The sequence below is a fragment of the Argiope bruennichi genome, chromosome 10 (genome assembly GCF_947563725.1).
Source record: "Argiope bruennichi chromosome 10, qqArgBrue1.1, whole genome shotgun sequence".
NCBI classification, from domain to species: Eukaryota; Metazoa; Arthropoda; class Arachnida; order Araneae; family Araneidae; genus Argiope; species Argiope bruennichi.
In genome coordinates this window covers 76,131,485-76,203,573 of record NC_079160.1, presented here as the reverse complement: position 1 = coordinate 76,203,573, position 72,089 = coordinate 76,131,485, and the positions used below count along the sequence as shown (strand labels likewise).

The 72,089-nt window shown below is 31.4% G+C and overlaps 1 protein-coding gene and 1 long non-coding RNA gene across 2 annotated transcripts; one reads left to right on the top strand and one right to left on the bottom strand.

The window, feature by feature from the left end:
• Positions 1-25,101: 25,101 nt before the first annotated feature.
• Positions 25,102-26,298, top strand: LOC129987604 (uncharacterized). Its single transcript, XM_056095564.1, has one exon. The coding sequence runs from the start codon at positions 25,102-25,104 to the stop codon at positions 26,296-26,298; it is 1,197 nt and encodes a 398-aa protein (XP_055951539.1).
• A 13,640-nt stretch (positions 26,299-39,938) lies between these two features.
• Positions 39,939-47,559, bottom strand: LOC129988683 (uncharacterized). Its single transcript, XR_008785668.1, has 3 exons — positions 47,414-47,559; positions 42,673-42,878; positions 39,939-40,183 (listed from the first exon to the last, which is right to left on the bottom strand). It is a non-coding gene; the product is annotated as an uncharacterized LOC129988683 (long non-coding RNA).
• Between the last annotated feature and the right edge of the window lie 24,530 nt (positions 47,560-72,089).

The following is a 72,089-nucleotide window of genomic DNA, read 5'->3' as shown; positions in this document are numbered from 1 at the left end:
CCTCAATAAATCCCTCACATCGATGCAATTCAGACTACTTTTATTATGTTTTAGGCATATTTTAGTTTTCACAAAACACTTCATAGCGAATTTTATGCCTATCTCACGAGGTTCATATGAAAGAATTTTCTAGAAATTGTAGAATAACAGCTCTGCAGATTCAGCGCACAAAAACTTGCAATTCTACACGACAAACACTAATTATCCTGTATGTACAACTTAGACCTTGGTTTACATATCTTATTCAAATTCTACTCCCCACGAAGTCACTTGCATTTATTTTAATATGGAAGTATGCGACGCCCATTTCTTGTCCAGGTTGAATCACACAAAAATGAATTCGTTCTTTGGTTGAGATAGATTGATGGCATATAATGGGCAGATACTGATTCAATGCAGTGAGGACAATCTTCCAATACAAGTTATGAATGCAATTTGATGAAAATCATCTATGTTAGGAAGTTCTTAATGCCAAACAGTTAACTTTTTAAACTTGCAGATCTGAAAATATATATGAAAATTTTTTTAATGCATTTGGAGATATTTTAAATATAAAATATTTTAAGAGAAAAATGCAAAAGAATAAACTTGTCATTTGCATCATGTATTTTATCGTACGATTGGACATTCGATTATTTGTGTATTTCCTTTCATCCCCAACCCATATTCAAGAAAGTGAACGTACTAGACATTGAAGAAGCCTAATGCTAAATACACAATAAATTTTTATAAACTTTCAGCTGCATAAATGTAATAAGAGTTATCCATTTATATATACCTATAATTAAATTTTTATATTTGAGATTAAGGAATTTAAGACTTTCATTTGTTCTCTATGCATTAGAATTTTGAAAATACTCACTTTTTCCGAGATAACACTTAAAATTTTTTTTAAACTCAATTCTCAGTTTCATTTATTAGTTATGTTTATTTCATATCAGCGGCAAAACCTGGGGGGAATTTCAGAAAGAATTTTTTACAAGTTTCCAAAAAAACTTGTTTCGAAATTTAAGATGTTTTAATATTATTTAAAATTTTTAATTTTTACTGCATTTATACCTAATAAATGGGCATTTAAAAACTTATTTAAAGGGGAAACCGTCCTTTAAATAACTTAATATTTTCGAAACATTAAAAAGTTTCTTAACTTTTAGAATTCAAAAAATTTTAACTATTGAATCGTTATTTACGCAAAGATAGACGAGAAATTCAAAAAATGTTTATCAATAGGTTATATTCACACTATTAACCATTTTAATACATTTTGGAAAATATTCTATTGTCCGAGTTTCCTGATACCTGCAAAACAGATGCACAAAATTATCGGAAAGTCTCACATATTCATGCAAATATATTTTCCATGGCTGAAAAAATAAGCATTAAAAAGTCTTTCGAGACACGAGAAACCAACAAAAATCAGTCTTCATTCCTGAGTTACAAATACAGAAAAGGCAACCAAAAATCAGTGCACATATTCCAGAGATGACAAAACATCCGAGTGAAATTAACCTTTCTCGCCGTCTAAAAAGGATAATGATACATCATTCTGGCCGCAAAATAATTTATTGCCGATTCAGTACTACTTACTCAATCTTTTTCTGGAATGGATTCGTTTTGATCTTATTAAATTTGACTAGAGAGAAGATTTTACTGTCATAAATCAAATGATTCAGGACCCTACATCGATCCTATAATGGGCCCATAAAAAATGGACTCATCTACGAGAATCTGATGCTCTGAGTTTAAATAAAAATATGGAATATTGCAGGACGCTGCAACCTATCGAAAAGCTTGATTAGAAATTTGGTAATTTCGTAAATATCTCAAAATCACCTACCTGTTTCATCTACCGGGAATAACTGGTTTTGGAATTAGTTCCTTAAATAATTAAATAATACTGCAATTTAATTAATAATTGATGGCAATCTAAAATTACAGTTCGAAGTTGATTTAAAGTTTACTTTATATCTTTTCTTTAGATTTGAAACTGCGACGTCTGCCTTGTTCATTATGTATATTAATTGTATTTGTAATATCTTTTTAAAATAATCTGATGAATTTTATCCTTACAACTAGATTATCCTTTTCATAGTCATTATTACCCCAAATCAAAACGCAAATATTTAGTAGCACTTAGTTTCTCGGCTTTTTATAGTTTTTGTTAACCATTTTCGTTTATGGTGTCACATATCGCATTCTATAGAATGATTTGTTTAACTCTGTTTCAGATATCCTTTAATCATTAAAAAAGAATATGTTTTAATGCAAATGAGAAACATGCTTAAAAAATAAACTCGAAACATCTGGAGGCTCAAATGATAAACTTCCGCTCGTTCAGGATAGAAAATTAAAAATGATTTGACAATTTATTGCCAGAGTGGAGGGGGAGTGGGGGGAATGTCTAAAAAATTAATTAGGGACGAACACAAGAAACGCCTGTGAAGTAATTCAACTATGAAATTGCTATTAAATAAAAAAATATCTTTACACAAAATAACCTAATCAGTTTAACTGTGAAACGCGTGAGAAATACTGAATTTTGTTTCAGCTGTAAAAGGAATCATTTCCTACACACGGGCATCCTTTCAGCTGATAAATTTGCGATTATTTTTCAGTCATTAAATAATTAACTGAGAAATTTTTAGAATACTCCAGATTCGTATGTTACAGTAGCCTGACTTTTTATTAATCTACTTAATTTTGAAATTGGATGTGTAGAGCAACTGGAATCATGTAGTCTTACTTTCACGTTGAAATGCGACTGGGAAGAAAGTTTTTGCACTATTCGAAGCAGCATTGCATCATGAGCGCATTGATGATTTCACAGGCCAGTTTCATGAATTCTAAGCCTCCTTGTAAAGTGTTCACCCTTAATCGGCAGATTTCATCAGTATGTCTTGAAATCACATTCATAATGGTTTGAATACCGGACAAGAAGTAGATAACCTGGACTCACTCGACGTTGAACAATTGTTTCTATAAGGCAGTTCAGCTGAAAAGCAAAGTTTATAAGTTAATCATTGCGAACGAAAAATATAGTTGCTTGTTCTATAAATTCAATCACTAACATTTAATATAAAATTCAACATATGCTAGGGAATATCAGTCTAGGGCAAAATGTAACTGTTCGGTATATTAAAATATTCAAACGGAAATATATCCCACGATATTTTAAATGAAGTTGATTCTAAATTTGTTTACATATACGCTTTCATTCGCATTAATGCATCAGGAACCTTCAGGTAGAGACTGAGTGGGTTCTTGAGTTCCGGAAACAGCGACAAACTCTGCATTTAGAGTCGTAGACGGTCTTCTTTGGAGATATGTATTTTTCCTGATTGCGATATCTATTCTCCGTATTAAAATTATAAAATATGAATTAATTTCTTCAAATAACTAATTTCGTTCAGAATAGTTAGAGTATAGAAGAATTCAAAATACAGAATTTACTTAGTCCAGAATATCACTGAAGTGGATCTAGAATCTAACTGATATACAAAAAAAGTTTAATGTCTTAAAACAATGAATATATTCTTCACCATGCTTTTACTATAATTAAAATTGTAGATGTACAATATTAAAATCACTTATTCGACAGCTATACAAAAATAAATTCTTTGACTTCATGAATTCCATTTCGTAAAAGTTTCAAAAATTAACGAGATTACATACAATTGCAAATTTTAGTCTTCATTTTATGACGAGTGCAATTCTTATTACATTTATGGGCATATCAATTTATATACAAAAAATTTCAAACAAAATGAAATTGAATAAATATATAATTTTTAAAAAAGCTTTATAAATATATCATGGGCAATAATTGATTTAAAAGAATTTAATATATTAAAATTATAAAATATTTAAAAGAATTTATATTTACATGTATAAGAATATAACAGCAGTAATATTCTAAACATTTTATCAATTCAGGTCCAAATATTTTGTTAAAATCTTATTCCAGTAAATATACACAGCAATAAAAGACGAAAAGCCCAATAGAAACAAGAAAACTGACACATTGACTGCTGCTCTGAATTTCTTACAATTATTTTATATGGGTCCGATTGTTACTGGTGATCTCCATGGCAGTGAAGGTGTTCGGGGGGGGGATCCGATTTAGCAAGTAAAGTCATTCGTTGTTCAAAGCTTAAATACTGTTTATCATTACTATATGTTCGTGATCGTAAATGCAGTTCTTAATACCAATGTTACTTAAGAAAATTCTTATACAGTGGGTACATCTGGTTAAAAGCAAATCAGCTAGGCCATTGTTATAGATTTTGTAAATACAATAAGTTATTTTCTCAACTACTTATGGCTGAAATATTTCTGAAACTTCGTTGTTTATGAGGAGAAAAATAGCATAAGCGAAAATTCGACCCGATGAATGTTAAAATGGTAGGATTCTGAAAGAATTGTTACATTACTGATTAAGGTTATTTTTCCAAAGTCAAAATTGCATCTTCAGCCTCCTCCAGAAGTTTGAAATGATTGATTGCTTCATTACTATTCGAGTTTATTTTGCAATACCAAAATTACATATTTAGGTTTCTCCTATCCTTTCAGAATTTTAACGAAATAATATCGCTATTTTAAGCCTACATTTTCAAGCAATAAATGTTAGATGGAAATATTTGAATATCATTTTAGATAATCAAAATATACTTTGTTTCTCAATTTTAGATAATCAAAACGCACTGGTGTACGGAAAATGATTAAGTATTTTTATAACAATGTATCAATCTTCCATCAAGGTTTTGCAATGCACTTGAAACTCTTTGATAAAGAATTTTGCAAGAATCCGAGGAAACAAACGATTAGGTTTCAATATCGCAGAAGGTGACAAAAGACGTTTTTGGAACATTTGACGTCTAATAGTATTTCAAATTAATACATCAAACTGTTCGCCACTTTAAAATCTGCAATCAAATGGACTATCTATATGGAATATCATATTTTTACACTCAACGAGTAAGTTTGTTTTCAGCTAAAAGTGGTGTTGGATATTCTCTTACATTTTTGCAAGGGCTTGGGATTCCAAGAAGAGCTTGGAATCAGTTTAAAATCCTTTTGACTATATTCACAGCAAAACATGATGCCACCTAGTTAGATCTGAAAAAGAAAGATTTAGAGAGACTAAATATGAATTCATACATTTAATATTATGAAAAAGCACTTTTGGCGACATGATTCTCCGGACACATTGTTCAGATTTAATTTCTGTTAAACATTTAGATACAACTTCATGTCCATGATTTCTCCAAATTTATCGACTTTAAATTGTGATTTTTAACTATCTTAAGTTCTGTTTATTGTGAATGAATCTTTATAATGAAAACTAGTTTCATAATAACATGCACTGTTAAAACGAAAGTGCAGATCAATTTTTGAAATTCGTGGTACTGTTACTTCAGTTATTCCTCTTGTAAGAAACACGATATTAAACAAAATGTCTTTTGTCTTCAATAATGGAAGAAACTCAAGCGGTTAAATATTTGATAAGATAAAGAAAATGATGTGAATTTCAGGGTAATAATCAACTGCTTGAAATTGGGCAAAAAGTATTTTAAAATTTGCCAGAATTCAGGAAAATTATTTTTGTGCAATAATATTATGTAGTTGGATGCCGAAATTCTTAATTTGTAATTAAATATTTTTAAAAAAATCGCTTCGAGGTACCTAATTTTATTTTCCGAAGTACAGATGTAAAATATTCCTTGCTGTAGGTCTAACCGCCTGCCATTTAGAGCATTCTCTTCATCTCTCGGTCCCTTTCCTTCACTCTCGTAGATTGAGATGTAACAAATGCCCAGAAATATTTCAGTAACTTACCGATTTATCTGGAAAAATAGAATGCTTGTAATTTATCATAAATGAATAGAACAATTATAAGAAACTTCCTGTTAATTTGTTCTCCTTGCATAATTCGACTTCTGTAGCTGAAATTATTTTCAGAAAAATTTTAAAATGCAGCGCAAAATAATATCTTTAATCGTATAGCTTCTCCAGGTAATTCTTAAGTTCCTTAGCAATGTTACTCTAGAAAGCCTTCCCATGTTCAAAATCAAATTATTTTTAATTTAACCTCGATATAAATTTCAATTTTAGAATATACTTGTTACAGTCCTAATTATCATTTGGATTTTTTTCTAAGCAAAGTTTTGACAAAATAAAGTAGAAAAAGAAGTTCAATTTCATATCACTTCCGAAAACGTTGATTTAAAAAAATATAGCTTCTGAAAAAAAATAGCACAAATAAAATTTAAGATTTTAAACAAAAATTAGAAAAATTGCATCATTTACCGTAATCAAAACAACTGATTATAAAATCAGATTTTTTTTTCTGTTATAAAGCACTATATATTTTAGAATTATAAAAAAAGAATGACAAGTACTAATTTGGAATCTTAAAATAACGTCCCAAAATTAATTTAAACAGTAGTAGATTTTAATTTGAATAAGTTTGGTTGCATAACCTTTATAATAAAATAGCGGTATAAAATTAAACTTACAAAATATCGCAAATCTGTAGAGCTAGAGATTCCAAAGTTGTGGAGCCTCTGGGTTGCTCCTTTTGCCTTTGTTATAATACGGCCATGAACTTCCCTCTGAAGATTGCTGTGAGTGGAGCGAATATTCCATATAATATTATATAAGAAATCAATTTAAATTCTGAAGAATCAGATTAAAAAAATAGTGCAATAAAAAATTACAAGTTTACTTTCATAATTAAAAAAATAGGTAGAATTATCAAATGTTCCAAGTCAAATGATTATCATTTTAAAATTTAACTGCTTTTTCCTAAATATTTTCAAAATTCAGCTGCTTACCTAGTTCTTCGCATAAAAATCCTTGTTGTTCAATCGTAACATCTTTCTCTTCACCTTGAATAGCTGATTGTATTCGATATTGGATAAGGAACTAGGAAGATAAGAGTTTAAAAAATGTCATGTTAATTAAGTTCACTAGAAAAATGAGCAAATGTGGGAACCATTATTCTGCTCCTGCAGATTTCAGTAATTCCTAGTGAATCCTTGACAAATGACGATTTCTTTCAATGAGATAAAATTAAGGAAGAAAGTATACTTGGTTCAAATATTTTCTTTCAAGGTTTAAATCATTCAGGAATTCTTGTTCGAAACCACAGTTCTTTAGGAATCGATTCTAGATTTCTTGAGTGAAGTTTTATAAAATTCTAGAGTGCTGTGAACTATTTAGAATCGAACACGAGTTAAAACGAAGTCATTCGCTAAAATGATAGGAAAAAAACCCTATACATTCCGATTCATCTAACAGTTGAAGTAATAAAGTGCCATTTTAAATGTTTTTAAAAGTCAAGTATCGAAATGAATTCCGCTTTTAAGTGACTGTTACGACTTAGACTTTTTACAAAAATTCTGTGCAGATCCGAGTTCGATGTTAAAATGTTTCGAAATTTGTTCTAGCTCGTGTTTTTGCTCAGAGTTCTTTAATCAAATTTTGGATCTTCATGATTTTTTTTTTATTACCAAACAATTTTTTCTGGTTTCATTATTTCTATGAGAACCATTTCCACATATTTTATTTCAGGTATAATCTCTAAGTAACTGAGAACCTGATGAAATATTTGAAAGCCATAAATGTCACAAATAATTAATGGAATTCTATTCAGTTCGAAACAGACTTCTAATATTGTCATTTCGCTAAATTTCTTTGGTTCAGCTTGTCTTCCGAGTATGGAGTTTATGGTACAAAAGACATTTCATCATTTTCGCCAAACTGATACTGAATAATGAAACTACTTATTTAAAGATGATGTACTTACAGCTCACTTTGAGAAAACTTATTAATGCATATCTAACATGGTATATGATTACGTGCCATAAGTTTATATTAAAGATATTTACTTAGTTTTGGTAACAAATTTGTCAGTTAAATCTCTCATTGATTCTTTTTTTTCTACAAGCAATGGATCAGAAATATTATTTAGTTCCTCTTGAGTCATGGTGAACTACATTAAGTAAGACCACATGATTTTGGGGAATTCAGTGATATGATACTATTTAAATGGTATTTCAGGAAATTACTAATACGAGGATTTAAATTGTTTAAATAAATTTTCAGTCTTTTTAATTAACTATTTTAAAGACTCGCCAATTCACCAGTTGAATAGGTGTCCTAATATTGGAAATGATTACTTTTCAGTCGAAATAGAATTCAGTATTTCTCAAGCTGTCTGCTAAATCATTTGACAGATTAAAAAGATTATCAAGTTATTTAGAAAATACTAAGATGTTATGGTTAGTTCTTCCAATTTTGAGACTTTGATACTAATAATGAATTTATATTTTCCATATAATAAATGCAATCTGCTTTTAGAAAGTCGTTCAATTAAAATCAAAATAATTTTATTATTTCAAAAGATTTCTAAAGCATTTATTCGATATTAGTATTGTCCAAGAAAATTCAGTTTGGCTTACTTTCTGTGTTATTCAAATTAGATGGAGTTACAAATTTAAGGAATTATTGTATACTTGTAGCCATTTCAATTTCGATGCACAATTGAGAAGATGCAGGACAGATCTTTCCAAATTAGAGCGGAAACATTTTTTTATTTTACTTTCTTGTATAATCTAGAGAAAGTATATTAATCGTCAAAAAATTCGAACTCGACATTTAGAGGACTCTCCTCATTTCAGACCTCCACTCATTCGAAAACTCCATTTTTGGAAAACATAAAAATGTCCGTCTGTCTGTGACAATGATTACTAAAAAAATTTGAACTAGACGGTTGAAATTTGGTAGAAGATCTTAATACCAGATTTCTATCAAATTTTGAACAAAATCTGTTCAGAGTAAGTCCAGCTTTTTGAATATAATTTAACACGCTAACTGCAAAAGGAAGAGAGCCAGATTGATGAAATTCAGTAAGTAGGTTTAACACTATAGTGTAGACACCTGTCAAATTTTGAGACAAATCTAACTATGGGTTGACTGTCTGCCGGTCTGCATTTTAAGTAGCATGTAAACACATTCATTCAAAAAAAAGCAATAAATTAAATATGTCAAATTAGTTATGGGATTTTGTAATTATAATTGCAGTTTTACGTCAAATTCTTGTTTGATTTTGTCAAATTTGAATTTAGCTCAAACATTATAACTTGAGATAAAAGCTCACACACGACAGCCTATTTCACATGTTTATCAAATAAATTGAAATTTAGATTTAAATTGCTTATCCGAGGACTTGTCTTATTTCATGCTAATTTAAAATCAAACGTTAAATTTTTGACCATCTAAAATCGGGCTTTGGATGTGTATGGTATCCGGTACAGTTCAAAACCAGCAGATTCAGAAAATAAATATTTCCAACCATAACACCGTGCAATATCCACAAATTCTGCACCATCAGCTCGAGCCAGTGTTGGAAACTGTCACAGCTGGAACAAATCCCGAGAAATTCTCGAATTTAGATTTTTGGAGTTACGCGAACTCGCAAAATCCCGAAACAAAGGCTTTCCGTTAAATTTAAAAGTCATGCGCTCTTCCATATTTTAAAATTTGAACTCAAAATATCAGAACCAATTTTTCTTAATCGAGATATATAACTAAATGAATCCAACTTTATGGTAGTTAAATTTTTTCTCTAATCAAGTTTAATAAAATCAGAGCATATCGATTCCAGAAGAAAATTTGGCAAGAGATGCAGGATTTAATAATGCAATACTAAATAGGTAATAAATTCGTTTTATGGCCAGAAAGACATTGATTATCCCTTTAAGTTGATTTCATTCTGGTGCTTTATCTCTGGAATGTTTCCACCAATTTTTGGTCTTCTTTTCTGAAATTGTAACCTGGCAACTCATGAAAGAAGAATGATTTTTTTTGTATAGTGCCTTAAAGACTTTTTAAATGCAGCTATGGAAAATATTTGCATGAATATGCGAGAAATATTGATGTTTTGCGTATCGATTTCACAGGTATCAGGAAAGACTGACGAAAAAATATTTTCCAGAATATATTAAAATTCTTAACAGTATGGATATAACCCTTTTATGAATATTCATTGAATAATTTGTCGTTCATCTTTGCATTAATAACAATTTAAAAGTCAAACTTTCTTAATCCAAAGCTAATCGAATCTAGAATAAATTTTGGAAAGTGATACAGGATTTAAGCATCAGTTTAGCGCTGGTTTTGTAATTAATTTATTTCATGGACAGAAAGACTATCTTTATCCTTTTAATAGGGGAAGAGTAATTTCTTTCGCATTTGACTTTTCTGAAGCGTTTCCGATGATTTTTGGTCCTCATATTTATGAATGCAACTTGGATGTGAAGGCTACAGTTAGTTCGATCTAGTTGTCTCCCTTGTCTTTTTAATGCATATTTTTCAGTCTGTATGAAATTTATCAACCTTCCAACGTATTTATTCATCGAGAAGTCAAAACACTGATAGCAAATTATATTCCAGTATCAACGCAGTCAACAGCAGAGGCAATCCTTTTCCAAATGATTTTTAAACTTTGAATACATCGAAAAATTTAATATTCATTATAGTATTATAAACGGCATCGACATACAAAATAAAAGATACAACATTCTAAATAGAATAGGCAATTCAAAAAACGAGAACTCGTTAAATTCTTTTATGCGAAATTTTCTAAATAAAAAGTCCGAAATGATAGAAGTTGCTTCTACTTGCATATAATGAACACACTGCACTAAACTACCAGAATTACAAACACGCTAAAAGTGAAAAATTCTATCAATAAAGTAAAATGCAGCAGCGTGAATAAGTTTGCTTCGTAAAAATAAGAAAACGTTTAATATAAAAGAAAAACAAACATGCTTTTTCTAACAAATCCTTCATATTTCAAAACAATCAAAATAACATTCATTACAATATGCCAGTATATGCGCATAAAAGTTCATTTCATATGCTACCTATATAAATTACCCCAACCCAATTGCCTTATGTTCATATACACCATTCTCACTGACAATCTCATGACACATATCAAACAACCGAAAGAATATTTTCCTTGATTTCAGTTACAATGTGCCAACAGGCCCATGCAAATTTCTTACAAGTCTGGTTTTAATCACAGCTTTGATAATTCGATGTTCACAAAATTCTCCCTTCACAAATTACCAACTGATAGCAAGTGAATATTATACAGCGTGGGACAGACTATCAGACCTTCCCTCCAAATATCACACACACACACGACCTTCCCTCCAAATATCACACACACACACACACACGACCTTCCCTCCAAATATCACACACACACGCACGACCTTCCCTCCAAATATCACACACACACGCACGACCTTCCCTCCAAATATCACACACACACGCACGACCTTCCCTCCAAATATCACACACACACGCACGACCTTCCCTCCAAATATCACACACACACGCACGACCTTCCCTCCAAATATCACACACACACACACACACACAAAAGTCCTCCCGTCCATACATTTTCCGCTCCAGACAAAAAATCCAGCCTTCACACCACTCATTTCCCGCTCCTGATAAAAAAAAAGAAATCTAGCCTTCACACCACTCATTTCCCGCTCCTGAAAAAAAAAAATCCAGCCTTCACACCACTCATTTCCCGCTCCTGAAAAAAAAAAAAAAATCCAGCCTTCACACCACTCATTTCCCGCTCCTGAAAAAAAAAATCCAGCCTTCACACCACTCATTTCCCGCTCCTTAAAAAAAATCCAGCCTTCACACCACTCATTTCCCGCTCCTGAAAAAAAATATCCAGCCTTCACACCACTCATTTCCCGCTCCTGAAAAAAAAAAAAATCCAGCCTTCACACCACTCATTTCCCGCTCCTGAAAAAAAAAAAATCCAGCCTTCACGCCACTCATTTCCCACACCGATAAAGCGAAGTTTCAAGCATTTAGAACAATGAAACATTTTTCATTGAATGCGTAACGCCAGATATCAAATTTCTAATCACATATCTGACACGGCCATCGTCCTCAACATTCACAGTACACTCATAATGCAATGCCATGACATGCAGTCCACATATTACCCACAGCCTCTATCCCATTTCACACACTTGCACCCGTTATCACTGCCACGAACCTGCTATCAGCAAGTGTCCACACAATCGCCATTACATCGACTTACTGTCTACAAACTTCTACATACGACCCACTGCTACGACAAAACTCCACATAATTCTCAATCTTGAACTTCTCCACTCGATGGTCGCAGCCAAAATAAATGTTTCATACATTGCAATTTCAATTTTCGGTTCTTATATTACGTGCCATGACTATGGTTTTGTTGGATATTATTGTATTACTATGAGCTATCCCACACTTCAACTAGCAGAGTTAATAGCTTCCATAGGATTATTAACTATATATTTTATGTTAAAATATACATGTTATATCCTTCGTGTTATTAACCCTCAATAAATCCCTCTCATCGATGCAATTCAGACTACTTTTATTATATTTTAATCATATTTTAGTTTTCACAAAACACTTCATAGCGAATTCTATGGGTATCTCACGAGGTTCATATGAAAGAATTTTCTAGAAATTGTAGAATAACAGCTCTGCAGATTCAGCGCACAAAAACTTGCAATTCTACACGGCAAATACTAATTATCCTATATGTACAACTCGATCCTTGGTTTACATATCCCATTAAAATTCTACTCCCCACGAAGTCACTTGCATTTATTTTAATATGGAAGTATGCGACGCCCATTTCTTGTCCATGTTGAATCACACAAAAATGAATTCGTTCTTTGGTTGAGATAGATTGATGGCATATAATGGGCAGATACTGATTCAATGCAGTGAGGACAATCTTCCAATACAAATTATGAATGTAATTTGATGAAAATCATGTATGTTAGGGAGTTCTTAATGCCAAACTTTTTAAAATTGCAGTTCTGACGATATACGAAAAAAATTACGTTTGGAGATATTTACGATAAAATATTTCAAGAGAAAATGCAAAAAGAATAAACTTGTCATTTGCATCATGTATTTTATCGTACGATTGGACATTCGATTATTTGTGTATTTCCTTTCATCCCCAACCCATATTCAAGAAAGTGAACGTACTAGACATTGAAGAAGTCTAATGCTAAATACACAATAAATTTTTATAAACTTTCAGCTGCATAAATGTAATAAGAGTTATCCATTTATATATATCTATAATTAAATTTTTATATTTGAGATTAACGAATTTAAGACTTTCATTTGCATTCTATGTATTAGAATTTTGAAAATACCCACTTTTTCCGAGATAACACTTAAAATTTTTTTAAAACTCAATTCTCAGTTTCATTTATTAGTTATGTTTATTTCATATCAGCGGCAAAACCTGGTGGGGAATTTCAGAAAGAATTTTTTACAAGTTTCCAAAAAATTTACAAATTAGAAGTTTAAGAAAATGTTTTAATATTATTTAAAATTTTTAATTTTTACTGCATTTATACCTAATAAATGGGCATTTAAAAACTTATTTAAAGGGGAAACCGTCCTTTAAATAACTTAATATTTTCGAAACATTAAAAAGTTTCTTAACTTTTAGAATTCAAAAAATTTTAACTATTGAATCGTTATTTACGCAAAGATAGACGAGAAATTCAAAAAATGTTTATCAATAGGTTATATTCACACTACTAACCATTTTAATACATTTTGGAAAATATTCTATCGTCCGAGTTTCCTGATACTTGTAAAACAGATGCACAAAAATATCGGAAAGTCACACATATTCATGCAAATATATTTTCCATGGCTGAAAAAATAAGCATTAAAAAGTCCTTCGAGACACGAGAAACCAACAAAAATCAGTCTTCATTCCTGAGTTACAAATACAGAAAAGGCGTTCAAAAATCAGTGCACATATTCCAGAGATGACAAAACATCCGAGTGAAATTAACCTTTCTCGCCGTCTAAAAAGGATAATGATATATCATTCTGGTCATAAAATAATTTATTGCCGATTCAGTTCTACTTACTAAATTTTTTTCTGAAATGGATTCGTGTTTATCTCATTAAATTTGACTAGAGACAAGCTTTAACTACCATAAATCAAACGATTCAGGACCCTACATCGATCCTATAATGGGCCCATAAAAAATGGACTCATCTACGAGAATCTGATGCTCTGAGTTTAAATAAAAATATGGAATATTGCAGGACGCTGCAACCTATCGAAAAGCTTGATTAGAAATTTGGTAATTTCGTAAATATCTCAAAATCACCTACCTGTTTCATGTACCGGGAATAACTGGTTTTGGAATTAGTACCTTAAATAACCTAAATAATACTGCAATTTAATTAATAACTGATGGCAATCTAAAATTACAGTTCGAAGTTGATTTAAAGTTTACTTTATATCTTTTCTTTAGATTTGAAACTGCGACATCTGCCTTGTTCATTAAGTATATTAATTGTGTTTGAAATATCTTTTTAAAATAATCTGATGAATTTTATCCTTACAACTAGATCATTATCCTTTTCATAGTCATTATTACCCCAAATCAAAACGCAAATATTTAGTAGCACTTAGTTTCCTCGGCTTTTTATAGTTTTTGTTAACCATTTTCGTTTATGGTGTCACATATCGCATTCTATAGAATTATTTGTTTAACTCTATTTCAGATATCCTTTAATCATTAAAAAAGAATATGTTTTAATGCAAATGAGAAACATGCTTAAAAAATAAACTCGAAACATCTGGAGGCTCAAATGATAAACTTCCGCTCGTTCAGGATAGAAAATTAAAAATGATTTGACAATTTATTGCCAGAGTGGAGGGGGAGTGGGGGGGGGAATGTCAACAAGAAACGCCTGTGAAGTAATTCAACTATGAAATTGCTATTAAATAAAGAAAAATATCTTTATGCAAAATAATCGAATCAGTTTAACTGAGAAACGCGTGAGAAATACTGAATTTTGTTTCAGCTGTAAAAGGAATCATTTCCTACACACGGGCATCCTTTCAGCTGATAAATTTGAGATTATTTTTCAGTCATTAAATAATTAACTGAGAAATTTTTAGAATACTCCAGATTCGTATGTTACAGTAGCCTGACTTTTTATTAATCTACTTAATTTTGAAATTGGATGTGTAGAACAACTGGAATCATGTAGTCTTACTTGTACATTGAAATGCGATTGGGAAGAAAGTTTCTGCACTGTTCGAAGCAGCATTGCATCATGAGAGCATTGATGATTTCACAGGCCAGTTGCAAGAATTCTGAGCCTTCCTCTTGTAAAGTGTTCACCTTTATGCGGCAGATTTCATCAGTATGTCTTGAAATCACATTCATAATGGTTTGAATACCGGACAAGATAATCTGGACTCGCTCGACATTGAACAATTGTTTCTATAAGGCAGTGCAGCTGAAAAGCAAAGTTTATAAGTTAATCATTGCGAACGAAAAATGGAGTTGCTTGTTCTATAAATTCAATCACTAACGTTTAATATAAAATTCAACAAATGCCAGAGAATATCAGTCTAGGGCAAAATATAACTGTTCGGTATATTAAAATATTCAAACGGAAATATCTCCCACAATATTTTAAACGAAGTTGAGTCGAATTTTTTTTTACATAAATACTTGAATTCACCCATCAGTAACCTTTGGGTAGAGACTGAGTGGGTTCTTGAGATACGGAAATACCGACAAACTCGGCATTTAGAGTCGAAGACGGGCTTCTTTAGAGGCCTGTATTACTCCAGATTGCGATATCTATTCTCCTTATTAAAATTATAAAATATTTAAAAGAATTTATATTTACATATATAAGAATATAACAGCATTAATATTCTAAACATTTTATCAATTCAGGTTAAAATATTTTATTAAAATCTTATTCCAGTCACCAGATACAGCAATAAAAGACAGAGAACGTAATATAAACAAGAAAATTAACACATTGCAAGAAATTCAGAGCAGCAATCAATGTAATTTATATGGGCCCGATTGTTACCGGTGATCTCCATGGCAGTGAAGGTGTTCGGGGAGGGGGGATAAAATTCAGGGAGGAAAGACATTCGTTGTTCAAAGCTTAAATACTGTTTATCATTACTGTATCTTCGTAGTCGTAAATGCAGTTCTTAATGAAAATGTTATTTCATCAATAAAATTCATATACAATGGGTACATCTGATTAAAAGCAAATCAGTTAGGCATAGGTAATAGATTTTGTAAATACAATAAGTTATTTTTTGAACCTCTAATGACTGAAATATTTCTGAAACTTCGTTGTTTATGAGGAACAAAATAGCATAAGCAAGAATTAGACTCGATGAATGTTAAAATGGTAGGATTCTGAAACGATTGTTACATTACTGATTAAGGTTATTTTTCCAAAGTCAAAATTGCATTTTCAGACTTCTCCAGAAGTTTGAAATGATCGATTGCTTCATTACTATTCGAGTTTATTTTGCAATACCAAAATCACATATTTAGGTTTCTCCTATCCTTTCAGTATTTCAACGAAATAATATCGCTATTTTAAGCCGACATTTTCAAGCAATAAATGTTAGATGGAAATATTTGAATATCATTTTAGATAATCAAAATATACTTTGTTTCTCAATTTTAGATAATCAAAACGCACTGGTGTACGGAAAATGATTAAGTATTTTTATAACAATGTATCAATCTTCCATCAAGGTTTTGCAATGCACTTGAAACTCTTTGATAAAGAATTTTGCAAGAATCCGAGGAAACAAACGATTAAGTTTCAATATCGCAGAAGGTGACAAAGGAAGTTTGAAACATTTGACGTCTAATAGTATTTCAAATTAATACATCAAATTGTTCGCGACCTTAAAATCTGCAATCAAATGGACTTATCTATAAGGAATATCGCATTTTTACACTCAAGAAGTAAGTTTGTTTTCAGCTAAAAGTGGTGTTGGATATTCTCTTACATTCTTGCAAAGGCTTGGGATTCCAAGAAGAGCTTAGAATCAGTTTAAAATCCTTTTGACTATATTCACAGCAAAACATGATACCACCTAGTTAGATCTGAAAAAGAAAAAGATTTAGAGAGACTAAATATGAATTCATACATTTAATATTATGAAACAGCACTTTTGACGACATGATTCTCCGGACACATAGTTCAGATTTAATTTCTGTTAAACATTTAGATACAACTTCATGTCCACGATTCCTCCAAATTGATCCACTTTAAATTGTGATTTTTAACTATCTTAAGTTCTGTTTATTGTGAATGAATCTTTATAATGAAAACTATTTTCATAATAACATGCACTGTTAAAACGAAAGTCCAGATCAATTTTTGAAATTCGTGGTACGGTTACTTCAGTTATTCCTCTTGTAAGAAACACGATATTAAACAAAATGTCTTGTCTTCAATAATGGAAGAAACTCAAGCGGTTAAATATTTGATAAGATAAAGAAAATGGTGTGAATTTCAGGGTAATAATCAACTGCTTGAAATTGGGCAAAAAGTATTTTAAAATTTGCCAGAATTCAGGAAAATTATTTTTGTGCAATATTCTGTAGTTGGATGCAGAAATTCTTAATTTGTACTAAATATTTTTTTAAAAATCGCTTCGAGGTACCTAATTTTATTTTCCGAAGTACAGATGTAAAATATTCCTTGCTGTAGGTCTAACCGCCTGCCATTTAGAGCATTCTCTTCATCTCTCGGTCCCTTTCCTTCACTCTCGTAGATTGAGATGTAACAAATGCCCAGAAATATTTCAGTAACTTACCGATTTATCTGGAAAAATAGAATGCTTGTAATTTATCATAAATGAAATGAACAATTATAAGAAACTTCCTGTTAATTTGTTCTCCTTGCATAATTCGACTTCTGTAGCTGAAATTATTTTCAGAAAGATTTTAAAAAGCAGCGCAAAATAATATCTTTAATCGTATAGCTTCTCCAAGTTATTCTTAAGTTCCTTAGCAATGTTACTCTAGAAAGCCTTCCCATGTTCAAAATCAAATTTTTAATTTAACCTTGATATAAATTTCAATTTTAGAATATACTTGTTACAGTCCTAATTATCATTTGAAATTTTTTCTGAGCAAAGTTTTGACAAAATAAAGTAGAAAAAAAGTTTAATTTCATATCACTTCCGAAAACGTTGATTTAAAAAAAAAATATAGCTTCTGAAAAAAAAATAGCACAAATAAAATTTAAGATTTTAAACAAAAATTATAAAAATTGCATCACTTACCGTAATCAAAATAACTGATAATAAAATCAGATTTTTTCTGTTATAAAGCACTATACATTTTAGAATTATAAAAGAATTACAAGTGCTAATTTGGAACCTTAAAATAATGTCCCAAAATTAATTTAAACATTAGTAGATTTCAATTTGAATAAGTTTGGTTGCATAACCTTTATAATAAAATGACGGTATAAAATTAAACTTACGAAATATCGCAAATCTGTAGAGCTAGAGATTCCAAAGTTGTGAAGCCAATACGTTGTTCCTTTTGCCTTTGATATAATACGGCCATGAGCTTCCCTCTGAAGATTGCTGTGAGTGGAACGAATATTCCATATATATAGAAATCGATTTAAAATATGAAGAATCAGATTAAATTGAATGAATATATATGAATCAAAGAAAAAAATAGTGCAATAAAAAATTACAAGTTTACTTTCATAATTAAAAAAATAATTAGAATTATCAAATGTTCCAAGTCAAATGATTATCATTTTAAAATTGAACTGCTCTTTCCTAAATATTTTCAAAATACAGCAGCTTACCTAGTTCTTCGCATAAAAATCATTGTTGTTCAATCGTAACATTTTTCTCTTCACCTTGAATAGCTGATTGTATTCGATATTGGATAAGGAACTAGGAAGATAAGAGTTTAAAAAATGTCTTGTTAATTAAGTTCACTAGAAAATTGAACAATTGTGGGAGCCATCATTCTGCTCTTGCAGATTTCAGCAATTCCTAGTGAATCCTTGACAAATGACGATTTCTGTCTTTCAACGAGATAAAACTAAGGAAGAAAGTATAACTTGGTTCAAATATTTTCTTTCAAGGTTTAAATCATTCCGGAATTCTTGTTTGAAACCACAGTTCTTTAGGAATCGATTCTAGATTTCTTGAGTGAAGTTTTATAAAATTCTAGAGTGCTGTGAACTATTTAGAATCGAACACGAGTTAAAACGAAGTCATTCGCTAAAATGATAGGAAAAAAACCCTATACATTCCGATTCATCTAACAGTTGAAGTAATAAAGTACCATTTTAAATGTTTTTAAAAGTCAAGTATCGAAATGAATTCCGCTTTTAAGTGAGTGCTACGACTAGGATTCTTTACAAAAATCCAGTGCAGATCCGAGTTCGATGTCCCAATGTTTCGAAATTTGTTCTAGCTCGTATTTTCGCCCAGAATTCTTTAATTAAATTTGGTGCCTTCTTGTATTTTTTATTACCAAAAATTATTTCTGGTTTCACTATTATATGAGAACCATTTCCACATATATTATTTCAGGTATAATCTCCAAGAAACTGAGAACCTGATGAAATATTAGAATGCCATAAATGTCACAAATGATTTATGGAATTCTATTCAGTTCGAAACAGACTTCTAAGATTGTCATTTCGATAAATTTCTTTGGTTCAGCTTGTCTTCCGAGTTTGGAGTTTGTGAGACAAAAAACATTTCATCATGCCTCGCCAAACTGATATTGAATAATGAAACTACTTATTTAAAGATGATGTACTTACAGCTCACTTTGAGAAAACTTATTAATGCATATCTAACATGGTATATGATTACGTGCCATAAGTTTATATTAAAGATATTTACTTAGTTTTGGCAACAAATTTGTCAGATAAATCTCTCATTGATTCTGTTTTTTCTACAAGCAATGGATCAGAAATGTTATTTAGTTCCTCTTGAGTCATGTTGAACTACATTAAGACCACATGATTTTGGGGAATTCAGTGATATGATACTATTTAAATGGTATTTCAGGAAATTACTAATACGAGGATTTAATTTGTTTAAATAAATTTTCAGTCTTTTTAATTAACTTTTTTAAAGACTCGCCAATTCACCAGTTGAATGGGTGTCCTAATATTGGAAATGATTACTTTTCAGTCGAAATAGAATTCAGTATTTCTCAAGCTGTCTGCTAAATTATTTGACGGATTAAAAAGATTATCAAGTTATTTAGAAAATACTAAGATTTTATGGTTAGTTCTTCCACTTTTGAGACTTTTTGATACTAATAATGAATTTATATTTTTCATATAATAAATGCAATCTGCTTTTAGAAAATCGTTCAATTAAAATCAAAATGATTTTATTTCAAAAGATTTCTAAATCATTTATTCGATATGAATATTGTCCAAGAAAATTTAGTTTGGCTTACTTTCTGTGTTATTTAAATTAGATGGAGTTACAAATTTAAAGAATTATTGTATACTTGTAGCCATTTCTATTCCGATGCACAATTGAGAAGATGCAGGACAGAACTTTTCGAATTACAGCGGAAACTTTTTTTTTTATTTTACTTTCTTGTATAGACTAGAGCAAGTATATTAATAGTCAAAAAATTCGAACTCGACATTTAGAGGACTCCTCGTTTCAGACCTCCACTCCTTCGAAAAATCCATTTTTGGAAAACATAAAAATGTCTGTCTGTCTGTGACAATGATGACTAAAAAAATTTGATCTAGACGGTTGAAATTTGGTAGAAGATCTTAGTACCAGATTTCTATCAAATTTTGAACGAAATCTGTTCAGAGTAAGTCCAGCTTTTTGAATATAAGTTAACACCCTAACTGCAAAAGGAAGAGCTAGATAGATGAAATTCAATAAATAGGTTTAACACTATAGTGTAGACACCTGTCAAATTTTGAGACAAATCTAACTATGGGTTGACTGTCTGCCGGTCTGCATTTTAAGTAGCATGTAAACCCATTCATTCAAAAAAAGCAATAAATTAAATGTCAAATTAGTTATGGGATTTTGTGATTATAATTGCAGTTTTACACAAATTCTTGTTTCAATCGACTGAGAAAAACGTGCCTAAAGCACAAATTCGATTTTATGGATGTTATTAACGCATGCTACTAATTAATCGCCATATAACTCGCCAAGATTAACATGATAGATTCAGTAAAAGTGCTAAATACGTGCCAAAAGTTAATATTTCGTACCTATTGTACGCCAATAAGGCATTCTCTGGCATGACAAATTTATTAGAGAGTATGCGAGCAAGTTCTGGAAAGACCAATTCCACAGTGTTTTCAGAATACGAACATAGAAATTTGAGTTTAGCTCAAATATTATAACTTGAGATAAAAGCGCAAACAAGACAGCCTCTTTCACATGTTTATCACATAAATTGAAATTCTAACTACTTATCCGAGGACTTGTCTTATTTCATGCTAATTTAAAATCTACTGTTAAATTTAAATCTTTGACCATGTAAAATCCATATTGGGCTTTACATTTGTACGGCATCCGATACAGTTCAAAACCAGCAGATTCAGGTAATAAATATTTCCAATCCTAACACCCTGCATTATCCACAAATTCTGTACCAGTGTTGGAAATCGTCAATTTTTAGTCACAGTTAGAACAAATTCCGAGAAATTCTCGAATTTAGATTTTTGGAGATTGACGAACTCGCAAAATCCCGAACCAAAGACTTTCCTTTAAATTTAAAAGTCATGCGCTCTTCCATATTTTACAATTCGAACTCAAAATATCAGAACCAATTTTTCTTAATCAAGATATGTAACTCAATTAATCCAACTTTATGGTAGTTAAATTTTTTTCTCTAATCACGTTTAATACGATCAGAGCATATCGATTCCAGAAGAAAATTTGGCAAGAGATGCAGGATTTCATAATGCAATACTAAATAGACAATAAATTCATTTTTATGGCCAGAAAGACTGATTATCCTTTTAAGACGGCGTGAAAAGTTGATTTCCTCCTGATATTTTATCTCGGAAATGTTTCCGATTTTTGGTCTCCGTTTCTGTAATTGTAACTTCGCAACTCGGGAATGAAGACTGATTTTTTTTTGTTTCTGGTGTCTTAAAGGCCTTTTAATGTTTTTTCAGCTATGAAAAATATTTTCATGAATATGCGAGAAGTCTTGATGTTTTGGTATATCTATTGTGAAGATATCAGAAAAGACTGACGATAAAATATATTCCAGAATGTATTAAAATGGTTAACAGTATGGATACAACCCATTTATAAATACTACACTTTGAATACTTGTCATTCATCTCAGCATTAATAACAATTTAAAAGTCAAACTTTCTTAATCCAAAGCGAATCGAATCTAGAATAAATTTTGGTAAATGATACAAGATTTTAGCATCAGTGTAGCGCTGGTTTTGTAATAAATTTATTTTATGGACAGAAAGACTATCTTTATCTTTTTAATAAGGGAAGAGTAATTTCTTTTGCATTTCACTTTTCTAAAGCGTTTCCATTGATTTTTGGTCCCCATATTTATGAATGCAATTTAGATGTGATGGCTACAATTAGTTCGATCTAGGTGTCTCCCATGTCTTTTTAATGCATATTTTTCAGTCTGCATGATATTCCTTAACCTTCCAACATATTTGTTTATCGACAAGTCATAAAAAAACCGATAGCAAATTATATTTCGGTATCAACGCAATCAACAGTAGATGCAATCCTTTTCCAAACGATTTTTAAATTTTAAATATACTGAAAAATTTAATATGCATCATAGTATTACAAACGTTCTCAACATACAAAATAAAATATACAACATTCTAGATAGTCAATGCGAGAAAGAGAACTCTTTAAATTGTAACATGCTAAATTTTCTAAATAAAAAGTCCGAAATGATCGAAGTTGCTTCTTGCATATAATGAACACACTGCACTAAACTACAATTACAAACAAACACACTAAAAGTGAAAAATTCTATCAATAAAGTAAAATACAGCAGCGTGAATAAGTTTGCTTCGTAAAAATAAGAAAACGTTTAATATAAAAGAAAACAAACATGCTTTCTCTAACAAATTCTTCATATTTTAAAACATTAAAAAAAAAGTCACCACAGTATGCCAGTATATGCGCATGAAAATTCCTTTCATATGCTACCTATATAAATTCCCCTGCCCCAATTGCATATACATCATTCTCATTGACACGATTTCATTACACATATCAAACAACCGAAAGAATGTTTTTTTTTATTTCAGTTACAATATGCCAACAAGGACATGCAAATTTCTTACAAGTCTGATTTCGATGACAGCTTTGACACTTCAAGGTTCATTGTTTTCTCTCGACAAATTACCAACTGCCACTATTTGAAAATTACACAAACACGCACACACACACACACCAAAGACCTTTCCTCCAAACATTACACATTACACACACACACACCAAAGACCTTTCCTCCAAACATTACACATTACACACACACACCAAAGACCTTTCCTCCAAACATTACACATTACACACACACACACCAAAGACCTTTCCTCCAAACATTACACATTACACACACACACACCAAAGACCTTTCCTCCAAACATTACACATTACACACACACACACCAAAGACCTTTCCTCCAAACATTACACATTACACACACACACACCAAAGACCTTTCCTCCAAACATTACACATTACACACACACACACACACACACACACACACACCAAAGACCTTTCCTCCAAACATTACACATTACACACACACACCAAAGACCTTTCCTCCAAACATTACACATTACAAACACACACCAAAGACCTTTCCTCCAAACATTACACATTACACACACACACCAAAGACCTTTCCTCCAAACATTACACATTACACACACACACCAAAGACCTTTCCTCCAAACATTACACATTACACACACACACCAAAGACCTTTCCTCCAAACATTACACATTACACACACACACCAAAGACCTTTCCTCCAAACATTACACATTACACACACACACCAAAGACCTTTCCTCCAAACATTACACATTACACACACACACCAAAGACCTTTCCTCCAAACATTACACATTACACACACACACCAAAGACCTTTCCTCCAAACATTACACACACACACACACACACCAAAGACCTTTCCTCCAAACATTACACACACACACACACCAAAGACCTTCCCTCCAAACATTACACACACATACACACACCAAAGACCTTCCCTCCAAACATTACACACACATACAAGATCTCTTTATACATTTCCCGCTCCGAACAAATTCCAACCTTCACTCCACACACTTTCCGCTCCGAACAAATTCCAACCTTCACTCCACACACTTTCCGCTCCGAACAAATTCCAACCTTCACTCCACACACTTTCCGCACCGAACAAATTCCAACCTTCACTCCACACACTTTTCGCTCCGAACAAATTCCAACCTTCACACCACTCATTTCCCACACCGAATAAAAAGCCCGCTTTCACACCACTCATTTCCCACACCGAATAAAAAGCCCGCTTTCACACCACTCATTTCCCACACCGAATAAAAAGCCCGCTTTCACACCACTCATTTCCCACACCGAATAAAAAGCCCGCTTTCACACCACTCATTTCCCACACCGAATAAAAAGCCCGCTTTCACACCACTCATTTCCCACACCGAATAAAAAGCCCGCTTTCACACCACTCATTTCCCACACCGAATAAAAAGCCCGCTTTCACACCACTCATTTCCCACACCGAATAAAAAGCCCGCTTTCACACCACTCATTTCCCACACCGAATAAAAAGCCAGCTTTCACAGCACTCATTTCCCACACCGAATAAAAAGCCAGCTTTCACACCACTCATTTCCCACACCGAATAAAAAGCCAGCTTTCACAGCACTCATTTCCCACACCGAATAAAAAGCCAGCTTTCGCAGCACTCATTTCCCACACCGAATAAAAAGCCAGCTTTCGCAGCATTCATTTCCCACAAAGATTAAGCAAACTTTCAAACATTTATATAAAGAAAAAACATTTTTCTTTGAATGCGGAACGCCAAATATCAAATTTCTATCCGCGTATCTGACACAGTCATCATCCGCAACATTCACAGTACTCTCATAATCCAATGCCATGACATGCAGTCCTCGCACTTGCACCCGTTACCCACTATCCCAGCCCTCGCACTTGCACCCGTTACCCCACTATCCCAGCCCTCGCACTTGCACCCGTTACCCCACTATCCCAGCCCTCGCACTTGCACCCGTTACCCCACTATCCCAGCCCTCGCACCCGTTACCCCACTATCCCAGCCCTCGCACTTGCACCCGTTACCCCACTATCCCAGCCCTCGCACTTGCACCCGTTACCCCACTATCCCAGCCCTCGCACTTGCACCCGTTACCCCACTATCCCAGCCCTCGCACCCGTTACCCACTATCCCAGCCCTCGCACTTGCACCCGTTACCCCACTATCCCAGCCCTCGCACTTGCACCCGTTACCCCACTATCCCAGCCCTCGCACTTGCACCCGTTACCCCACTATCCCAGCCCTCGCACTTGCACCCGTTACCCCACTATCCCAGCCCTCGCACTTGCACCCGTTACCCCACTATCCCAGCCCTCGCACTTGCACCCGTTACCCCACTATCCCAGCCCTCGCACTTGCACCCGTTACCCCACTATCCCAGCCCTCGCACTTGCACCCGTTACCCCACTATCCCAGCCCTCGCACTTGCACCCGTTACCCCACTATCCCAGCCCTCGCACTTGCACCCGTTACCCCACTATCCCAGCCCTCGCACTTGCACCCGTTACCCCACTATCCCAGCCCTCGCACTTGCACCCGTTACCCCACTATCCCAGCCCTCGCACTTGCACCCGTTACCCCACTATCCCAGCCCTCGCACTTGCACCCGTTACCCCACTATCCCAGCCCTCGCACTTGCACCCGTTACCCCACTATCCCAGCCCTCGCACTTGCACCCGTTACCCCACTATCCCAGCCCTCGCACTTGCACCCGTTACCCCACTATCCCAGCCCTCGCACTTGCACCCGTTACCCACTATCCCAGCCCTCGCACTTGCACCCGTTACCCACGGCCACTATCCCAGCCCTCGCACTTGCACCCGTTACCCACGGCCACTATCCCAGCCCTCGCACTTGCACCCGTTACCCACGGCCACTATCCCAGCCCTCGCACTTGCACCCGTTACCCACAAACACAGCCTGCAATCCACAAGCTTCCACACAATCCCATTACCTCGACTTACTATCTTCAAACTTCTACATATTACCCACTGCTACGACAAAATTCTAACTCCACATAATTCTCAGTTTTGACAGTCCTCCACTCGATGGTCGAAGTCAAAATAAATGTTTTATACATTGCAATCTAAATTTTCCTTTCTCATATTACGTGCCAAGACTATGGTTTTGTTGGATATGCTATTGTATTATTACTATGAGCTATCCCACACTTCAACTAGCAGAGTTAATAGCTCCCATAGGGTTATTAACTAGACATTTCATGTTAAAATATACATATGTAACATCCTTAGTGCTATTAACCTCTATAAATCCCTCGCATCGATGCAAATTCTGACTACTTTTATTATGTTTTAGGCATATTTATTACATATACATTATTATGTTTAAGCACAAATCACCACTTCATGCCGAATTCTACGGTATCTAATGTGTAGGATGAAATAATATATGAATAATATGACAGGATTTTCTAGAATTTGTCGAATTACTGTCGCGCAGATTCAGCGCACAAAAATTTACAACTCTACGTGACAAATATTAATTGTCCTATATTACATACCTTGGTTTACATATTCCATACAAATTCCACATCCCACGAAGTCACTTGCATTTATTTTAATATGGAAGTATGCGATGCCCATTACTTGCCCATGATGAATCAATCACTCAAAAATGAATTCATTCTTTGGTTGGGATAGATTGATAGCACGTAATGGACAGATGCTGATTCAATGCAATAATGACAATCTTCTAATACAAGTTATGGATGTCATTTGATGAAAATCATGTATGTTAGGGAGTTCTTAATGCCAAACTTTTTAAAATTGCAGTTCTGACGATATACGAAAAAAATTACGTTTGGAGATATTTACGATAAAATATTTCAAGAGAAAATGCAAAAAGAATAAACTTGTCATTTGCGCCATGTATTTTATCGTGCGATTGGGCATTTGATTATTTGTATTTCCTTACACCCCAAACCCAATGTATTCCAGAAAGTGAACGTACTAGACATTCAAGTAGTCTAGTGGTAAATGCACAATAATAAATACTCTTTCAGCTGCCTAAATGTAATAAGAGTTATCCATTTATATGTACCTGCAATTAAAGTTTTGTATTTGAAATTAAGGAATAGCTTTTTCATTTCCATTCTATGTGTTAGAATTCTAAAAATATATATGTTTTCCCGCGACAACACTTAAAATTTTTTAACTACATTCTCAGTTTAATTGATTATGTTTTTATTCCATATCAGTGGCAAAAACTGGTAGGGAATTTCAGAAAGGATTTGTCGCAAGATTCCATAAAATTTACAAATTCGAAATTTTTAAAAAATACATTAATATTTGTTTAAAATTTTTAATTTTTACTGCATTTATAACTAATAAATGGACACTTAAAAACTTATTTAAAGGAAAGTTTTTCCTTCTTTAAATAAGTTTTAAGAAACTATGAAACTTTCTTGAATCTTTCGAAAATATTAACTTTTAGAATTCAAGAAATTTTAACTGTTGGATCGTTATTAACGCAAATATGGACGAGAAATTATTCAATAAATGTTTGTAAATAGGCTATATTCACACTATTAACCATTTTAATAAATTCTGGAAAATATTTTATTGTCAGTATTTCTTGATGCCTGCAAGACAGATACACCAAAATATCAGAAATTCGCATATATTCATGCAAATATATTTTCCATGGCTGAGAAAATAAGCATTAAAAAGTCTTTCGAGACACGAGAAACCAACAAAAATCAGTCTTCATTCCTGAGTTACAAATACAGAAAAGGCAACCAAAAATCAGTGCACATATTCCAGAGATGACAAAACATCCGAGTGAAATTAACCTTTCTCGCCGTCTAAAAAGGATAATGATGCATCATTCTGGCCGCAAAATTATTTATTGCCGATTCAGTACTACTTACTCAATCTTTTTCTGGAATGGATTCGGTTTGATCTTATTAAACTTGACTAGAGAGAAGCTTTAACTGCCATAAATCTCGGATGATTTAGGACTTCGGTCCTAAAACGGACTTGAAACGGAAAATTGACTAATCAACGAGGTTCTGAAGCTTTGAGTTTAAATTTAAGTATGGAACATCGCAGGACGCTGCAATCTATCAAAAACCTTTTGATTACAAGTTTCGTGACTTCGTAAATATCCCAAAATCATCTACCTTTCTTTCATCTACCGGGATCATCTTTGGAATTAGTACCTTACATAACCTAAATACTACAATTTAATATCAAATCTAACTATTTAATTGATGGCAATCTAAAATTATATTCGAAGTTAATTTAAAGTTTACTTTATATCTTTTCTTAAGATTTGAAACTGTGGCAACTGCCTTGTTCATTAAGTATATTAATCGTGTTTGAATTATCTTTTTAAAATAGTTGATGAATTTTATCCTTTCACCTAGCTCATTATCGTTTTCATAGCCTTAATTACCCAAATCAAAACGCAAATATTTAGTAGCACTTAATTTTCTCGGTTTTTTATGGTTTTTGTTAACCATTTTCGTTTACGGTGCCGCATATACAGAAATTTGGTTTACTATTCCAAATATTCTTTAATCATAAAAAGGAATATGTATTTACTGCGAATGCAAATGTGAAACAAATGCTTGAAAAATAAACTCGAAACAGCTGAAGACTCAAATAATAAACTTCCACTCATTCAGTTCAGAAAGTTAAAAATGGTTTGGCAATTTACTGCCAGGATGGAAGGGGTGATGTCAATTTGGACAGGCTCAAGAAACAACCATAAAGTAATTCAATTCTAAAACTGCTATTAAATAAAGAAACTCTTAAAAAATAATCGAATCTAATTGTAAATCAATAATCGAATCTAATTGTAAATCAATAATCGAATCTAATTGTAAATCAATAATCGAATCTAATTGTAAATCAATAATCGAATCTAATTGTAAATCAATAATCGAATCTAATTGTAAATCAATAATCGAATCTAATTGTAAATCAATAATCGAATCTAATTGTAAATCAATAATCGAATCTAATTGTAAATCAATAATCGAATCTAATTGTAAATCAATAATCGAATCTAATTGTAAATCAATAATCGAATCTAATTGTAAATCAATAATCGAATCTAATTGTAAATCAATAATCGAATCTAATTGTAAATCAATAATCGAATCTAATTGTAAATCAATAATCGAATCTAATTGTAAATCAATAATCGAATCTAATTGTAAATCAATAATCGAATCTAATTGTAAATCAATAATCGAATCTAATTGTAAATCAATAATCGAATCTAATTGTAAATCGCTTGAGAAATATCAAATTGTTTCAACTGCAAAAGGAATCATTTCCTACACACGGGCATCCTTTCAGTTGATAAATTGGCGATTTTTCGGTCATTTAACAATTACCTGAAATTTTTAGAATGCTCTAGATTTGTATGCTACAGTAGCCTGACTTTTAATTTACTTAATCTTGAAACTGGATGTGTCCAGCAACTAAGAAACTAGAATCATGTGGTCTTACTTGCACTTTCAAATGCGATTTGGAAGAAAATTTCTGCACTACTCGAAGCATCATTGCGTCAGGAGCGCATTGATCATTTCACAGGCCAGTTTCATGAATTCTAAGCCTCCTTGTAAAGTGTTCACCCTTAATCGGCAGATTTCATCAGATATTATGACGACTTGATTGCTCGACAGGAAGTAGATAACCATTCGACATTGAACAATTTCTTCTGCAAGGCAGTAGAGCTGAAAAGGAAAGTTTAGTTAGTTTTGCGAACGAAAAATGTAGTTGCTTGCTCTATAAATTCAATCATTAACAACCTTTAATATAAAATTCAACAAATGCCAGAAAATCAGTCTAGAACAAAATATGACTGTTCGGAATATTAAAATATTTATCAAACGGAAATATATCCTCCCATATTTTAAACGTCGTTGAGTCGAAATTTCCTTTACATAAATGCTTTAATTCGCAAATTAGTAACCTTTGGGTACAGAGAGTTGGTTCTTGAGAACTGCGAATACCAACAAACTCTGCATTTTGAGTCGAAGTCGGGCTTATTTGAAGACCTGTATTGGTCCAGATTGCGGTAACTATTTTCCATGTATTGCGTCTTTAGGTCGGACAGGTAAAGGAGTGCAGATTGCAATTGAAGAGGGAGATAGAGAATTAGATGTTGAAAGAAAACGCTACGACTTCTATTTTTTAGTAACCAGAATTGAAAATAGCATTTACATTAAATCAGTACCACTATTTCGGGAAGATCAAGTATGCGCAGAAAAATAGAATGATAGTATGTAGAAAATGGTTTGCTAGTCCCCCCCCCAGAAGCAGTTGTAATTATTATACATTTGCAAAAAATTTGTTTTATTGAATTTTTAAATATTTTAATTCATAATTAAAATATTTATTTATTAAAATGTAAGCATTTTAAATCAATACCTTTATTATTTTTATTTTAAAATAACAATTTTGATTTACTGTAGTTATATTTTTACGTTTTCATACACCAGACTCATGAAAATTTGGTATCTGGCTTTTACATAAATTTTGTAGATTTTTATAAAATATTGGAGGAAATTATTAACAAGAATCGTCTTTACAGGTGCCCGAACACAAAAGAGCAAACATGGCGGATAGAATTTGATACACAGGTTTGGTATCTAAAATATAGATTCGTATCAGATTTTGAACGAAATCTTCCAAAGTATTGAACGTCTGTTGATTTGTACTTTCGCAAGCAAGCAGGTAAAATAACCAAATTTTTAAACGCGATAGCACAAAAATGCAATAATTTAAATGGATAGAATTTGGTATGTTATCTTGTTATTCAAATAGTTCTGCATCAGATTTTCCTTTCAGTTAATACAAAATACCCAAATGCAGATTCACCTTTTTTTCTTTGCACGAGACGTCCATGTACGGGACTCTGTAGATAGATATCCGAGTACTCGTTTCCTCGATTTCGTTTAAAGATTATTTTATTCGACGATAAGAGAGGGATTACATCTTTATTAAAAAAGTATGAGAAAGCTTGGGAAGACTTCTGCTTACTTTTGGTCCTATAATGATTAGTACTCAATCATAGATATTATTTGTGAATTGAATGAGCCCAAATGGAGGATTTGATGCCTGTCCAGAAACGTAATAAACGGAGGACGAGTTATCAATGATCTTCCTTTCAGCTCAAGGCAAACCGAGTGCTCCGTTTCCGTCTCCATTTTACCTGAGCACTGGAGAGAGAAAAATTTAAGTGCAAGGATTCAAGAAAGATCATTCACTTGGAAGACAGTGATTAATTGGAACCGATTCATCGAAAGACGTCGAATTTAGATGCCATGGGGAGATTGTTATGCGCTGAGGCCTACTTTGGATAAAAAGCGAATTCTATGAAAATAGAATTTTAACAATGTTGACGTAGTAGAAATTTCCGTAATGAAATTTTCGGATGCAATGACAGGCAGAGATAGAGATCAGAATCTGCACTCAAATCAATGGAATTGTATGGGGAACAATTTTTAGAATTGTATTTTAATGATATTTAGAATTTCTACTATTAATAAAGGAGTGCGAATTGTGTATGTGGACGCTCAACAGAACAAACTACTAGAACAAATCAAAGCTACCACATTTGATCCAAATATACGTTAAAAGATGGGAATGTATAGTTAAGAGAATTTAAGAATTTATTTAAAATTCAATGCAATTTTGATGCTTTTCATGCTCTAATAATTTCTGAAATTATGGCAATAAAAGCATCAAAATTGCATTTAATTTTAAATGAAACTTCTTAAATTGAAATTAAAATTTAATTTAAATGAAAAAGAATTTTTTGCATCCTAAAATTCAAACAATACTTTCAATTATTCACATTTAATTACAGTATAATTCTTAGATACTTTTAACTCAGAAATATTTTAAGCATATTTTTCAAAAATACATTTCATTGTTGAGATGAATCTCAAATTTTTTTCATTGTTGCAACTAATATTTTATCTTAGCTTCTTCCCATTGTTCATGATTAAGATGAAGATTCGACATATTGCTTCCTCGTATACGAAGTATAGTAATTAAAAAACATTGCAACTCGAGATTTTGTCGACTGTACATATCAAATCTCCCTCAGTCCAGAAGATACATTTTTGGCATTATGTCTATAAATACGGTAACTCAAAAACGCTTTGAGCTAGATAGCTGAAATTTGGTACATGCAATCACGACCAAATCTGGAGATTTATCCTATTTTGAACGAAATACAATTAAATTAAATCTGACTGGCTGTTTGAGCCCAAGTGAATTCAATAACAAAACGCCATAACATTCCAGTAACATTTTATAACTAAACAATTAGGAGATTCACAAAAAGCATGCAAGATTGGATCCAAGTTTGTATATAAATAGATTCAAATTTCAACTTGCATCAAATGTATGCCTAACTTTGCGTGTAAATAGATTCAAATTTTAACGTGCATCAAATGTATGCCTAACTTTGCGTGTAAATAGATTCAAATTTTAACGTGCATCAAATGTATGCCTAACTTTGCGTGTAAATAGATTCAAATTTTAACGTGCATCAAATGTATGCCTAATTTTGCGTGTAAATAGATTCAAATTTTAACGTGCATCAAATGTATGCCTAACTTTGCGTGTAAATAGATTCCAATTTTAACGTGCGTCAAATGTGAACCTAACGTTGCATATAAATGGATCTCAATTAACAAGCATCAAGTTTTCGACTAACTTTACTCATAAATATATTTGAATTTTAACACATTGGCTGATTTCATTGAAAAACGGCCATGATTCGCTTCTATCGAATTAAAGAGGAGGAAGTCACTTGTTACAGTCGAAATAAAGGAATCATCATATTGGAAACTGAATCACAGCTGTGGATGCGGCTCAGGACTGTATGGGAAGTTACGTATGAAGAAATTTCCGTCATATATAGGCACATAAAGGAATATTAAAATAAAAGCATTGCACAAAACAGTTTTCTTGATTTCTTAAAATATAATCATTAATGAGCTTAACATTTTTTTAAAATTCTTTTCTTACTGTGCAAATTTTTAATGATATACTTTTTAACTAGAATACATTCATGTGAATCTCCAAAATTTGTACCGTTTCCTGTATATTAATTCATATAGAGAATCATATTTCAAATCGACACGTTTCAGACCTGCTTGAATCCGAAAAACACATTTTTGGATTTATGCATGCCCGTGTCTCTGACAAAGAGATAAAAAAAACACTGAACTAGGCAGATGAAGTTTGTTATGTGAATTTAACATTACATTTATAGATTTCTCACAAATTTTGAATGAAATCCATTTGGATGAAATGTGTCGCTGTTCTGGAAGTTAGCTGGCTGTCCGAATATAAATTACAAAACCGAAAAAGCAAGATGGTAAAATGAAGTATAAAAAGATTTATTTTCTAAAGTTTAAATTTGTTTCAAGTTTTATATCAAATTCGACAAGGAGTTTCAAAAACACAATGCCTTCAATAATGAAAGTTGTCTGTTTTCTTGTGACTAGCAATTTTTTCAATGGCGACCAAACTTCAAATCCGAGTTTTGGGTACTTGTGTGTTAACAGCATATCAGGGATTAATCAACAATCTCATACCAAATTTAATAAATTCTATATTCAAACCAAAGACCAGTGTTTAGTTACTTTTTTTCAAGATATTTACGGCCTTACCTAAGTTCTTCAATTTTATGCGGGATGGGGAAGGATAACTTTATTAGTGTAAGCGAAAAAGTTTTCTCGCCAACTCACCAACTCTTGGCTCTTTGTTAATCTGGCTTAACTTTGCTAATCAAATTAACAAAACCGGATTACTCACTATAAGAGCACGTAAGTAATGTCCGTTTCGAGGCTCCATTCCAAAATATTTTCCAGCGATTTTGATATGTCTAAGCAGTTTTTAAGAAACGAATATTACGATAAACTGTTTAATTGCATTTTCAAAAAAATTGATTTCAATATACATATATAAGAAATTTTCAATTTTGAGAATTTTAGAAGAAAAAAATAGAAAAATTACAAAACTTCAAATACACTTAATACAAAGTTTGCCATGGCTGTTCGTTCACGTGTCAAAATTCCATTAATTTGTAAACAAATTTGGTAACTGAAAAAAGAAAAATGTTCCAGAATTTAAACGAAACTAATTTGAATATGTTCAATTTTAATACGGCTATTAATAGAAAAATTGTCACTAATTTGAACATTTTTAATTTGCATATATTCGAATGCAGGCTTCTTGTAAATAAAATGAAAAATTATAATACTCTATAAATATTGCATACACATTTACATAATATTTATAAATACAATAAAATACATAACACATAATTACATATAAATACACAATTCATCAAGGGCTCCTTCTCTCTATACCCCCCCCCCCCAAAAAAAAAAAATTTACAAAGTCACTAAGCAATTTACTACTTGGCTTGTTAGATAATCTGGACCCGTGATGATGGCAATGCTATCCATATCTGCCTTTCAATACTGTAATCATCAATTACCCAATAAATTTCAAGTGTTAGAAGATTGATATCCATTTCAGTCTAGCCGCCTTGGGCGATCAGTTATTTTGCCTGAATATTTGCTAAAAAGTTCAGATATTTTTTTGTAACTTGATCATTGTTCCTTCCTCGACGAAATATTTTTAAACCTCAAATTTTGGTACGCATACGACCCGTACCCAATTTCAGGCCTTACACCTTTCTGATCTTTGTGCTGCACATTTGCCTAATATTCTATCTAAATATTTGTACGTTCAGTTATATTACAGAAAAGCAATAGTGTATAAGTGTGGGCACACTTTGGAATCAAACAATTGCAAAAGATTTTTAAAGTTAAATTTTAATACAAAATGTTACTTTTATTGAAAGCATGCCTTATATTAAGCATGAAAAAGTAAATCAAATCTCTATATTGACCATTAACAGCGGGTAATAAATCAGGATGGAACTTTAGAAGCAACAATGAAAATCATTTGAATTTCATCATAAAAATGTAATTAATATTGCAACATAAATTTAAAAATATTTTTTAATTAAAATAGACAAAAAAATTGTATGGAATTAATTTGAAAAGACCGTTTTGATACTTATAATGACGCAAGAAATATTGAGTGTAATTTTCTTCAAAATATAGTGGTAATATCATTTAATTTTTAAATCACATTTTTTTTTAAAAAAATCTTTCCTAGATGCAAATTTTCACTTCCAAAAGTATACCAAATTTGGTAGCTCAAGGTTTAACGCCTTGCCTGCAGAACACGAAAACGCATAAACTCATCTCTATTATTAGTAGAAATTAAAATATTGGAAACAAATTTTGAACTGAGAGTGAGAAATTGCATTATTTACCTGAAGTTCATGAACATGGGTATCAATATAAAAATAACAAAATTAATTTAGTTTCCATATAATTGTAACGAATTATTATAAAAGAGTTATTATAGTTTAACACTTAGTTGTTTCAATGTTTCGTAAAGGTTTTTACAGTTTTTAATAAAATCACTTGCAATAGAAAGTTTTATTGCGAGAATCTTCGGCAGTTCTAAGAATATCAAGGCAGTATTTCATTTGTTACTATGTATTTCAAATTGAATGTAAATGCTCCATTTCTGCATTAGCTGTGCTATCTGTTAGACTAAAAAATGCTTAAGAACACATCTATTTCATAGAAAAATCTTTTACAGTATCTCCATTCAAAGTCCGTTTTGTAATAATTCTTTGAAACCAGGGAAAGACTAAATGACCACACTGTGTATTCATTAATGAAAAATATCACCAAATGTAAGCAAAAAAATGCCGCTTACCTTTATATTATCTTCAATATAAACACATAAGTTCAGTTTTTACGTCTTATAAGAAGATAACGAGATTCTTAAATGAGACTCAAGTCAAAAAATAATATCATAGTCTTCATTGAGAAACGAAGAATCCTTAATGGAAAGCAAGTTCTATCAGCAAATTCAAACTGCAAATGAAATTGCTGATTTCATACAAAATTAAATCCAGGGAATACAAATTGACAGAATCAATCCTTCTGCCGTTGTCTTCTTCGAAAAACTGAGCAAGATAATCGGTCACATGACACTGGGATTTAAAAAAAAAATGTTTTTTGATCTGACGTTTGAATTCGAATCCATAAGAAGCAAAAAGCTAACATGTTAAAAGCTCATGGAGGATTTCCATAATCATGGAAAATAATTCCAAAATAAATATTAAAAAATATTTCAATGATGTGCTAAAACATAAATAAAATAGATCTCGAACAGAAGTTGGGGAAAGGAGCAACATATTAGTTATCATTCTTTCGAAGGCCGTATTGGCATAGTGGTAAAAGTGTCGATATCTGATCAGAAGGTTCTGGATCCGAAGACCGACTATTTCAAAGATATATCTTGTATATCGATATGATGGTTCTGGGTCCGAAAAATCGACTCCTTCCGAGATATATCTCGTACGTCCAGATGATGGTTCTGGGTCCGAAAAATCGACTCCTTCCAAGATATATCTCGTACGTCCAGATGATGGTTCTGGGTCCCGCAAAAACTGACTTCTTGAAAGGCATATCTCGTACGTGTATATGATGGTTCTGGGCTCAAAAATCGACTCCTTCAAAGATATATCTCGTATGTCGGTATGATACACATTAAATATGATAATTAGGATAAAACGTTTCTCATTGGTGTTGTAAAAAAAGTGGAATGGACTTGGGTATCCACGTCATCTGACCAATGTCCGAAAGGTTGAGGTTCGTCTCCAAATTATGATCAGCCTTAAAGGGAACCAAATAGAAATAATGTTTGTTAGTTTTTACTTCGGGGGGGGGGACCTCGAAATGAGGATGAGATGCTTCCGGCATGATGGTTGAATCAAATCTACCTGGAGGGTACGCGAAAAAGTGAGGGTCGGCTCCTCCCATTGATGACGGGATGTACTTCCTTAGGGGAAGGTTGTACCCTGACCGGTGATGGCTCTTAAGGACTCGACCACAGCTACCGTCAATGTTACTGTTGCGGCGATCTGGTCATTCAGTATTATTTATCCGTGTGCCTTCGGGGCAGGTTGGAGAGTCAGTGATATGACTTTCTTTGTTTTCAACGATAGAAGGTCTCGCAATGAAGTGTTTGATGAAAACGTCTGCAATTTTATTGCAATAATAAAAAGAATTTTTTTTAAATTTATGCAAAAAAAATGTTTTAAAAATATTAAAATCCAAAATAAACTTTGTGGCAATCAAATTGACGTAACTGAAACATCAATTTTCAAAAATTTCAAAAGGATATAAAATTGAATTTTGAGCAATAATATATTCGGTAAGAAAATGAGGCAATAAAGTTTAATCTTTAATTAATTAAAATTATAATTAAGATTTCGAAAAAATTCTTTTAAATGCACAGTCTCATTCTGCAAGATATATATATGCAATAAAGCTATATATAGCAATCTGGCCTATATAATGGCAACAAACACATTTATCTTTGTTATTAATATACGAATATACGAATTTCCCATATACTAAATATAGAGAAAGTAATGCAATCGTCAAAAAAATTTAACTCGAGATTTTGACGAATCTCCATGTTTCAGACCTTCCTGAATTTTCAAAACACATTTTCAGCAATATGTCTGACTGTGTGTGACAAAGATAATTCAAAAACTTTTTGATCTAGACTTTGGTATATGATCTTTACCCTAATTTGTAGAAATTGGGGCGATATCCATTCTTGGAAGTCTGACCGGCTGTCGAAATATAAGTTAACACAATAACTACAAACTAAGAGAGCTAAATGGATAAAATTTGGTACACAGGTTTAACATTAAAATTGAGAATTTGGAACGTGATCCATCGAGGGATTGGCCAATACTCGGTTTGTACTTTCACAAGTATGAAAGCGTGATAACATAAAATGCAAAGACTTAAATATATCAAATTTAGTATATGATTTTGCGACAACAATTGTAATTCTTCGTTAAATTTTGGTTTCAATCGGCTGGAAAAACTCCTCTAAAGCACAAATTCGATTTTTCATATACTATTAACCTCTTGCCAGAATTTAATCGCCAAGAATCACAAAATGCATTCAGTAAACATGCCAAATTCTCGCCAAAGATCAATATTTCGCAACTATTGTTCGCTGAAGTCATGCAAAACATTCTCCTCCTTACCCAAGCTTCAAAGTTTTATGCGAAATGAAGGGGTTAACTCCTTTAGTAGAGAGCGTATAAGAAAGTGAGATCATTTCCGGTGGCATTTGGAAAATGAATCATTTTGAACCTTACTACAATATTTTAAAATAAAACTTTTATATTTATTGCTTAAATGGATGGTTGAGTTTTGCGAGTTTCCCACGATTGCTAAACTTCCTACATATAATCGTTCACCGCCATCTGTAAAGTTGGGAAGAGTTGAAAATACCCCTGTTCTTTCGCTCTGCGTCACTATCGGATACGAAATTCCAACTTCTATTGTGGTATCTAGCAACTGAGCTAGGTTTTCTTATGTTTCAGTTGATTGAGCTATTGGTGTGCAAATGAGCCTAAGTATGAATAAATAACAAATGTTAATGCGATGAACTCTGCAAGTTTTATTACTTTATGCTGATTCATTATATTTTTCCTTCATGGAGTAAATTGAAAATTATACCTAACATTTTCGTTAGTTACTGATCTGGCAATTCATTATCAGATCTGGTCTTTTTTAGTTATCTGTGGCAATCAGATCTGAGTCATTGTTAACACAACATCTGATCTGAATAGACTCATATTCTAGATAATCAGCTTTTACTGCAATTCTAATTAAATCCAAACCTCTCCTTCACTTTCCATCTCACCTTTATTTTGATGGAATCAACTCCTGATGACGCATGCGCAAAAGTGGGACTTTAGGTAGAGAGATTTCTGGGTTCATGGACATTATGGATACAGAAAATTCCATTAAATGGAATTAAAATTTCTAATGTTAATTATATATTTACATCTAATGTGAAGTGCAGATAATAATTCTTTTTTATTTTTTAAATGCTCTGCCAATGTGCATGAGATTTTCTAATACAACTTTCATTAGTAATTAGATCTGGTTTCTTCTGGCTGTCTGTAAAAATCAGATCTGAATTATTATTAATATAATAGTTGGTCTAGAAGGGCCCGTCTTCTAGATTTTCCTTTAATAATCGTCTTTTACTGCAAATATAAATAAATGCAGGCATCTCCTCCTCTGTCTTTGATTGCACCATTATTTTGATGAAATCAACGTTTAATGGCGCATACGCAAAAGTGGGAATTTATGGAGATAGATATATAGATTTATCATAGAATAGACAGTTCTCGTCTGAATGCTAAAACTGTAGAACTGTTTAATTTTGGACAATTTTTTTTAAAGTTAAACTATTTGTCGGTTTGCCGATCCATGTACATTATAGTTTTAAAATAAAATGAGTTAAAGTGAATTGAGAAACATATTCTAGATATTAAAATGGTATAAATACATAACAAGATTTGGACACGATTAGTCAAATCGAAGCGATTTAAGTTATATAAGCAATTCTCTAAACTATAAGACGAAATTAAGCACAAAACTAGCCGTATTGTAGAATTATATGCAAAAATTAAGAATACTTTTGTTTGCTTGAAGGAAGAAACGAAAAAAAAAAGAAAAAAAAAGAGAGACTTGTTTCATGTCACAAAAAAACCTTTATTCAGATTTAACAAGCAGGAAGCGATGATATTTAACATCTAATTTAGAGGCAGAAAGCTCAGAGACACTGAGGGGTGGGTAGCAATGAAAGCATCGAATTCCTTTTCTTTTTTCTGCTGTTTTTATTTAATTTGATGATGCATCTATCTTAGAACAAACGATTTTTCAAAAGTTGATTTTATCCGAATTCTGTCAATGTGATGCGTATGGCAGCCATTCTGAAATTGAAAAAAAATTATTTAATATTATTATTTAAATAATATAATATTTATTATTATTTAAATAATATAATATTTTTTATTATTTTAATAATATAATATTTATTATTATTTAAATAATATATAATATATTATTTTAATAATTTAAGAAAAAGCATTTGATATGTTAAGCAGAAAAATTATAAGAATACTTTAAAATATAGGGAAACCTGATTTATTCGAATGTTCATAACTAGGTTGTATATTTTAGTAGAGGGTCTTTTGGATAATTTTGGAAAATATGAGCAAATCCATTTTGAAAAAACATTATCACGAGAAAGAAATTTAAAAAAAAACTTGTTGAATCACCCAATTCAGCTTCTAATTTCACATCAGATTTTTTTCTAATCATAGTTTACAGAGGACTGCTTTATTTCTTTTCATTCGCTATTTATTTATTTTTTATTTCTTTGTCGACAGGAACAGGATTTCTGTAAAATTTTATGAATCAGCCTTTTGCTTTTAGTTTACCTTACAATCTATTAAAAATACCAGAGTTAATCCTTTCAGGGCTACATTCGTTTGGTTTTCCATCTAAGAAATCATTTTATATTTATAAGGAAAAAAGTTTAGATGTAAGTCTGAAATTTTTATTAGATAATAAAAAAAGCATTTTTATTAAAAAAACCATCATAAGATCACCGGCTGTTTATGAAAAATATTCTTAAAGAAATAATTTTGTGGAAAACTACCCCCTCTGAAAAAAAATTTATTTGTAAAGATAAATAAATTTATAATTAAATCTTGCTATAAATAAGTTTAAATAATCAATTTATCTCTATTGGTAGTTTTTATCTTTTTTATGCACCATTAAAATGAAAATTCTGAATAATTTAGTATTAAAATGATCAAATATCACTAAAAAATTGCAAAAAGATGAGCATTTGTTTCTGAAATTTCTGAAATTCGCTTTTGGCCATTGGATAGCTGCGAAAACACTGAAATCTCCACCTCTAAGGAGGGTTGCTTTTTACGAAGTTTCAGATGAATACGGGTTTCTGAGAAGGCAGATGGTCAGTAAAAACTCGGATTTCTGAATGTGGTGTAATGTTTTGTTTCTCATCTCTTGTATACTTGTAAAAATTATTTTTTTAAATTCTTATATGATTATTTCAGAAAGAGAGAGTAATCATAGAGTTATAATAAATATCGAAACATATTTCTCAGAAAATACAAAGCATTTATAAGCAAAAATAAATAGAGGAGAACTCCGTTTATAAAACACAGACAAATTGAGGGAATACTTATCTGTCCGAAAATATAAATAATTTATAAATAGAGCCAAATGGAGGGGATATTTATAACTTATCAAATATAAAGAATTTTATGAACAAGGACAAAAGGAGGAAATATTTATCTCACAGAAAATGTGTTTAGAAACTGAGACAAATGGAGAAGATACTAATCTCTAAGCAAATATAAAGCATTTATAAACGGAGGCAAATGGTAAGAACACTTATCTATCAAAAAATGTAAAGTGTTTAAAAACAGAGGTAAATGAGGAGGATGCTTACTCTTAGCAGGTATAAAGCATTTATAAACAGAAGCAAACGGAGGGTATACTAATCTCTCAGCATATATAAAGTCTTTATAAATCGAGGCAAATGGATGGGATATTAATCTCTCTATAAATATAAAGCATTTTATAAGCAGAGGCAGATGGAAGGGATGCTTATTTCGCAGCAAATATAAAGCATTTATAAGCGGAGGTCTCTGTCAGGAAATTTAACATATTTATAAACGAAGGCAAACGGAGGGAATACTTATCTCTCAGGAAATATAAAGTATTTATAAACAGATGAAAATGGTGGGTATATTTATCTGTCAGAAATATAAAATGTTTATAAATAAAGGCAAATTGTCAGGATATTTATCTCTCAGCAAATAAAAAGATTTTATAAGCAGGGCCAAATGAAATTTATACTTGTTTCTCAATAATATAAAGCGTTTATAAACAGAGTTAAATAGAGGAATCTCTCAATAAATATGAAAGGCGTATAAAAACTAGCTGAGGAGAAACTTATCTTCAACAAATATAAAGCGCGTATAAAAGCGAACGGAAGAGAAACTTATCTCCAGCAAATATAAAGCATGTATAAAAGCTAATGGAGTAATATAAAATGTCTATAAATAAAGGCAAATGGTCAGTATATTTATCTCTCAGCAAATAAAAAGCAGGGCCAAAGGAAATGTATACTTATTTCTCAATAATATAAAGCGTTTATAAACAGAGCTAAATAGAGGAATCTCTCAATAAATATGAAGGGCGTATAAAAGCTAACGGAGGAGAAACTTATCTCCAACAAATGTAAAGCGCATATAAAAGCGAACGGAGGAGAAATGTATCTCTCAGCAAATGTAAAGCGCATATCAAAACTAGCGGAGGAGAAACTTATATCTTTGCAAATCTAAAGCGTTTATAAATAAAGGCGGGTGGAGGAGATACTTACTTCAGGTTAAATCACGTCCTTGAATATGGGATGACTTAACGTTTGTACCAGGGAACGTAGTAGGCGGCGGCTGAGTAAGGAGCAACGTATCCGTAATCATAGCCATATGCGTATGGAGCGTATGCATATGGTGCATATGCATAGGCGTACACAGGTAGTGCCGAGACGACGGAGAGGATGGCGGAGAGAAGGAAAACGAGTGCCACCTGTGGGAATGTAGGAACAAAATTAATATGAGTATAGACTTTTCTTATTTTGGTAGTAACCATTTCTCAAGTTTTTAAAACTGAATCTGTGTTTAAATACTTTTATACAATTTGATTTGTTATATGAAAGTAAATAATTACATTTTATAATCGATTTTCACTCTCTTCTTTATGTGCTAGAGTTTGAGACACAACATAGTTTGTCGTATAGTTTTTCTTAGTTATTTATTGAGAGACAACAAGCTGCTAATAAAAATTGACCACCTGTTGTATGATAATTTCTCTGCCTGTGCGATAATTCCGATCTTTAATAAAGAGATACGTAGGAAAACCGCTGGTCACAGAATTGTTCTGCTTGCACCGTATCTCCAGCACGTGAATGTGCATTTGGCTAAAAGGGAATCTTCTGTTGATCAAAGAGATTTTGGAAAACATTGGTACTATGAGTTAAGATTCTGAGTAAACGTTCTATACTAAATTTTGGGCTGAATTGGTCGTAAGAAAGAAAAAAAATTTATATTCTATTTTCCTAATGAAATACAAAACACGCAATATACTCCATATTGTGTAAATATGAGAGAGAATCAAATATTTCCAACTAATTTTATGGCTCAGATAAACAAACTTTGGAAACAAAAATTAGCCTTCGGTGTATCTAGAAAACTAAAGAAGAAAAAATAAGTTTATTGAAATTGGTCAACAGAAACATAGATGAAGCAACTTACTTCTTTTCCTGAATTTTGTTAGCATTTTATGACTTTAATTTTTCGGCTGAAAAGTAATAACTCCATTGTTCTTTTTTTTTTTTTTCAATCCTAGTCTCTAGTTAGACCAAATTTTATCACAACTATTTTTGTTCTATCAATATCGAATTTTTTTTCATTTTTACAATTCTGTATCAAAAAATAATGGCATAAATTTTTTTTAAAGAAAGTAATTTCAATATATATTATTCTTTTTTTATCATTATTATTTTCTTTTTTACTATTTCTTTAAATAATTTAATTTTTACGAAATAATAAGGGATTTTTATCTCAACAATTATTGATCATTGAATTATTTTATCTTTTCCCTATAGTCCTTAAAATAATTTCTATAGCTCTTAAAATACTTTATTTCTCTTCGCTATTTGTTTATTTACTGGGTAAAATAAGAAAAATATAAGAAAAGGCAGTCAGATGTTACTTAATAAAACATTTCCCAGAATGTTTTAAATTCTATCTATGCGTGTTTATTTAATTGTTGGAAGAATTTATCCAAGTTTAATCATTATCGTTAAAATCCCAAAATTGTATTTAGTCTTTAAAACTATGAAATAAAATCTGCACATTATGATTATAATTTTCATCGATAGATGGCAGCAAGTGATATAGCTCGTTTTTGATTGGTTTTTGTCGAATGATTCAATGTATCATAGTTTTACTTCCAGAATTATTAATGCACATTAGCTGAGACTGTGATGACATTGCATAAGTATAAACAATTTATATTAATTTTAGTTATAAATATATTTTAATAGCACAGCTGTCTTTATTTGCATTATTTTTTTCTTAATTTAGCAGTTATACAAAGAATAAAACCATCCAAGTAAATTTTTAAATGTATTTTATCACATTAATTCTTTTATACAATCTTATCCAAAAGCATTTATTAATCAAAAGCGAATGATATAATCAAATTAATTACTTTTATTTTTAAATTTAAAGTCGGTCCGCATGAGAAAATTTTAATCAATTAAAATAATTTTACAAAAAATCATTGTATACGAGAAAAATTCGGTATCTAGGATAATAATATAATTTTTGAATAATTGTATAGTTTCATTGAGATCTCAAAATGTTCTCGCAAAATTGCATTATGGTTTTGAAATTTGATAATCTTATGAGTTTTAAGTATTTAAGAATTCTAAAAACAGTTATTAATATATTAAATTCCATCGCTCATTAGGTTTATTATAGAAATAATTGCAGTATTAACCACAATATGATGAATTACAATTAAATTCCCAAACCTGGGGAAAATATTTACAGAATTTTAAAATTATATTTTTTTCCAAGGATTCTATTCTTCCAGATTTCATCAGCTGATTTTTTAATTATTTATGTTTCAACCAAATAAAAAAGCTAATTTTTTTTAAAAAAATATCTATTATTAATTACAGAATTTTAAAATTATATTTTTTTTCCAAGGATTCTATTCTTCCAGATTTCATCAGTTGATTTTTTAATTATTTATGTTTCAACCAAATAATAAAGCTAATTTTTTTTTAAAAAATCTATTATTAATCGGCTAAAGAGTTCCTTCAATATATAAATAATTTCATTAATTTAAAATAAGAATAATCAGTTAATAGTTTTCAAGATTTTATGAAATACCTGTAAATAATAAAAGCATATAATTAGAGAACACCAAATTGGATTACAACAAAATTTTACTTAAAATTCAATAAATAACACAACAAACCTTACCTACAGAGTTTTTTTTACATGTTTCTAGAATGTTAATGCAAATTGAATCATGTTTAATTTCAATTGAATCATGATTAATTTTCTTTATAATTACATCAAAGATTATATTAAATTTCCTTTGAGTGATCATGCAGATTGAATCGTGCTTAATTTCACTGAAATCAAGATTAATGAATTTCCTTTATAATTATATAAAAGATTTTTTCAAATTTCCTTTGAGTGATCATGCAGATTGAATTGTGCTTAATTTCACTTAAATCAAGATTAATAAATTTCCTTTATAATTATATAAAAGATTTTTTCAAATTTCCTTTGAGTGATCATGCAGATTGAATTGTGCTTAATTTCACTTAAATCAAGATTAATAAATTTCCTTTATAATTATATAAAAGATTTTTTCAAATTTCCTTTGAGTGATCATGCAGATTGAATTGTGCTTAATTTCACTTAAATCAAGATTAATAAATTTCCTTTATAATTATATAAAAGATTTTTTCAAATTTCCTTTGAGTGATCATGCAGATTGAATTGTGCTTAATTTCACTTAAATCAAGATTAATAAATTTCCTTTATAATTATATAAAAGATTTTTTCAAATTTCCTTTGAGTGATCATGCAGATTGAATTGTGCTTAATTTCACTTAAATCAAGATTAATAAATTTCCTTTATAATTATATAAAAGATTTTTTCAAATTTCCTTTGAGTGATCATGCAGATTGAATTGTGCTTAATTTCACTTAAATCAAGATTAATAAATTTCCTTTATAATTATATAAAAGATTTTTTCAAATTTCCTTTGAGTGATCATGCAGATTGAATTGTGCTTAATTTCACTTAAATCAAGATTAATAAATTTCCTTTATAATTATATAAAAGATTTTTTCAAATTTCCTTTGAGTGATCATGCAGATTGAATTGTGCTTAATTTCACTTAAATCAAGATTAATAAATTTCCTTTATAATTATATAAAAGATTTTTTCAAATTTCCTTTGAGTGATCATGCAGATTGAATCGTGCTTAATTTCACTTAAATCAAGATTAATAAATTTCCTTTATAATTATATAAAAGATTTTTTCAAATTTCCTTTGAGTGATCATGCAGATTGAATTGTGCTTAATTTCACTTAAATCAAGATTAATAAATTTCCTTTATAATTATATAAAAGATTTTTTCAAATTTCCTTTGAGTGATCATGCAGATTGAATCATGCTTAATTTCAAATTTCTTTTAAAATTACTGCAAGGGCATATTTCGTCAAATGAGTATTTTTATACAGTCAGATAATTTGTTGATAACATTCTTTTGTCGATAATATATATAACAATGAATTTCATCAAGGCATTAGTTTCAAAGCACCCAAATTTTGATGTTTTTCATTTACAGTAATAAGCATACCTTTATATAACTTTTATAGAAATTAATTAAAGAATTTTTCCCCAAAAATATATCAAACTACATCCACAAAAATTTAATTTTAAGGCAGTATTCTCTACTGCAATTCTATTTTAGGAATGAATCAAAAATTCTATCTTATAAAGAAACTTTCCTCGATAGGAAAAATATTGAACAATTTTTAAAATCCATACATATTATAGCTTTGATAATAAACTTAAGATTTTCCAAAGTTTGAGACAGTCTTAATTTTAAATAAGTTTTTCAAAATTTAGTTTTACTTTAGTGATGCCAATTTAATAGGAATTAATACTTTAAAAAAAATTCTAATAGTAATAAATCTTTGAATAGCAAAATTGTCCACAGAGCTAAACATCTTTTTTAATCAAACACATTTCTAAGGAAAGTGATTGATCTCAGATTATCCATTGAGTCTCAGATTCTAATTAAAAAATATTTCTTCAAGAACAAGCTTCCATATGAAGAAGAATTAACACTTCCAAATCAGTTATTATCGCTCATTTTCGTCAACTCTTATATTCTTTTCAAAGTTGTTCTTCAAGAAGATCTTTCTTTTTATAGAAGAACTAACATACCCAAGTAAGTCCTCACCCGAAATATAATCGGTTTTTATCGCGCCTTTATATCCAAAGTAAGAATGGAGCAACTTACCAAAGTCTTCATTGTCAGAAGATGCGACTGACTCGATATGAAGCTCAGTAGGTAAGTGGATGAACAACACCAAAGCAACCAAAGCGCTTGTGTGACATAACCATCGAAGACGGCGGATCCTTTTTATATCAGAGACTTCGACCTTGCTGAGAGGCATTAGGGGTCATACCGAAAACCGTGCAAACGATTTTTTTTATTCCTTTTCTTAATTCTGTTTTTTTCTTTTAAATATTCGCGAAAGGTATTCCATCAAACCGACGATCTTCTTTTCTTTTCTTCTTCATTTTCCATCCATTTTGCCATAGAACAGTCATTTTGATATACGACCCCGGGAAAACCTCATCCTACAGGTGGCTTCTTCTCTCTTGCCTGATATGCACGCGGGAGACGGGCGGTAAGAATAATGCCTTTCATATTCAAGCGACAGTATGTGTCTGCCGGCTTTCCATTGTTCTTGGGTGCTGGATTCTTTATTTATGGCTATTACAATTGCTGATGTTTAACCTAACGCCCGCAAGCAGCGATGGAGTTTTTACGAAACTCTAGAAGAATCATCGAATTCCTTTCTCCAAGCACCAATTAGATTATTTAGTACCTGTCTGGGATGGTCGGGGTTTCCTCTGTTAAAGTGACAGCTATGACATCCGGTCAGATAATCGAATACTTAGTAACATTTTGGTGAGTTTTCATTTGTTCTTGCAAGTGTGGTGAATGTCATAGCTATCTAAAATTTTGTCTATGTGGATCTTATGGTTTCTAAACAGATTATAACAGTTGGAGTTTTAGCTAAGACTTGATGAAATCCTGTGAAAATGCTCCTGGTTTAAAAACAAATCTATAATTTTTAGATTTTGATTAAGAAAGATTGCTAAATTATTACTCAAACCTTAAATTTCAAACTATACGGTCAGATAATCGAATACTTAGTAACATTTTGGTGAGTTTTCAGTTGTTCTTGCAAGTGTGGTGAATGTCATAGCTATCTAAAATTTTGTCTATGTGGATCTTATGGTTTCTAAACAGATTATAACAGTTGGAGTTTTAGCTAAGACTTGATGAAATCCTGTGAAAATGCTCCTGGTTTAAAAACAAATCTATAATTTTTAGATTTTGATTAAGAAAGATTGCTAAATTATTACTCAAACCTTAAATTTCAAACTATACGGTCAGATAATCGAATACTTAGTAACATTTTGGTGAGTTTTCATTTGTTCTTGCAAGTGTGGTGAATGTCATAGCTATCTAAAATTTTGTCTATGTGGATCTTATGGTTTCTAAACAGATTATAACAGTTGGAGTTTTAGCTAAGACTTGATGAAATCCTGTGAAAATGCTCCTGGTTTAAAAACAAATCTATAATTTTTAGATTTTGATTAAGAAAGATTGCTAAATTATTACTCAAACCTTAAATTTCAAACTATAAGGTCAGATAATCGAATACTTAGTAACATTTTGGTGAGTTTTCATTTGTTCTTGCAAGTGTGGTGAATGTCATAGCTATCTAAAATTTTGTCTATGTGGATCTTATGGTTTCTAAACAGATTATAACAGTTGGAGTTTTAGCTAAGACTTGATGAAATCCTGTGAAAATGCTCCTGGTTTAAAAACAAATCTATAATTTTTAGATTTTGATTAAGAAAGATTGCTAAATTATTACTCAAACCTTAAATTTCAAACTATACGGTCAGATAATCGAATACTTAGTAACATTTTGGTGAGTTTTCAGTTGTTCTTGCAAGTGTGGTGAATGTCATAGCTATCTAAAATTTTGTCTATGTGGATCTTATGGTTTCTAAACAGATTATAACAGTTGGAGTTTTAGCTAAGACTTGATGAAATCCTGTGAAAATGCTCCTGGTTTAAAAACAAATCTATAATTTTTAGATTTTGATTAAGAAAGATTGCTAAATTATTACTCAAACCTTAAATTTCAAACTATACGGTCAGATAATCGAATACTTAGTAACATTTTGGTGAGTTTTCATTTGTTCTTGCAAGTGTGGTGAATGTCATAGCTATCTAAAATTTTGTCTATGTGGATCTTATGGTTTCTAAACAGATTATAACAGTTGGAGTTTTAGCTAAGACTTGATGAAATCCTGTGAAAATGCTCCTGGTTTAAAAACAAATCTATAATTTTTAGATTTTGATTAAGAAAGATTGCTAAATTATTACTCAAACCTTAAATTTCAAACTATACGGTCAGATAATCGAATACTTAGTAACATTTTGGTGAGTTTTCAGTTGTTCTTGCAAGTGTGGTGAATGTCATAGCTATCTAAAATTTTGTCTATGTGGATCTTATGGTTTCTAAACAGATTATAACAGTTGGAGTTTTAGCTAAGACTTGATGAAATCCTGTGAAAATGCTCCTGGTTTAAAAACAAATCTATAATTTTTAGATTTTGATTAAGAAAGATTGCTAAATTATTACTCAAACCTTAAATTTCAAACTATACGGTCAGATAATCGAATACTTAGTAACATTTTGGTGAGTTTTCATTTGTTCTTGCAAGTGTGGTGAATGTCATAGCTATCTAAAATTTTGTCTATGTGGATCTTATGGTTTCTAAACAGATTATAACAGTTGGAGTTTTAGCTAAGACTTGATGAAATCCTGTGAAAATGCTCCTGGTTTAAAAACAAATCTATAATTTTTAGATTTTGATTAAGAAAGATTGCTAAATTATTACTCAAACCTTAAATTTCAAACTATACGGTCAGATAATCGAATACTTAGTAACATTTTGGTGAGTTTTCATTTGTTCTTGCAAGTGTGGTGAATGTCATAGCTATCTAAAATTTTGTCTATGTGGATCTTATGGTTTCTAAACAGATTATAACAGTTGGAGTTTTAGCTAAGACTTGATGAAATCCTGTGAAAATGCTCCTGGTTTAAAAACAAATCTATAATTTTTAGATTTTGATTAAGAAAGATTGCTTTTATTGCTAAATTATTACTCAAACCTTAAATTTCAAACTATACCGTCGGCTCCAGACACTATGACCATTATAATTTTCTAGTCAAAATCATACAAAATTGTAAAATCGTTGTATGCCTTTTTCATATGTTTTTCATACGTTTATTAAGTATGATATGAAAAGGTATGCGGTCTGAAACAACAATTATTTCATAATAATTATTCAAATTAATTTATAAGAAACAGATAGGCTATTTTGGAACAAATTCCTGCTGGTTTATCGATCATCCAATAATAACATAATAAAGTATAAAATCAATTAATAATAATTATTTGGATCATAAGAATCAGGCAAGCCCTTCTGGAAAGCTATCATAATTCGTTATTTTTTATGTAGTCGCAGTTAAGTTCAAAATAATTTAATTGTTAGGATGTCAGTTTCTTTGAATTTTCTACAATTCCATACAATTTCCGTGCAACATTCAAAGTAAATTTAGCGCATATGTTCCTTGGCACCTAAAAGTGGGCGGATGTAGAACATTTTGATACTCTAGGCAGTGCTTATTATATGGCCCCACTTTTAAAACTTGTCAATTTAGCTTCAAATTTCAGCATATTTTTAGCTAAATCAGCAAGTTGATGATTTACTTAAATTAATTTATCTCAATAACATTGTAAAAAATATATTTTTTATTTAAAAAAAACTGTTTATTTTATTATTTAAAAACTTCTTTAAATTTAGTAATTTTTATACCGTAAAAAATAGCGAAAATAATGAAATCCTTCGAATGATTAACCATAGTAATTAACCAATGATTTCTTTTCTAGCAAAAACACGAATATTTAAATGTCACAAAAAATTATTTAAAAAAATAATAAATTCCACACAAATATAACATCAAAAATTATTTTACGGGATCTAATTGATCTACAAGTGGAATATAACATATTATTATATGAAATCAAAAAAATATTTATTTATACTTTATTTAATGATTTTAAAAATTCAGTGTGTGCACATACTGTTATTCTAATATCCCATGCTCCAAGAAAATTTGCATTTCGCACAAATTTACTTATTTGACGACTAGACTAATTGCGAATTAATTTATTTGGCTCCTTAATCTCGTAGCCATAGGCAACTGCCTTGCCGGACTAACTGAAAATTCGCCACTGGCACCTAAAAAGATTAATTGAGTTGTTAAAATGCTTCTATGCCCTTTTAATGATATGAAATGGAAGTTAAAAGATTGCAGGTCCTTTTTTTTCGCCAGAAGTCCTTAGCAGATCACAGTACAAATATTATTTTCACACCAATTTAAAATTTAAAAAAGAAATAGCTTTTTAGTGACATCAGCTTATAATATTTCTTTGACATTTAATCAGGCTTTTTTCATAGTTAATTTAAATTTAAAATTTATTAATTATATTTTTTGCATGATTATAAACTGTATGACGGACAAATATTTGTGTTTTGCTTTTGCTTCCATACATTTGGAACAACTAGACGCAAGCAAAACCGAAGATACAGTGGGTGGCTAATTTTGATGATAAAAAGTAATAAATGTGATCGATTAACGAAGCATTCGGGTGATGAACATTGTCTTTGACAAAATTATATTCGTTAAATGATTAATTATTAATAATTCTGGTTATGACGCAATTCGTAGTCTTGATGGTAAAATAATAAATGGGCTATATGAAAGGAAAATTCAGGTAAGGGACATTGATAGAATTATATTCATTAAATGATCACCCATTCAGAATACTTGGTAAGGGCCAATTCGTAATCTGAATTGTAAAATAATAAATGTGATGTATTAACGAATATATCGATTAACGAATATTGCTTCTGGTAAGATTTTATTCGTTAAATGATTAATTATTAATAATTCTGCTTCGGACACAAATCGTAGTCTTGATGGTAAAATAATAAATGGGCTATATGAAAGGAAAATTCAGGTAAGGGACATTGATAGAATTATATTCATTAAATGATCACCCATTCAGAATACTTGGTAAGGGCCAATTCATAATCTGAATGGTAAAATAATAAATGTGATGTATTAACGAATATTGCTCCTGGTAAGATTTTATTCGTTAAATGATTAATTATTAATAATTCTGCTTCGGACACAATTCGTAGTCTTGATGGTAAAATGATAAATGGGCTATATGAAAGGAAAATTCAGGTAAAGGACATTGATAGAATTATATTCATTAAATGATCACCCATTAAGAATACTTGGTAAGGACCAATTCGTAATCAGAATGGTAAAATAATAAATGTGATGTATTAACGAATATATCGATTAACGAATATTGTTTCTGGCAAGATTATATTCGTTAAATGGTCACCCATTAAGGATACTTCCTAGGACGCAATTCGTAATCTTGGTGGTAAAAAAGTATATGATGAATGGAAAATTCTGGTTACGAACACGAATAGGATTATATTCATTAAATAATCACTCATTAAGAATACTTGGTAAGGGCCAATTCGTAATCTGAATGGTAAAATAATAAATGTGATGTATTAACGAATATATCGATCAACGAATGTTGTTTCTGGCAAGATTATATTCGTTAAATGGTCACCCATTAAAGATACTTCCTAGGACGCAATTCGTAATCTTGGTGGTAAAAAAGTATATGATGAATGGAAAATTCTGGTTACGAACACGAATAGGATTATAATCATTAAATAATCACTCATTAAGAATACTTGGTAAGGGCCAATTCGTAATCTGAATGGTAAAATAATAAATGTGATGTATTAACGAATATATCGATTAACGAATATTGTTTCTGGCAAGATTATATTCGTTAAATGATCACCCATTAAGGATACTTCCTAGAACGCGATTCGTAATCTTGATGGTAAAACAGTATATGATGAATGGAAAATTCTGGTTACGAACACGAATAGGATTATATTCATTAAATAATCACTCATTAAGAATACTTGGTAAGGGCCAATTCGTAATCTGAATGGTAAAATAATAAATGTGATGTATTAACGAATATATCGATTAACGAATATTGTTTCTGGCAAGATTATATTCGTTAAATGATCATCCATTAAGGATACTTCCTAGAACGCGATTCGTAATCTTGATGGTAAAACAGTATATGATGAATGGAAAATTCTGGTTACGAACACGAATAGGATTTTATTCATTAAATAATCACTCATTAAGAATACTTGGTAAGGCCCAATTCGTAATCTGAATTGTAAAATAATAAATGTGATGTATTAACGAATATATCGATTAACGAATATTGTTTCTGGTAAGATTATATTCGTTAAATGATCACCCATTAAGGATACTTCCTAGATACTTGATGGTAAATCTTGTATTCGTAATCTTGATGGTAAAACAGTATATGATGAATTCAAAATTCTGGTTACGAACACGAATAGGATTATATTCATTAAATAATCACTCATTAAGAATACTTGCTAGCACTCACTTCTTAATCTTGATAGTAAAATAATAAATGAGGTTGAAGAACAGAAAATTCTGGCAACTAACATTGATAGGATTATGTTCATTAAATAATCACCCATTAAGCTAAACCTAATTCTTAATCTTGATAGTAAAATAATGAATGTGATTGATTGACGGATGATTCAGGTAACCAGCATTGCCATTGGCAGAATTATATTCGTTAAATGATCACCCATTAAGAATACTTGCTAGGGACCAATTCGGAAGATAATAAATGTGGTGGATTAACGAATAATTCGGATGATAAGCATTGTTTTTAGCAAGATTATATTCATTAAACGATTATCAATTAATATGGTCGATTAATAAATATAGTTTTCTTAAAGGAATGTTCATTATCCAAAATAATTCGTTAACAGGCTACCAATTTGTCATAGCTTTTTAATGGGTACAAAACAAAATGTAATTCTGTTGTGTTCAATTATTGATTTGAAAAAAACCCATGGGTTAAAATTTTTTATAAAAACTTAAGTACAAGTCTTCCGTTATATTAAAACTTCAAAAAAATTTCAACGTCTTTTTTTTTTAATGTGAACTTTTTTCATTTTTCCTTCGAAATGATTCAATACAAGATTTTTATAGACTATGTTATGTAATATTAAAGAATCAGTAATCTTGTCCCTTTTATGATCAAAATATGTTACGAAACACCAATGTTTTCTCTTTTACAACAATTTGTACTCTACTGGAAAAGAATTTACTACGAGATTTCGAAACATTTCCCAAATCAAATGTCTCCTTTTTTAAGAAAAGAACAATAGCAAGATCATCATGCGAGTTATTCGACCGATTTAGCAATCATTATTCTTACATCTTTTCAGCAATATTCTGATCAGAAAGAGGTTTGAGTTCATGTTATAGATTATTGAAAAGAACTTTAAGAACTTATAACAGGACTGATAATTGCTGTAATAGTAAGTTAATGTTTCGTTTTACAGCAATAGATTTTGTATACCTACTGCAATGTTTACATCAATTTTGAGGAAATTTCTACAGATCTGAATCGATCATGATGCTTAGAACACCAAAACCCTCCTCCATACACACGATTATAGACAAAGTGTTGTATTCATTAAGTGTATATATATGCAGGGTAATAGGTAACAATTACCATTAAAAATTACTTTTTAATTTTCTAGAATACATAGTATAGAGAGAGTATAATAATCATAAAAAAAAAAATCGAACTCGATATTTTGGTGAATCTCCACATTTTACACCCCCCTGAGTTCGAAACACACACTTTTCGAAAATGCCCGACTGTTTGTCTCAAACAAAGATAATTCTACAACGCTCTGATCTAGACAGTTGAAATTGGTAGACTTTTATCAAATTTTGAGTAAAAGCTATTTAGAAGAGGTTCGTCTGCCTGGCTGTTCTAAAATAATTTAACACGGTAACTACAAAACAAAGAAAGTAAGATATATAAGATTTCGTACACAGATTTAACATCTATTATTTAAACAACTGTCAAATTTTGAGCCAAATCCAACAACGAGTTGACATTCTTTCGGTCTATACTTTCAGAAACATGTAAACTCGATGATTCTTAAACACAATGACTTAAATGTTTCAAATTTGGTATGAGAATTTGTGATTACAAGTGCAAATTTGTGTCAAATATTTGTTCTAATCGGTTGGAAAAAACGTGTCTAAAGTACAAATTCGATTTTCTGATACTATAAGGCATTTCAGTAACTAATCATCAAATAACTCGCCAAAGATAGTACAATAGATTCAGTAAAAATGCTAAATTCACGCCAAAACTTAATATTTCGTAACTATTGTACGCCAATGCCATGAAAGACGTTCTCTAGCATGAAAAGTTTATTAGAAAGTATGCGAGAAAATTTTTTGAGCGACCACTCCTGCTGTTTTTAAGGGCCGTGGTGGTCTAGTGGTAAGGTCTCGGCTTCCGAACCAGAAGGTTTCAAGTTCGTGACTAGATTCCAACGAAGAACCGTCGTGTAAGGGGTCTGCTGCACGTTAAATCCGTCATAACCAAACGTCCTCCCGCTGGTGTGGTGTGGAGAGGGGAGTGCCAGCTCAGGTGTCGTCCTCGTCATCTGACCGCTGTTGAAAGTTGCTAGGTCCGTCCCAAAATAACCCTAGTGTTGCTTCAAACGGGACGTTAATATAACCAAATCAAATCCTGATGGGGTTTTTTTCCAACTTCGTTGTCCTGTAATTTAAACCACTTTCATTGTTTCATCAAATATTTAATCGCGTGATCTTTTTCCATTGTTCAAAGCTAAAGAAGAGGGATTTTATTTTATGCCTTTATAGTTTACAAGGCAATTAAAAAAGTGAAATTACAATGTCACGAAACTTAGAAGATACATGAAATCACATTTACGTTTTTAATAATACTATAACATCACGGGACTCTCATTCCCATTCGTTTTATTGTCTACGGGAAAAATTCCAGTAGACAATAAAAATAATTTAAGTAAGACAATTAAAATAAGAGAATTTAACGATTAGTCAGAATATAGAATTGAAGTTAAATTTGTTGTTTTTGTGATTTATGGCACTTTACAAGCCAGCTGACAGTTATCTATCAGCGATTTAAGCCGAGTGGGAGTCTCTTGTTTTTTCAGTAGCGCCAACTAGGGCCAACTTCGCTACTTCATGCGTAACATTCACTTGCACAATTCCTTTTTACAGGGGGACACATTCACACATCTCACAGGTAGAACACAAAGGGACAACCATGCCTTGACCCCGACTAGAATCAAATCACGTGGGAAACGAGCTACCCCTATGCCAGGACGCCGACAGAAGTTACATTTAAATGATTTATTTGAAATTAACTATAACCAATATCTAGTTAATTCCTAAAAACAGGACAGTGGTCAATACCCTTTTAATCCAGCGTAAGGGCTCACCCCAAAACTATCTCACATACTCTCTAATAAACTTGTTATGCCGGAGAACGCCTTGCATGGCACTGGCTTACAATAGTTTCGAAATATTTACTTTTGGCATGAATATAGCGTTTTTAGTGAATCTATCGTGTGATCCTTGGCGAATTATTTGGAGATTAATCTGTAGCATGCGATTAATAGTAAACGAAAATCGAATTTGTCTTTCAGATTCGTTTTTCCATCGATTTAGAGAGAAAAAATGGCACAAAGCATCAATTATAGCTAAAAAATCCCACATTAAATTTGTTATATTCAAATCACTGAGCTTTTCAGTTATTACGTTTACATGTTTCTGACAGTGAAGATCGATAGGCGGGCAACCCCTCGTTGGATTTAGTTCAGGATTCGACAGATGTCTACACTCTAGATGTTCAACATATGTACCGAATTTTATTCACCTAGCTCTCTTCTTTTTGTAGTTATTTTCATAAATTATATTCGAACAACCGGACAGACAGACTTTCTGAGAACAGATTTTACTCAAAATTTGATAGTTGGTTGGTTGGTTGCGAGTTTTATTGGCGCAAGAGCCAACCTTGGCTAAACTGCGCCAAACGTATGGTTAGAATATTGACGATCGTGGAATAGAAAATACGTTAAAATAATTGTATCAAAAGATTTTTAAAAGAGTTACTTTAAAAGTTTGAATTTCACACGTGAAAAAGTTAAAAAATGGTAAGAACTAGATATATCCGTACAAACCAATGGCCCTTAAAAACTGAAAAAGATTTCCATGGGGCTTTACTCCCACTAAGTCCGACATTGTTAGTGATGAAGTTTTAAAAAAGTGAATACGCTGAGTATTAAAATTTGGACACTCAATCAAAATATGATTAACACTAAAAACAGTATCGCAAGTAGGACATGTAGGTGCCCTTTCTCCGAATAGTAAATATTTGTGAGTGAAACGGGTGTGCCCCACACGCAGACGAGTCAACTTCACATCATGTCTTCGCAAAGGCAGAGCCAACCACAAACCAATTACTGGTTTAACAGCGTGCAGCTTGTTATTGACTTTTTGATCCCATGTTTCCTGCCATGATTTATATATGAAATTAGCAAAGGACCTCTTGATATCACAAAAAGCAAGAGGGCGCAGCAAAAATAAGGAGGCATCTCTAGCAGCTTTGTCTGCCAGTTCATTGCCAAAAATCCCGACATGGCTGGGAACCCAACAAAAAAGAATTGAGAAACCCTGATTCTGGATAGTGCGCAAAAAGATGAATATTTCATGAACAACTGGGTGTATCTGACAGTGAAAATTAGAGAGCGTTTGCAATGAACTCATGCTGTCGCTATAAATGCAAAATTTGCTTATCAAAATTTGATAGAAATCTACAAATTTAGGGTAAAGACCGAATACCAAATTTCAGCAGTCGGAAAGCTTTTTTGAGTTATCAGATAGACGGACATTTTCCATTACTTTTCGTACTCAGGGTGGTAAAAAACGTAGAGATTCGTCAAAATCTCAAGTTCGAATGTTTTGACGATCGCTTTACTTTCTCTATACCACGTATACGAGAAAGTAAAAAGTCTTTTGCGATATTTTTAATTTAAAAAAGAAAATCAAAAATAAAAATTCTTGTAAGAGCGTAAAACGAGAGGTAGTTCTAATAACCATTTGCTTTTTCTTTTTTAAACATCATCACAACCAACACAATTTTAGTTTGAAATAAGAATAGCCATATTACCTTCAAGTGCATTACTTTCATTAATAATCTTTTTTTTATGCATAAAATTTGAATGATACCAAAAATTATTCGTAGTTTGAAATGAATTATTACTACATTTTGACTAAATCCATGGCACAGACAGGTTCTTGCTTATTTCTAAATGCACGAAACATGTCATTTTCCCTACTTGATTTCCTTGCATTTGTACAGGTTTATGCGCAATAAACACATTTTATTGCAATTTTTATGCCCACCCATCACCATACAATGGCTAATAACTTGTTTAAAGATAATCAATTGATACGAAATTGTGGATCGGATGGTTTCCGGGTTTTTGGATTGTTCCCCGTTTGAAGTGCCCATAGAAGAGGCTGGAATTTGTAAGGTCCAAGCACTGTACTCAAGGACACGGGTTGTTTTATTTAAATGAAGCAAATGCGATGAAGATCCTTTAAGGGCTTTACGAAAAAGAGGTCACATCAAATGGTCTTTCATGCTGTGTTTTTATTTTCATTGGTGAGCTACTGACAGAAGAATGAAACAAATAAGATTAATTTGGAAGTTTTTGTTTTTCGAATATATTTGGAAGAGTTTCATTCTTTTACATATAGCAGTGCATTTTTATTCTATACCAGTCGCCACTTATGACTAACTGATTTGCCAGAAATATTAGCTGCATTTAACTTTATTTATATCATTCAGATATAATTTCACGTCATGAATTCGTCAAATGGTCAGTCACTCAAACTGTGTAATTTTAATTGTCTTCTGTACGTTCTGTTCGTTGCATACATGAACTTATTTAATGAAGACCAATACCTTGACACCATAGCATTATTAAAAAGGCAAATATTCGGTTTAATTTTCTAAATTTCGCAATATTGCAACCCTACTTCATTGACTGGTCTAGTAAATTACACAAATGTAATATAGCATCTTTCTTCCGCAGCTTTTAAGAACGAAAAGAAAATTACTAGATTAAATATTTGATGAAACAATGAAAACAGTTTAAGTTTCAAGGCATCAATGGAATCCACTGTTGAAAATTAAGCACAAAAAAAAATTGCTAAAAATTCAGAAAAATTTGTACGACTATAAAAAATAACAATCTGTCAAAAAAAAAATTTTGATAAACTTTGAAAAAATTCATTTTTGTATAATAATATTTTCGAAAGATGTCTCTGGAAATACCAAAATTCATCTTAATTTTTATTTAATTAAAATTTTAATCAAAATTTCAAAAAAAATATTCTCCGAGACACGCATTTTTATCTTTTAAGATATATATATGAACTGAATTTGACAGCTATACATTAAATATTCTGGAGTGTACAGCATCAATATAGACGCAAATATGCTCACAGAAGACACATACGTTCATCTTTATTATTATAAGAGATTCCGTTTAAGCCGAGGTCGATTCTGTATCGAAAATTAATTTTGAAATCGGCACTATCGCTGTATTTCACTCTTCACAGGATGCTAAGTACTGACAGAAATATAAAATCCAAGACACAGATTCCATCTGGCCAACTCTCCTTACTGTAGCTGTGGGGAGATAGGATCCCCAATTCACTATGCCACCGAATGCCTACTGACTCTGTCATGGCACATGAGAAAGCCAGAAACAAGTCTCGAAGAAGAATGGTACAGGAGAGTTGCATCGAATACCCTTTCACGCGGCAAGATCCACTCCATAGTAAACCATATTCACAAATACCAAGACCTATTCAAGACTACACATTAGCTGAGACCAAAATGCCACATGTCAAAATCAGCCGAAATTATAACTTCAAAAGTCCCTCAAAAGTGCAGTTCTCGAGAAGGAAATCAAAACCACAGGAAATCAGACGGACGCCACAGATTTCTGACTCTTTAGTGATTACTTATATGCTAATATATGTCACACAGATATTCTCAATGTAAATTATCAATTTTTCAGTTAGTAATCTCATTTCCCTGTAAGTTCAACTCAAAGTCACCATTTGTTTAAGTATTCTTTTCCCCTCTATCCAGTTATTACATCACCAAAAAACTGAATATAGTCATGTAGGATTTGACACCAATGTGATTCTCTCTGGAGAACCCTGGATGGTCTGTCGTCTCTTTCTTTTTATCTTCTTTCTTTTTTTTCTTTTTTTCCCTTCCATCTTGTGCTCATCCAACTGGTTAGATAACTTAGTGTTATAGGCACCGGGGGCACAGGATGGCGTTATGTTATGTATAGCAAATAATGCAAGAGGTTCTAAGCCATTTAGACCACCTTGGTAATGATTATCGCTGTTGAACATTCGCTAATTTTCTTGTTTACATTCTTGTGTATATCGCCTGATTTGAGTAATTCAGAGACTCCTTTTGAAAAGCTCTTTTACTTTTAAACTATAACCTAACCCTAAATCTCATCTAAAAACTCTTTCGTCAACTTTATGCCACAATATATTTCATGTATATCCGATCTACTTACGAAGTACTCTAAATCCGGTGAGTATGCGGTGAAAAATCAAATAGACTCAAAAACGGATAAAGACGTTTAATTCTACACGAATATGCAATAACAAAGACAGCTGCATCATACTGTTACGAACCTATAATATTGCTACCCGGCACGAATGGAGTCATCGCAAGAAAGACCGTTGTACGATCGGTCCTGTACGTGCTGAGATCAATGAACTTAGAGCTTGGCGACAGACTTGGCGAGCATTTGGCGGCTTGGCGATAAATTTGGCGAGTTTCGTGACTAAATGGATAATACCGGAAAGTTCGAGAACTTTCACGATCCATCTAGTAAGACCCGAAGTACAGCCAGGTAAGCCCTGATTGGTCTGGAAGACTCTAGCCCCGCCTCCCGGAACTATAAAAGACGGGCGCTCAGAAGCTACGGAGTTGTTGTTGTGTGGATCGCCCGAGTTGTCGTGTATATCGTCAGAAGGAGTGTGTGTATCGGCGGAAGTTGTGTGTGAGAGAGTCGGAGCCGCCGACACTTAGAGAAACTGAAGGATTAGCAAGCAAGCAAGTTGCTGAACTAATGATTAATTAATTGTGCTGCGTCATTACGATTAATTGACGGTATTTGTAGTAGAAGAAGAAAAATTTTGTAACAATACACAAGAACAGCACTTGCAGCGAACAACAGCACACGAAAAGAAAATCGGTACTGCAACAACAAGAAACGCTCAGAGAGAGAGATCGCTGGAGTTCAACACTGTAAGGACAGAATACGCACAACAGCTATTCGGTTGAACTCAACTCAAATGACCAATTCGTTCTGTTCACTCAGTTTTTTTATAATCTCAGTAAAAGAACACCGAATATTCTATAAAATATACTGGAATTCGAGATTCAGTGAAACCATAGTCAAGATTCTCAAACATTTGGAATCCTTCATTTTCGTCGTCATGTCGCTAATGGCTTCCAAAATGCCAACCATCCAGCAACCATTATTCTAATTGTAAAGTTCTTCCCTACCAAGAAACCTATTGCATAGAGAAAAAGTATTAAAAATTCGTAATAGTATTATTTGAAAAAAAACGGATTTTTCACCAGATTGTTCTCAGTTTAATTAATCAGTGGTCTTAATCAATTTCTGTTTACTTAACCCTTTCTAGGACCGTGGGAAGTATGCTTCCCACCAAATTTATCAATCTTTGTATGAAATTATGTAGGTTGGCATAAGTTCCGACATTTTTTTTTTAGAAAGACTGAAACTTAAATGCTTCAGTTCTTTATCTCACACAAAATGATGTGTCTTGATTTGTTACTTAATTATTAATTAACCAAATTAATTAATGAATCAAATTAAATTTATCTAATAAGCTAAATGAATCCCTTTTCTTATTCTAATTTCAAACCTCAAAATAATTTAACATAATATGACTAGAAAAAAATGGCCCTTTAAAGGGTTAAACTGAAAAATTCAAAATTCAAATTATCATAAACTAGATAATTAAAAAAATAGCGTCTTGACCTCAAAATTGTAAATCTATATCGAAGTTTGACTGTGCTCTGTCAAAAAATAAATTGCCTGTTTCAATATCTATTTATATGAGAATGTAATTAGTCAAACGGTGGCAGTGCTCTCACCAAACTTTATAGCGTGCTCTCCTATAAAGGTGTATCCCCTTCTGCCCTCTATGGGGACTTTAGGGAGCCCATGCATGCCTAGAATGCACAAAATTTTGAATCCCGAACATAAGTTAAGTGGTACATAATATAGCCAAGAAAACTTATATTTGTGTATAAAATGTATATTATTGGCAAACAATAATGAGAAATATCGATTGTTGGCCATTTTCAATGGGCCATCTTTGACTATTAATTGCTGGCGGCAGTTAATACAAATACCAGAAAATAGAACATGCCATTTCAACGCCTTGAATGAAATCAAAATTTTGCGTAGAATTACAGTTGTGCTCACAAGATCACATACCGAATTTCATTGATTTAAATCATTGCATTTATGAGTAATTACGTTTTGCATGCACGAGAAAGTAAAGATAGACAGACTGTCAGCCTTTTGACATATTTGGTTCAACATTTGACAAGAATCTAGCTTCTAGATGCTAAACCTGTATACCAAATTTTATCTATCTTTACGTTTAATAATTATCGAATTCCTTTGTAATCGAACAGTTGGACAGACAGATTTTCGTTGATCGAGGGCAAATTAAAATGAAAAGCATACGTGATCTTGAAATAAAAATTATAAATATTCAAAAAAATTGAACCCGATCGATCAACTAGAGAATAAAAAAAGGTACGTTTGATTCTTGCCACTATTGCCAAATTTAAATCCAAATGCGCCTTAATGTAGAAATATAAGAGATTCAAAGGGACACCAGCTGGATTTTTCTGTAGTTCTTTTAATAGTGATATTTAAATTCCACCCAGCCCGTATTAGAATAATTGTTGCTTACTGAAAAATACAATGCAATCACACATTTACATCGCTACAAAGTTCAACACGCCACTTCAATGTCTTTTCCAACTTTCGGCAGACCATAATCTCACAATGAAAAGCTTGTGCAATATTTAATTAGCCATTCGGGCCTTTGCTTTTCATCACGATGTTGGAATCTTCTTGCACATGTAAAATATGACGTTATTGTAGCACGAAATATTGAAATAATTGTATCTTAATATTTCGATGAAAAGCAAAAAGGCAAAGATTGTGGCAATCAACTGTGTTTTTCATTTCCCTCCTATACGGGCATTAAAAAATAAAAAATGAGAATCTTGACATTTGAACAACTGTGCTTGCCTACGAGAACTCATTGTCATGGTCATTTTTGATGCTATGACTTGCTTATATGTAAAGTTAATACTTTTAACTCTTTTTCCATTGTTTTGGCACTTTCAGCGCTTGTAAAAGAAGGCCTGACTGCTTTATTGGGTCACATGTAATGGCACTTCAAACCAATCAGAACTGATTCGTCGAAATCCACATGTGAGAGCAAGTGTGAATATAAGCGCAATTATTTTTATTTGTTTAATAGCAGGCCAAAGAAGAACCATACCGGAGTTACATAGATTGAACATGTATTATTTAAAATAATTTACCTTATTAGTTCATATGACTAAAAAAACTTGAATTCAACTGTATCAGTTTATTGCAAATTAAAAAGCGTATATGTGACGGAACAAACGCTGAACTGAAACTCCTACTACGATGTTATTAATTGGCAAAAGCGTGCAATTAAAGGTTTTGATGGGTGAATTTTTAATCCGATTATAAAATTGAAAAGCCTTACATCAAATCAATTGTGTATCAAATTGCATTAAAAAATTATTATTAAATTTAAAGGAAAAATTGTAGGAAAGGAAACTGATGTCATTAATTTTTTTTTTTTTTTTTTAGAATCTCATTTTTGAAGATAGATGCTTTGGAATACATGAACATCAAGTAAAGTCATAGCGATGGTTAAGACTTTTTTTTAAAACTCAATTAAGCTATTTATTTGAGCCTTATTTTTTGATTTCTTCTTTACCTTCTTTTCTCTGACTAAATGGACATTTTGGTGAAAAGGCAAAAGTTCTCCAGAGCATTTCTAATAATATTTTCCACCTCCATTAATTACCTAAGGGAAGCGTTGAATTCAATGCAGCTGTAGGAACATTCAATGGAGCAGTTTGAAATTTGTACTATAGTTTATTCACATTAGACTGTTACCATTGAAGTTTGTACTATAGTTTATTCACATTAGACTGTTGCCATTGGAATTTGTACTATAGTTTATTCACATTAGACTGTTGCCATTGAAATTTGTACTATAGTTTATTCACATTAGACTGTTGCCATTGGAATTTGTACTATAGTTTATTCACATTAGACTGTTGTCATTGGAATTTGTACTATAGTTTATTCACATTAGACTGTTGCCATTGAAATTTGTACTATAGTTTATTCACATTAGACTGTTGCCATTGAAATTTGTACTATAGTTTATTCACATTAGACTGTTGCCATTGAAATTTGTACTATAGTTTATTCACATTAGACTGTTGCCATTGAAATTTGTACTATAGTTTATTCACATTAGACTGTTGCCATTGAAATTTGTACTATAGTTTATTCACATTAGACTGTTGCCATTGAAATTTGTACTGTAGTTTATTCACATTAGACTGTTGCCATTGAAATTTGTACTGTAGTTTATTCACATTAGACTGTTGCCATTGAAATTTGTACTGTAGTTTATTCACATTAGACTGTTGCCATTGAAATTTGTACTATAGTTTATTCACATTAGACTGTTGCCATTGAAATTTGTACTATAGTTTATTCACATTAGACTGTTGCCATTGAAATTTGTACTGTAGTTTATTCACATTAGACTGTTACCATTGAAATTTGTACTGTAGTTTATTCACATTAGACTGTTACCATTGAAATTTGTACTGTAGTTTATTCACATTAGACTCTTGCCATTGAAATTTGTACTGTAGTTTATTCACATTAGACTCTTGCCATTGAAATTTGTACTGTAGTTTATTCACATTAGACTCTTGCCATTGAAATTTGTACTATAGTTTATTCACATTAGACTGTTGCCATTGAAATTTGTACTATAGTTTATTCACATTAGACTCTTGCCATTGAAATTTGTACTATAGTTTATTCACATTAGACTGTTGCCATTGAAATTTGTACTGTAGTTTATTCACATTAGACTGTTGCCATTGAAATTTGTACTGTAGTTTATTCACATTAGACTGTTACCATTGAAATTTGTACTGTAGTTTATTCACATTAGACTGTTACCATTGAAATTTGTACTGTAGTTTATTCACATTAGACTGTTGCCATTGAAATTTGTACTGTAGTTTATTCACATTAGACTGTTGCCATTGAAATTTGTACTATAGTTTATTCACATTAGACTCTTGCCATTGAAATTTGTACTATAGTTTATTCACATTAGACTGTTGCCATTGAAATTTGTACTATAGTTTATTCACATTAGACTGTTGCCATTGAAATTTGTACTATAGTTTATTCACATTAGACTGTTGCCATTGAAATTTGTACTATAGTTTATTCACATTAGACTGTTGCCATTGAAATTTGTACTATAGTTTATTCACATTAGACTGTTGCCATTGAAATTTGTACTATAGTTTATTCACATTAGACTGTTGCCATTGAAATTTGTACTGTAGTTTATTCACATTAGACTGTTGCCATTGAAATTTGTACTGTAGTTTATTCACATTAGACTGTTGCCATTGAAATTTGTACTGTAGTTTATTCACATTAGACTGTTACCATTGAAATTTGTACTGTAGTTTTTTCACATTAGACTGTTACCATTGAAATTTGTACTGTAGTTTATTCACATTAGACTGTTGCCATTGAAATTTGTACTATAGTTTATTCACATTAGACTGTTGCCATTGAAATTTGTACTATAGTTTATTCACATTAGACTCTTGCCATTGAAATTTGTACTATAGTTTATTCACATTAGACTCTTGCCATTGAAATTTGTACTATAGTTTATTCACATTAGACTGTTGCCATTGAAATTTGTACTATAGTTTATTCACATTAGACTGTTGCCATTGAAATTTGTACTATAGTTTATTCACATTAGACTCTTGCCATTGAAATTTGTACTATAGTTTATTCACATTAGACTGTTGCCATTGAAATTTGTACTATAGTTTATTCACATTAGACTCTTGCCATTGAAATTTGTACTATAGTTTATTCACATTAGACTCTTGCCATTGAAATTTGTACTATAGTTTATTCACATTAGATTGTTGCCATTGAAATTTGTACTATAGTTTATTCACATTAGACTCTTGCCATTGAAATTTGTACTATAGTTTATTCACATTAGACTGTTGCCATTGAAATTTGTACTATAGTTTATTCACATTAGACTGTTGCCATTCGAAAATGAGCAATAAGAGCAATTCTGTGCCACGCACAGTAGCGTTTTGCATTTATTGATTTTAATTAACATTTTAATTAAACAAACTTTTTTGTAATAATGATTGCGAAAATTGATATTTATAACATATTAAAATACAAAAAAAATAGTTTTTTTAATGATACCAATTTAATAGTTTTACAATTTTTTCCAGAATTTTCATTGTTCCGTCCGTTTTCATTATTGAAAGCTAAGGAAGGTGGATTCTGTTTAATCTCTGCGAATATATGAAGAATAAGAAACGGGAACATAGATCATCTTATAAATTACATTTTTAATAGAACTGTGATACCATGGAATCGGGCTCTAATTTGATGGTTCGTGTACACAATAAATAGAACAGATATAAGGCTATTAAAAAAAACACAGTTTGAGGCTTAAAAATATTTTCTTGGAGGTATCATGAGCATCAAGTTATGTGTAAGAGATTAAATTGAAAATAATTGCAACCAATATTTCATGCAGATATTGGTTACTATTTCTGATTGCAACCAATATCTCATTGGAATATTTCCAAAGGCGATTAATAAGCATTAAAAGTTTTAAACGTCAAAAATTATCAAACTTTGTTCAGGGATAAGTTTATTTTCATACTTTATTTCTATCTTTATACGTTTCTATCTCCTTACATACGAAGTATACAAATAAAGAATATTGTAATCGACTAAAATTTCAACTTCAAGATCAAGATTTTTATCATTTTTCACGGTTTAGACCATCCTGAATCCGAAAAAAATTTTTAATTGCATCTATCTGTTGGTTAATCTGTCATACTATGAATAATATGTATATGATTTTTAAGCAAAAAAATATAGATTTATATATCAAATTTAATAATACAACTTGATTATTCTAATATTTATAGATTTTTTTCAAGAAAAAATTAATGAGATAGAGTAGAATTAAAGTCGCAAAAGTGCGACTATAAAGTATATAAAAAATCATTAAAGAATAAACATAAGTCCCGCATTACGAGAGGACGATTATTAAACTGAAAACGAGTTTGAAAAAAACCAAACGATATTCACGTTACTCTTTGTGATGCGAGATTAATTATTTCAAAGTAAGAAACAATAAATAAGCTAGTAGAACTATCTGAAGGTGACGTCACTTTATTTAAATGCCGAACACATGCCACATAGAAGAGCTTACAAAGCTAGACTCTGGCTCTGCTGATTTTACGTAATTTTAAATATTCATCAATTCTTTGGGAGCCATCGTAATCAAAACAAGAAATAAATTGAAAATCATTTCTAGCAAAAAAAAGTGATAATATTTTTAACCTTTATTATAATCTTTTTCATCACTTTATTACTCAGAAATATCATGCGTTTATCATCGCAAGGATATAAATTTCATGTTGCCATTTTTTGAATGAATTATAGCAAAATATTTTAACATATACATGAGACTTCAGAAAAAATACTTAAAAACTTTACTGCTCTTTTTGTATGCGATGAGAGGAAAATTTTTATGGAATTCCCCAAATCCTGAAAGTTTTGTTTTATTCTTCAGAAAAAACCGTGAAAGTTTTAGAAATAATTACAAGAGCCTCAGCCGAAAAAATAGGGATTTTCCCTTCGCCTTTTAGTGTTACAAAAGCTTTCTGCACACATCCAGAACATATTTGTTATTATAATAAGATCCCGTGCCCGTTCGAGATATTTTGCTCTCTAAACAATGGAAAATATGTTACTTAATTTGTCTTTTAGCCTTCTGGATTTTAATACAAATTGATACTTTCTGCGGGTAAAATATACTGCTTTGTGTGTGAGCTTTTCTTTCTTTCTTTTTTTTCCGTACTAAAGAGTTTAATACAACTTTTTTAAAAAAGATAAGGTTATGCATTGTGCAGTTAAGAATCCTCAATCACTACTTAATTAATTTCAAATTTATTATCTTGTAAGAGAATTTAATTATGACTGTTTTTTTAATATATGACGAAACGGATGCAGTTATGTAATTAGGAATCCTCTTTTTATATCCATTGTGTTTCCAATTTATTATCTTGCTGAAGAAATTAATAATAACTGTTTTTAAAGAATAAGACGAAACGATTATGTAATAAGGAATCCTCTACTGCTATCCAATGAATTTCGAATTTATTTTCTTGTTAGAGAGTTGCACCATATTTCTTTATCTAATTCTTCTTCTAGTTACTTCCACTTCGTCCACTTGTGATCAGACAGATTTCTTCTGAATGAATTTAACTCAAAATTTGACAGAAATCTGCAAATGCGGTGTCAAGACTATGTACCAAAGACCATCTCCATCTGGTATCAAGATTGTTTCCTCCATTTGGTATCATGACTATTTCTCCATTTGATATCAAGATTGTTTCCTCCATTTGGTATCATGACTATTTCTCCATTTGATATCAAGATTGTTTCCTCCATTTGGTATCATGACTATTTCTCCATTTGATATCAAGATTGTTTCCTCCATTTGGTATCATGACTATTTCTCCATTTGATATCAAGATTGTTTCCTCCATTTGGTATCATGACTATTTCTCCATTTGATATCAAGATTGTTTCCTCCATTTGGTATCATGACTATTTCTCCATTTGATATCAAGATTGTTTCCTCCATTTGGTATCATGACTATTTCTCCATTTGATATCAAGATTGTTTCCTCCATTTGGTATCATGACTATTTCTCCATTTGATATCAAGATTGTTTCCTCCATTTGGTATCATGACTATTTCTCCATTTGATATCAAGATTGTTTCCTCCATTTGGTATCATGACTATTTCTCCATTTGATATCAAGATTGTTTCCTCCATTTGGTATCATGACTATTTCTCCATTTGATATCAAGATTGTTTCCTCCATTTGGTATCATGACTATTTCTCCATTTGATATCAAGATTGTTTCCTCCATTTGGTATCATGACTATTTCTCCATTTGATATCAAGATTGTTTCCTCCATTTGGTATCATGACTATTTCTCCATTTGATATCAAGATTGTTTCCTCCATTTGGTATCATGACTATTTCTCCATTTGATATCAAGATTGTTTCCTCCATTTGGTATCATGACTATTTCTCCATTTGATATCAAGATTGTTTCCTCCATTTGGTATCATGACTATTTCTCCATTTGATATCAAGATTGTTTCCTCCATTTGGTATCATGACTATTTCTCCATTTGATATCAAGATTGTTTCCTCCATTTGGTATCATGACTATTTCTCCATTTGATATCAAGATTGTTTCCTCCATTTGGTATCATGACTATTTCTCCATTTGATATCAAGATTGTTTCCTCCATTTGGTATCATGACTATTTCTCCATTTGATATCAAGATTGTTTCCTCCATTTGGTATCATGACTATTTCTCCATTTGATATCAAGATTGTTTCCTCCATTTGGTATCATGACTATTTCTCCATTTGATATCAAGATTGTTTCCTCCATTTGGTATCATGACTATTTCTCCATTTGATATCAAGATTGTTTCCTCCATTTGGTATCATGACTATTTCTCCATTTGATATCAAGATTGTTTCCTCCATTTGGTATCATGACTATTTCTCCATTTGATATCAAGATTGTTTCCTCCATTTGGTATCATGACTATTTCTCCATTTGATATCAAGATTGTTTCCTCCATTTGGTATCATGACTATTTCTCCATTTGATATCAAGATTGTTTCCTCCATTTGGTATCATGACTATTTCTCCATTTGATATCAAGACTATTTCCTCCAACTAGTATCAAGCCCCTTTCCTCCATTTGGTATCAAGCTCATCCCATTATCGCTCAAAGAGTTTTTCAGTTATTGCATTCACTAATAGATATAATTTCAAAATCTGCAAATTGAAATTCAAAATTCAGACTCAAGGAAGTTTGAAATCTGGAGTTTCGTCAAAATCTCGAGTTTGAATTTTTAGAGGATTACAATATTTTCTCTTTGCATTCTCCATGTTCGAGAAAGTAAAAACTATCGAAAATAGAAGAAAAATTTAGAAAAAGATATTTACATCTAAACAATAGAGAAGAAAAAGTTCTGAACAAATGCATCAAAGCGAAATTATCTGTTTAATCAAATTAAAAACTGTAAAACGAAATGAAAACTATTCCTTAAAAAAACAATAACACCAGTAACACATATGTATTATACAATATTGTATGATATTAAATAATATTCACTATATTGTAGAATATTGTTGAATATTGAACAATACAATGTTGTACAATATAGTGCAACAGGCTGTTTTATATGGGAAATTATATAAGTAATTTTAAGTTCTAATTTTCTAATAAACATTGCAGATTTTGAACACAGGTAGTGTAGAGACTCAATCTTCATATTTGATTTTCTGAACTGTACAAAAGAGTTAAATTTTAAACTGGCGATATTGTAGAAATATACTAGAAACCTAAAGAAAGAAATTTTTTCTCCCATTTTCTTAAATGTTGTACAAAATAATTACTTCTCAAAATATACATTTAGAAGATGGTTCTTTATCGCAGAACAGTGTCTAAATAATATATAATAAATAATTTAAACAAATGCTTATTGTATTTTATTTTTATAGGACGTAAATTGTCGTTTGTTAAAATCGTTATAACTTTCGAATTAGAAATTTTTTAAAAAATTTAATCACGATGTAATTTAAATAAATACGGATGTTCTTTTACTTTGTACATAATGTAAATTTATGTTATTTGAATATTAAGGATGCGTTTTATATTTAGATATGTTCTTTTAAACGAAATCACGAGGCATTGTTTTAATGTTTTAGAAGAATGGAATTTATCTTTTCATTGTTTTATTGTGTTGCTATTATAAATTAGACTGATTAGGCTAATTTTATTCACCAATGAATTTCGCCGTTTAATAAGCATTGTTCAATTATACTTTTACACTAACATAACATATCACACTTTAATAAACATATCGCATTCTGAGTGGGTGTCTTACTCGCAAAGTGGAAAATAAAATTGCGGCAATTTAATACCAAAATGTACCAATGTACCAAAAAAATGGCAATTCAGTATCAAAGTTGAGACATGTCAAAGTTTTATTTTGTGATGCTTTTTAAAAAATGAGAGCGGTGGTATGTTGGTGACCATTGATTGAAAACCTCATTGGCACGAATGAAACAAAAGGTGGTGAAACTGGCGCTGTGGTTGTGGCTGCGAAACTCTACAGAGGTTTTTTCCCCCATGGAGAATAATCAGTGAAGATGTATT

Excerpts from the sequence above, each read along its gene's own strand:
- LOC129987604 (XM_056095564.1), top strand. The coding sequence starts at position 25,102 with ATGACATGCAGTCCTCGCACTTGCACCCGTTACCCACTATCCCAGCCC.